This window comes from Mustela erminea, chromosome 6 (genome assembly GCF_009829155.1).
Source record: "Mustela erminea isolate mMusErm1 chromosome 6, mMusErm1.Pri, whole genome shotgun sequence".
Lineage (NCBI taxonomy): Eukaryota > Metazoa > Chordata > Mammalia > Carnivora > Mustelidae > Mustela > Mustela erminea.
In genome coordinates, this window is record NC_045619.1 from 90,962,006 (window position 1) to 91,034,094 (window position 72,089).

Below are 72,089 nucleotides of genomic sequence, written 5' to 3' on the forward strand. Positions count from 1 at the left end.
GATGAACCTCGTCAAAAAGAACCCCAAGTGTAAGATTTATATACTATCAGGACAAACACAAAAACACAGAAATACTGGTGGAAGAAAAAGATAGGAGAGTGGTTGTAAATTCTCAGTGTGGGTGAGGAAGGTTGTTTTTTTTTTTTTTAAAGATTTTATTTATTTATTTGACAGAGGGAGAGAGATCACAAGTAGGCAGAGAGGCAGGTAGAGAGAGAGGAGGAAGCAGGCTCCCTGCCAAGCAGAGAGCCCTAAGGTGGGGCTCGATCCCAGGACCCTGGGATCAAGACCTGAGCTGAAGGCAGAGGCTTAACCCACCAGGCGCCCCAGGAAGGTTGTTTTGATTCTTCCTGGATGTATCTTGATATGCTTGTTAAAGGAGTCAACTTTCCTAAGATAATGGGGGATTAGGAATTGGTTTACCTATAGGGGTGGCAATGATTGGGGAAAGGGGATTACCTTGAAGTTTAACTCTATATGAATATTAGAAAATAAAAATTAAATAAAGGAATAAACTAGATTAAACTAAACTAAAATTAAAAAAAAAGAAATTTAAAAGATAAAAATGCAAGGAAAATACAGGTGTATGTATCAAAAAGTTTAGGTTAGAAGGTTATTATGGAATTTGATGTACTGGACATCTCACTGTGACGGTAAATAGGTTAAAAAATTATTTATATAATAATAAAAAATTAACTATATAAAAATGAGCCAGAATAGTAGGATCGAATTAATAATAAAAATTGTCCTATGAAGTAGTGGTGGTTGTTCCCTTGTCGTATTTTTTTTTTTCCTTTCCTGGTTGGTTTTCTGGGGGAGGGGCCTGCAATGTGGGTTTTCAGTCAATGATGTTCTCTCAGTTAATTCCTCCCGCCTCCCCCTCAAGGGGATGGGCTCTGAGGAAACTGGTTTTTTTCAGGCTTTTGTTCTCTGGAGGTTTTTATATTTGTTCACTTTTGTTTTTCTCTCTCGCCTTGACCGCTTTTGATGGTTTTTGTAGGTTTAGAGGGAAGCAAACTGCACCCTGACTCCCTCTCAGAGAGAAGCCTCAGTCTGGCTGCAGAGCCCAAATAAATCCCCCCTTTGCCACTGGCAAAGCAGGTTCCCAGTCCCGGTCCCTGGGCACTCAGGATTTTTTGTTGTACCCAAAAGCATGGCAGCAGCACCTGTCTGGGCAGCTCCAGACTGCCAGAGAAGTTCCAAGCAGCAATCGCACACTGAGATTTTCCCGCTGGCCTGGGCTGGGAGTGCCTGGTCTTTCCTGTCCAAGAGCACCTGGCTGTCCTTTGTGTGCACCTCTCTCAGTAAAGGGTGCGGGGTCCGACTCGGACTCTGATGGCATGGCAGGGCACTTGCCTGGGGACTGCAAAAAAACTGTGCTTCTGTTGGCTGTGGAGGCTCCCAGCCCCTCATGGGACCGGGCGCCACGCACTCTCAGGCGCGCTGGTGGTTCAGTGACTGAGACCTGGTTTCTCTGCCACACTCTCTCTGGCTCTGCACCAGGGGTGGCTGTCCTGGGTCGGGACTTAAGCCCCGACCCTAACACCCCGATTCCTGCAATTTCCCCCCCGCCCCGTGATCCTTTGCTCTTTTTGAGTGCTTTCTACCAGACTCCGGAGTTAATGCTGGTCCCCAGGCTCATGGCACTCTTGTATTGGGATATTACTTTCCAATGGGTCGCCTCTGGTGGCTCCCTCCCCCTTTTGTTTATCTTCTAAAGTCAGATAAAGTCTGACTTTCCCACTCCGCTTTACCTGCCCACTGGCATCTTCTGCTCCAGTAGAGATCCAGACATGTATAATTCTGATCTCAGGCTGATTTCGTGGGTGATCGGAGTTCTTTGGAAGGTATTCAGCTCACTTTAGGGTACAGGTTGAAAGGGTGCCTCCTCCTACTTCCCCGCCATCTTGTCTCCCCTCCAGTCTTTCCATATTTTAAACCATTTATAAATTAAAGATTTCTGATACATTCTAGTTGTGTCAATGTAAACAAATGTATTATGTATTACATAAAAGCAAATATAATTATTTAAATCCAACAAATCTGTTCAACTATTGACAAAGCATATATAGAATATCTGCATCGTACTTAATAATTTATTTGGCCTCTTCCCAGCCATTCCTTCTGGTCTCCATGCCTGCTAGTGGATTAAGATAAATACAGGTGTCTTTTGGTCACAGAAATCACTTTTCCTTTTCTGGAAGTTCTTATAAAGAAATCACTAATTGTGAATGTTGAAGTCTTTTTCTCTTGCTCAGCCATATTTTGGAGATTCACCTATTTTATTGTTTGCATCCTTAAGTTCTTTCCTTTTTGCTCATGCAATTTGACCAAATCTACATTTAGCATATTTGGCTTAGCATATTCAGAATCTCTGTCATCCTTCTGTCTTAGCAGGCTTTCCTTCCCCAGTTCCCACATATTGGTGTTCATATTCTCTGAGGAATCTCTCCACAAGACAGAATCATTTGATTTGATGAGTATAATATCAAGTACACACCATATTCTGAAATGCCAATCCCTAAAAGCCTGTGTCCTCCCAAATTGTCCTTCTGAAATAAGTGTCCACCAAAGGAAAATTAACTGGGGCAGGGAGGTTCGTCCCCTATGCCTTGGTGACTCTACTCCTCAATTCCCATTCTCCATGGCAGTTGGAATTACAGAATTACAGGAATTGCTTTAGAGAAAAGTTAGAAGGATACATGAAGAGGAACACCATTCACTATTTTGTTTATCCCAACTGCTAACTAACATCTTCTGCTCTTCTTTTTGATGCAGCATGTTTCAAGACTCAACCTACTTTTCTCCTTTGTGCTAGTAGCTACTTAACTTTTTGGGTTTACACCCACAAAGAGTTGCTGTGGAATAATACACTGTCTTGCCTCCTGTCTTCGCTAACATCTCATGAATCAGTATATTTGGTTTAAGGCTATACTGCCAGTTATATATGGAATCACAAAATGTTGTAATTATAAGAAATTATAAATTTGCAAATTCTTACAGCATGGATCACTTGTCAGTCAGGATTCAAGTGAAGGTAGGATTTCTGTAAGTCCTTTGGAAAGAAAGACGATATTGGAGGAATTTTAGCTTTTAAAAATAATGAAAGAGATAGCTTTCCTCAAAACTTTCCTCAAAGTTTTCCTTCGAGGACCAGAGAGAATGTTGAGGAGACTAATACCAAACTATGTTGAAGCCCTGAGAGAATGCTTCAAAAAAACTTAATGGGAAATCATAGTGACTCAGTTATTTCTGAGAAACATCTACTAATAGCATTAGCAATAAAGTTGGTAGTTTTCAAGTTCTTTTGAAAATCCACTATGAATCTAGGTTATATGCACCAATATGGGTACAAAGTGGAAAGCAATATCCTCTGCTTCCCTTCCAACCTCCAAATTTTTCACCAAGTCCTATCACTGACAAATCATAAATTAGAAAAATAGAGGGAGGGGAACTCTCAGAAATAGCATCCCAGTTTTCTCCACAGCACTGAGAACAACTGAGAATATAATGTGATGTTCAGTTGGCAACAGACAGTTCAATGCAGATACTTTGAAAATAACCAAAAAAGGAGTCTCAGAAATTGCAAATGAGTGTTTTTTTCACTGGCTCTACCAAAATGTGATATCAATATTGGGGGCAATGTAGCAGAAATGAGATGCAGACTCCTGGTGTCTCAATCAATTAAGCATCCAATCCTTGGTTTTAGTTCAGGTCATGATCCAATGGGTCCTGGGATCAATCCCCCTAGGATCTGCTCTCAGTGGGGAGACTGCTTGAAGATCCTCCCTGTCTGTGCCTCCCACAACTGTGCTCTCCCTTCCCCTCCTTTTTTCTAAATTAAATAAATAAATCTTTAAAAAGAAAAAAGATGAAGAGAAGAGATTCGTCTTGCACCCTCTTGTTCAATTTACCCCCACTATGTAGGACACTGTCAAGATCCTGACATTATGAATGCTTAAATGCATGTAACCCTCTCATGTTATTTCTAATACAATTGGCACTCTGGTTGAAAATTACATTACATTACAGGATAAAATATATCCTATATATAGGATATATTCAAGAACTTCTCTTGAAGGAAAGAAGGAGAAGAAAAGTGAAAAAGTTGGTAACAAATTATATTATTAATAAGTAGTGTAACTGGGACCTATCCCTTGATTTCTTTCTGCTGATTCATTATTGGTTTCTAGAAATGCAAGATTTTTGGACATTGATTTTGTGTTTTTTATCCTGAGACTTTGTGTATGAATTCTAGGAATTTGTGTATCAGGTCTAGGAAGTTTTTCATAGGCTCTTTCACGTTTTGTACATAGAGTATCTTGTCATCTGTGACTAGAGAAAGTTTTACTTCTCCCTTGCAGATTTCAATTCCTTTTATTTCTCATGTTGTCTGATTCCTGTGGATAGGACTTCCAGTACTATGTTAAATGAAAGTGGTGAGAGTGGACATTCCTTCTTGCTCCTAACTGTAGAGGAAAAGCTCTCAGTTTCTCCCCATTTAGGATGATATTAGCTGTAGGTTTTTCATATATGGCCTTTATTAAGTTGAGATATGTTCCCTTTAAATCTCATTTGTTGGATTCACACTTAAATAACCACATGTGTAACATGAAACTTATTCTAGCAAGAATGACACTCATTAACAATTAAAATACATTTACTACTATGAAGATGTAACACAGAGAATTAAATACGTTTGAGAAAACCAGAGAATCAAGAAGACTGCACTAAAGGGTACAATTTAACTACTATTAACAAAAACAAATGAACAAACAAACAGACAAAAAGCAGAAACAGACCGTAAATACAGACAACAAATATGTGGTTGCCAGAGGGGGGAGGGTACAAAATAACTGAAGAAAATTTAGAGGTACAGGCTTCCAGTTATGGAATAAATGAGTCACTGGAATAAAACATACAGTACAAAGAATACAGCCAATTGGTAACAGATCATAACTATACTGTGGTCAACATAGCATAATGTATATTATTGTCTATTCCTTATGCTTTCCTCCTGAAACTCATATAACAATGTAACTAATGTACTAATATAACTAATAGTTGAGTGTCAGTTATACTTAATATAAACAAACAAATAAATTAGCATTGATGAGTGATTAGAAGTGAGTTGATATGTCAAGGAAACAACTTTCAGCAAGGAAAATAACATATGTGAGAGTGAATGGCTTTCATTTATGATTTCACTTAATCTTTATAATATCCTATGAGTTAAGAGTATTAGCCCTCTCATGTTATGACTACAGAAATTGATAGAAAGATTGAATAGATTTTGCAAGTTGAATAAATTTTTCAATATTAAAAATCATTGGGTCTCCTTAACCTCAAAAGCTAGGAAATGTGATCTGGTCTTTATAATTCATTATGTGAATTGTGGCTTCATTTTTGTCTCTCTGTTTATAAATGTTGAAGTGATTTCTAACATCTATGATGGCTAGGATACAATGAAAAGGGCTTATTCTTGTCCGCGGGAAGGAAATTTTGAAGTATCTATCAAAATGTAGTACTCATAAATATTTTATTCTTGTAGTTGTGTAAATGCAGATGAATGCATAAAAATGGACTTAGCATTTTAGCTTATGATGTGAAATTGGCAGGAAGCTAAGCCCCTGAATCTTAACAAATAATAGAATTATGAAATTTTTGAAGTTTCCTCTAGTAGTCTATGAATTTGTTTTAAAAGAATGAGTCCCAGCTGTGTAAGTGGACAAGGAATGATACCCATTACATATTGTTAACTGAAAAAAAAGTGTGTGGGGGGGTTCTGAATATTTCCTTTAGCAAAATTGTATTAATGGATTAAAAAATTTGGGCTTCCATTATGTGGGACTGTGTATGACTGTGTATGACTGTGTATTGACTGTATATGAAATTTTTGATAGAATGTACTATAAATATTTGATACCTGTTAATTTGAAGATTTGAGGGCAAATGGAGGATGACTTAGTCATTCCATCTGTCATTATATACCACTGATATGGTAATTGATTCTCTGACACTTATTTCTCATGGCATTAAGTCTATATAACTCTTAACACTAAAAACTTAAAAACTGAGCTTCAAATACCCTTCTGATTTTTAAAAAATATTACAGTTTTTTCTTGAATCATTCATTCTTCTTTGTGCTGATAGGGATGTATAAATGAATAAAACCTGAGTGTTACCCTCAATGAAATTTTGGAGCTCAGCTTTGTATTTAATGAACCCAAAAGAAATTGAGAATAAATTATCTACTGAGTGAAGACCGAGTGCCACAAGCATACTCGAAAAACTCAATATAGCAAAGGGGCAACTAAGTTGATTGGATACGTTGGTAGGTACACTTTTGCTTTTATCTCACTATATTGCTTTGCTTTCTGGAATGTGTACATCATGACATCACTATACTTCTTGGGCCCATCCTGGCCTTTCTTTATTCTTTCTTTATTCATTTCTTTATTCTGGCCTTTCATTCATATATATAGTGAATAGAGAAGGTAAATTTGTTTCATATTTTAATAGTTTTCAATCCTCATCTTACCCAGAGAACTTTGAAGTGGTTTACATTTCAGTCATGAAGCAGTTCCCTGGAATTTTACATAATTTTACATAAAAATTCCCTGGAAATTTACATGAAGACTCTTAGGGTTACAATAGTAGCTTTTTAGAATTTAGGTCAACAATAGTTATGATTATATGGAAAGAGAAAAGAGAAAAAGAAAAATTCTTTAATTAAAGGAGAGGTTGTAGAAAACTCAACAATCAATCCACGCAATCAAGCCTGCATTTTCTCTTTGTGCGAGGCATTTATGAAAGAGAGGAAGGGTGAATTCCTGACAAAAGTCTTCAGAAGTAGCTTATGAATGCATTGCTTCTCACATTTTGAGTAAATTAAGAAAATATGGGATTATATTTCTGTCTGGAATCATTGGCATATCATAAATTAAGTATGTTCTGTATTTGCTAATAAATATACCTTTATCTTTCTCCCATTCCAAAGGTTATTTTTTGGGATACATTGCAATGATCCCCAAATTATCACTTTAACATATTTATTATTTCTAATTTTTGTTTATTTTTTGTTGTTTTGGTTTTTCTTATTTTGATTTTTTTATTTAAATTCAATTAATTAACACATAATGTATTATTTTTTTCAGGGATATAGGTCTGTGATTCAGTCTTATATAATACCCTATGCTTATATAATACCCAATGTCCATCACCAAGTAATCCCATCCTGCCACCCCCCTCCTCTCCAGCAACCCCCAATTTGTTTCCTTAATATTAAGAGTCTCTTATGGTTTGTCTCCCTCTCTGGTTTCTTCTTGTTTCACTTTTTCCTCTCTTCCCCTATGATCCTCTGTCTTGTTTCTTAAATTCCACATATCAGTGAGATCATATGATGATTGTCTCTCTCTGACTGACTTATTTCATTTAGCATAATACCATCTAGTTCCATTCATGTTGCTGCAAATGGAAATATTTCATTTTTTGATGTCTTTGTAATATTCCACCATATAATATTCCACATCTTCTTTATCCACTCATCTGTTGAAGACATCTGGGCTATTTCCACAGTTTGGCTATTGTGGACACTGCTGCTATAAATATTGAGGCGCAGGTACCCCTTCAGATCACTACCTTTGTATCTTTGGGGTAAATACCCAAAAGTGAAATTGTTGAGTCATAGGGCAGCTCCTTTTTCAACTTTTTGAGGGACTTCCATACTGTTTTCCAGAGCGGCTACACCAGTTTGCAGTGTAGGAGTGTTCCCCTTTCTTGGTATACTCACCAACATCTCTTGTTTCCTGGCTTGTTAATTTAGCCATTCTGAATGGTGTGAGGTGGTATCTCATTGTGGTTCTGATTTGCATTTCCCTGATGCCAAGTGATGTTGAGCATTTTTTCATGTGTCTGTTGGCCATTTGTACGCCTTCTTTGCAGAAATGTCTGTTCATGTCTTCTGCCCATTTCTTGACTGTTGCTCCTTGGGTGTTGATTTTGTTAGAGCCTTTATAGATTTTGGAAATGAACCCTTTACCTGATTTGTTACTCACAAATACCTTCTTTCATTCTGTCAGTTGTCTTTTGATTTTGTTGACTGCTTTTTTGTTGTGCAAAAGCTTCTGATCTTGATGAAGTCACAATAGTTCATTTTTGCCTTTGTTTCCCTTGCCTTTGGAGATATGACTAGCAAGAAGTTGTTGCTGTCAAGGTTGAAGAGGTTGCTGCCTGTGTTCTCCTCTAGGATTTTGATGGACTTCTGTCTCACACTGAGGTCTTTCATCCACTTTGAGTCTATTTTTGTGTATGGTGCAAGGAAATTGTCCATATTCATTCTTCTCTATGTGGCTGTCCAATTTTCCCAGCACCATTTGTTGAAGAGACTGTCCTTTTTCAGTTGCATGTTCTTTCCTGTTTTGTCAAAGATTAGTTGACCATAGAGATGGGGGTTCATTTCTGGGTTCTCTAGCATGTTCCTTGATCTGTTTTCTGCCAGTACCATACTGTTTTGATGATTACAGCTTTGTAATAGAGCATGACATCAAGAATTGTTTTGCCAGAGCTGTGGTTTTCTTTTTCAACATTCCTTTGGCTATCTGGGGTCTTTTCTGGTTTCATACAAATTTTTGGATTATTTTCTCCAACTCTGTGAAAAAAGTTGATGGTATTTTGATAGGGATTTCATTGACTGTGTAGATTGCTCTAGGTAGCACAGGCATTTTAACATCATTTGTTCTTCCAATCTATGAGCAGGGAACGTTTTTGCAATTCTTTGTGTCTTTCTCAATTTCTTTCAGGAGTATTCTATAGTTTTCTGAGTACAGATTCTTTGCCTCTTTGGTTAGGTTTATTCCTAGGTATCTTATGGTTTGGGGTGCAGTTGTAAATGGGATCAATTCCTTACTTTCTCTCTCTCTCCTGTCTCATTACTGCTATGTAGAAATGGAACTGATTTCTGTACATTAATTTTATATCCTGCCACATTGCTGAATTACTGTATGAGTTGTAGCAATTTTGGGGTAGAGTCTTTGCAAATGACGTGATACTCTATGTGGAAAACCCAAAAGAGTGAGCATTTTGATACTTCACTTTGTTCAAAATATGTGTCTATTTCTAAAGGAAGACAATGCAGATTATCAGGAAAAAAAAAAAATTAAAACCGGAAAATAAGGCACAATACAGCACTGACACTTATCACCTACTCACTTGACCAGTTCATGTTATAAAATAAAGATCAGCAAATATTAGGAACCTATAGGACAAAGGAAATTCTGGTTACTAAGCTAAAAAGAGAACAACACAGGTGAAAGCCATATAGACTAGTTTTCCAATTTGTGTTTTCTATAAAGTGAATCTTAGAATTTTCTTTATTCTACCTATTTATTCTAGAAAGAAGGCAATGAGATATGTTGGAATTTAAAAACTCCTTTATGAATTCCTTCTTGTTCTCAAACAAATTTAAGATTGAAAAGACCAAGTGAACATAGTTGCAAAACAAAATTAAGTGTTAATTTACAAAAAGAACATTAAAATGATAAAAATAGATCAATATGTAATATGAACTATATTATTGATATAGGTCTATCTATGTGAGTGTTAATTAGTGTCTCTGGCTTCACTAGTGTTTCCCATAAATTAGGACGTTTACTATTATTTACAAACAAGATAATTCTAGTCTTACATTTTCGTGACTGGAAACACATTTATTTCTGCAGAGCATATTTAAAAGAATGCACCTTAAGAATAAAATAATTAAGCTATTCTTAAGGTCTCTAATTGTGTTGGGCCTTTAATTTCCATCAAAGCCTTATAAAACAATAAAGTATTTTAAAGGCCTCAAAATTAAAACTCAAAATTAGATATTTCACTCCTAAGAGCGTACAATCTTGGAAACTGGAACATGGTGTCTCAATATGTAAATCCAAATATAATTACTGTGTTGCTGTAGAAATATAATTAAGAGAGCTACTGCACATATTGACAATTTGGGTACAGGTCCAGGTCTTACATAAAGGCACTCAAGAGGGGAACTTTAACATAGAACTGTGAATACAATTTTCCTTATCAAGAGAGGTTGTGTAAATTATTTGTGACAGACTGAGTGTATTTTGCAAAAATGCACATAGGCAAAAGTTCCATTGCTTCATTTATTGGGACTACTAATATGAACATTAAAATTTTTAAATCTTCAATTCCTTTACTATTAAAATACTCTTTTTTTTTTTTTTTTTTTTTTTTTGGTCTTGTTTCTCAATAGTAGAGTAGATTTTGCTTAAAGAAAATAAAAGCAGCATGAGAAACCATACAATGATAACAGAGTTCATACTCCTGGGCATCTCACATGATCCACAGCTTCAGGTTGTAATCTTTATCTTTTTATTTATGGCTTATGTATTAAGTGTCACTGTAAAAAAAAAAAAACTATCATCATCCTCACCTGGATAGAATGACATCTCGAGACTCCTATGTTTCACTTACTACAGAATTTCTCCTTCTTAGAAATCAAATTTATCAGTGTCTCTATCCCCAGATTTTGGGGGCAATCATTACAAATGCCAAGGCCATTTTCTATAACAATCGTTTAGCTCAACTATTTTTCTTCATCTTCATGGGTGTTTCTAAATATTTCCTTCTCACTGCCATGTGTTTTGATTGATACATTACCATCTGCAAGCCTCTTCATTATACACCATCATGAGCAAAAAAAATCTGCACCCTGCTTGTCTTTGGGTCCTGGCTAGGAAGATTTCTTACCATTTTCCCACCACCCATGTTCATCCTCCAACTAGATTTCTGTGCTTCCAATATAATTGATCATTTCTCTTGTGACTATTTCCCCATCTTACAACTCTCATGCTCAGAGACATGGCTTTTAGAGATTATTGGTTTTACTTTGCTTTTGTCACTCTGCTCTTTACATTAGATTGGAGAGCCAGATGCAGGATTTGATCCTGGGACTCTGGGATCACAACCTGAGCTGAAGGCAGACACTTAACTGACTGATCTACCCAGGCACCCCTACATTAGAATTTTAATCAATCAAAACAAGAAACTCTTCAACATCTATTGCTGGTGAGCAACAGAGCAAGGAGAAAATATATAAAGGGTTAGTAGTAATACTAAACATTCTTATTGGAAGGCAGATGAAAAATATGTAGTAAAGAATGGACTTAGTACTATGCAATAGATGATCTGCTTTAAAAAATAGCATGGGGTAGATACACATTCAGTAGAGATATGCATTAGGAGCTAGATTTTATCTGTTAATCTCTGAAAAATAATATCAAGGGAAACAAACTTGACCTAGTGTGGTTGCTTGCTTGCTTTTTTTTTTTTTTCTGCCTCATTGGACACTGTCCCACAAGCTTCATTTTCAAATTCAATATTATTGTGTATGATGTTTTATATTCCTTAGTGTTTTGTGTATAGTCCTATTCTGGCAATTTTGATTCACTGAATTATTCCCAGTGAGCCAGCAGCAGAGAGAACAGATAAAACAATAAGTAGTTTATACTACATAAAATCTATGTAGAAACCATGCCAGAAAGTTTTAAAACACTTTTTGATATTTTTTTCTTCCTCCTCTATTTGCTACTTTCTCTTTCTCTGTACTCTAATATACTTCCTATAGATAAAATGGAAAATTTAAGACAAAAACATTAGCAGCAGAAAGCAAAATGGTTCACTGAGAAAAAGTGTGTCCGGGAATGCTGGGTTTCCCTGGATTACAACAATGACAGCTGCTAATATTTTTTATGTTCCAGCCATTCTGCATGTTCGTGAGCCTGTATGAAAATCAGAGCTAAGTCTGATACATAGAAAGCAATGGAGTCTCCCAAACTGTATCATTGCATCATTACTTATCATCTCAACCTTTAACTAGATTAAATAGAGTATACTGGAGTTCTATTTTGCAATGCGTATAGAAGTCCATGTTTTGTTTTATTAATCAATTTTTTTCATTTTCTATTAAATAAAAGGCAGATTACCATCTCTGTGCCTGTTTTTCTAAACAGGATAGGTAGTACCTTCTTTAAGAGAATAGACTTTAATTTTAGGTAGTCCCTGATTACATTGAACAGTTGTTAGTTATATGAATATATCTAAGGTACAAAAGCAAACTGACCCTAGTTCTTCATTTGTGAATAAAAATTAAGTTGCATAAGTGTGTCATGATGAAGACTGAATGAGATAGAATATATAAATCCTTTATATGTCATTGGAATACATAATGCCTTTCTTTAAACACAGTTACTAAGAATATTCTGTCCAAAGTTGGAAATCAATTCTAACTATAAGAAGATAAATAAACCAGCTCTTCTTAAAGCATATTTAGTACCACATGGTTTATACAGCACTTTCATTTATATTATTTCTTTTTTTAATTAATTAATTTATTTATTTTCAGCATAACAGTATTATTTTTGCACCACACCCAGTGCTCCATGCAATCCGTGCCCTCTCCAATACCCCCCACCTGGTTCCCTTCAAAAAGATTGTTTTTCAGAGTCCATAGTCTCTCATGGTTCACCTCCCCTTCCAATTTCTCTCAACTCCCTTCTCTTCCAAAAATATGCTTGAAATTTCATGTACAAGGTAAAGAGAGAAAATGGATGCCTAAGGAAATGAAGTACCATTAAAAATCACAAATATATTAATCACAAATCTATTAAGTGGCCCATTTATGTTTTTAACCCACATTTTTCTAACTGCAGAACCCATATACTTTCTGCAATAGCAATTTACCTTAGAGTGTTATAATAAGAAATCAATAGGATTTTTATACCATGATCTTATTATTAGTTTATGTATTTTTCCTTTTTTATTTGATTATTGATGACTAAATAGAGAATGGAACAGTGGTGTTTTCAGAATGAAACCTTGAAGGTACTTCGTGACCATCTTATTTAACAAATATGAAGTGTTATTGCTAATTTTCATTTTGAATAGCTCAAAGAGTATGCCTCAGGGGTCCTTAGGAGCGGTTCTTGATTTTGACCAAATGGGTGGAAGATAATTTAAGCTGAACCTAAACCATGTTCTTCCAAGGGAAATATGGATCTGTGTTCAGAAGTAAAAAGATGGGCTAAATTCTTAGAGATATCATTCATATTCTGCATGAGTACATCCTTGGGATGGCTTCAGGCTTGAGGAATCATATGCACCTTGTTCAACACTGAGGTTTTTTCTCCCCAAAGCCTGCTGAATGAAAGAATGAATGAATGAATAACATTCATCAGGCTTAGTTGATGTTGGTAAATGAATACTGTCCATTGACATTTTTACATTAACATTTTTACACAAGTAGTGTAGTATACCTCCCCCAATTCTGTGATATTGGACCATTTTCTCTGACAGTTTAAGTATGTTCTGTGCTCCTACAAAATTGACCTATTAATACTGATTTTCAGTGTTGTTCACATGAACCTTTCCTTATCTATTAATACCTTCTTTCTTAGCTTTTCATATATTCCCTCAAAGGTTTAATCAGTAACCAAAATATGTAAGTCATGGTATTATTTTTCAGAACAGTCTCAAAATTGATAGGAAATCTAAAAAGAAAAATGAATATGCAAAAAAAATTAAATAAGGGTAAAATACAGTGCAGATTTATATTATTACCTATGGAAGATTAATTTATATATATATTTTTTACCTTGGATCTCCGATTTCAATAAAATAGTGCAGAAATTTCAATCTTGAGATTTAAAGCAAATACTGCTTATTTATTGAAAATACATTTTAAGACTTTCAGGTGTTATGAAAAGCCAGTGCTATCAATGAAAAACCCTGATGAAGGAAGAGAGATGCTGGTGAGCAAAATACAGTTAATTAAAGGAATGAATGCTAAAGAAACTTAATGAAAGTAATTTTAAATAATGTCTTATAAATTTTTTAAAATTATATATAAAAAAATGGCTTCTTCTATATGTCCTTTGTCATAATTTACTTGATATGGGGATTTTAGGCCCAGTGAATATATACATCTTCTAGGTAAACTAAGAAAACACATCTTGTTTTTTTTTTTTTTTTAATTATTGTGTTTTGTTAGTCACCATACAGTACATCATTAGGTTTTGATGTTGTGTTCCATGATTCATTACTTTCGTATAACACCCAGTGCTCCTGGCAATCTGTGCCCTCCTTAATACCCATCACAGGACCATCCATCCTCCTACCCCTGTCCCTTCTAAAACCTCAGTTTGTTTCCTGGACTCTGTAGTCTCTCATGGTTCATTCCCCATTCCATTTTCTCTCCCTTCATTTTTCCCTTCCTCCTCTAAATGTCCTCTATGCTATTCCTTATGATCCACAAATAAGTGAAACCATATGATGATTTAATTTAATTTCTCTGACGACTTATTTCACTTAGCATAATCTCCTCCAGTCTCATCCATGGTGATGTAAAAACTGGGTGTTCATCCTTTCTGATGACTGAGTAATATTTCATTGCGTATATGAACACATATTGTAAAACAAATATTCAACCTACATACTACACAGCCAAGAGTTGGGCATACAATAGAGAACTTCACCTGATGGGTGTCTATGATGCAAGAACAAACCAAAATGAATTAATGAATGAATGAAGACAAATGTTTATTTTAAGCCTCCTATGATATGACTCTTCTAGACACTGGACTGTGTTACAAAGGCTTTAAAGGTCAGACTCTGTCCTAACTTTCAGAAATGTACAAGATAGTGGAGGTATTCCACAGGATATTTCAGCACAGATGTGTCATGGATTAGGAATAATCACTGAAAGACTTTTATGAGACTCACACAAAGAATAATTAACCTGTTGTTGTGTGAATAAGGAAGAAGATGATTTGAAGTGTCACTGGAATCTGCTACCAACAAGGCTTCCTACATACACATATTCTATTTAACACAAGTTTCCCAGTTATTGTCAGAAAGGTTACTCTTACTGAGGAACAGCAGAGAATCAAAGTGGATATCAGTAGCCTTTAGTAGCAATGATGAAGTGTTACAAATATCTAACGTGCCTCAAATGTGGTGACCATATCTTAGCTGAATGAAAGCAGTGAATTGTTGAGGGTGTGATGGAGTGCAGGAGACAGATAAACCATGCTGAGGAGAGGTCACCATGTTCACAAAGTGGAAAAGCAAAGCTAAAATTCACTTGCCTAGAGCCTTCCAGATACTGTACAATCAGATGATTCCACCTCACATTTTTGTTGTTGTCATTGCTACTATGTGATTTTCTTGTTGTTACTTTATTCATTACACTTACTTTAAAACAAAGCTGTTAATCCAGGACACCATCTTAATCCTGAAGCTTTTCACCAAGGGATTTCTCCATTGAGCAATTCTTATATAGCTTTTTTTAAAAAATATTTCTTTCTTTATATATCTGACACAGAGAAAGAGATGGAGAGAGAGAGAGAGAGCACAAGCAGGGGGAGAGGCAAAGGGGGAGAGAAAAGCAGGATTCCCATTGAGCAAGGAGCCTGATGTGGGGCTCGATCCCAGGACTCTGGGTCATGGTCTGAGCTAAGGCAGATGCTTAGCTGACTGAGCCACCCAGGTGCCCTAATCCTTATATAGCTTTTTTTTTTTTCATGTAAAGCATTTTTCCAAATGCTTCACATATTAACTCATTTAATACTCACAATAACTTTATAAGAAAGGCCTGCATAGAAGACATGAACGGATATTACTGCAAAGACATTCAGATGGCCAACAGACACATGAAAAAGTGCTCAGCATCACTTTTGCATCAGGGAAATACAAATCAAAACCACAATGAGATACCATCTTACACCAGTCAGAATGGCTAAAATTAACAAGTCAGGAAATGATAGATGTTGGCGAGGATGCAGAGAAAGGGGAACCCTACACTGTTGGTGGGAATGTAAGCTGGTGCAGTCACTCTAGAAAACAGTAGGAAGGTTCCTCAAAAAGTTGAAAAATAGAGCTACCCTATGACCCAGCAATTGCACTACTGGGTATTTACCCTAAAGATACAAAGGTAGTGATCTGAAGGGGCACATGCAACCCAAATGTTTATAGCAGCAATGTCCACAATAGCCAAACTATGGGAAGAGGCTAGATGTCCATCAACAGATGAATGGATAAAGAAGAAATGGTGTATATATACAATGGAATACTATGGAGCCATCAAAAGAAATGTAATCTTGCCATTTGCAAAGACATGGATGGAACTAGAGGGTATTATGCTGAGCGAAATAAGTCAATCAGAGAAAGACAATTATCATTTGATCTCTTTGATATGAGGGATTTAAGAGGCAGGGAGGGAGGTTGTGGGGGGCAGGGAAGGAAAAAATGAAACCAGATGAGAAGTTTGTAAACCTGATGATTTACAGACCTGTACCCCTGCAGAAAATAATACATTATATGTTAATTAAAAAAAAAAAAAAGAAGAAGAAAGAAAGAAAGGCCTGCATACAGAAGAATAAATTATATTTATAGAAGAAATGCAGACATGGTTTCAGGCCTAGTAATTAGCTTGGACTCATGACTAGATATCCTCACTCTTCCTTATGGAAAAAACTATGGTAATATCATTTAATATAAAAAAAGAAATTAAAATGTACTATCTTAAAACCACATACAAGTAAAGAAATTAAACTATTTACCTGAGTTTTATTGGGGAATGTTTACCTAACTCTTTAGCTGGGGGACATACTTCAATAATAATAGTAATAATTATTATTTTCAATAGAAAGAGAAGTTATTTGTATACAAATACAGGTCATAATAATTAAATATGGGCTGAAACATCAAAAACTATGGCAAGGGATTCAGATGGGATTAAACTCAGTTCTAAACTCTCCAGCTTAAATTATTTCCTGCCTCTTTCTCCCCTCTATCTCTAACTTCTAAGGTTGCTGGTGGCAATGACATGTATATCTGACTGGTGAAATAGGAGAAGTTAGAAAAACTGAGTGTTAGCAAAATTTGATCAATGTCTAAGGACAAAACACTCACAAGTTATTAAAAAATACAGGCTCCTTCCCATTTCTGAGGATTCTCAATGAATTAAGCTTTAACTTACACAGAGTGGGAAACTAGTAAACAATCAGAGCAAGAGCACAAAGGTGGTCTTTGCTGAGAAATAAACCTCATGAGCACATCTTTGAAAGCTACCACATGTTATTTGGAATCAGAAAAGCCTGAGAAAACTCCCTGCTCTAGCTCTTTTAGCTCTGGGATATTGAATATTTTCAAACTTGCCTTAACTGGAGATTTCACTGGTAAAAGAGAGGAAATTAATGGATCCTTGTTATTTTCAGTTCTAATAAATTCTCATCTGTTGATGGAAACATGTAGTATTTCAGCCAAATTCTGGCTCCACACTTAGACCTTTGCTAATCCTGTAAACCTGATGATTTACAGACCTGTACCCCTGCAGAAAATAATACATTATATGTTAATAAAAATTTGTTCCTTGGTTTTTTTTTTTTTTTTTTTTCCTAGAGGTCTGGCAGGAGAACAACAAATAAGCAACTGGAGAATGAGAAACCACACAGAACTAACAGAGTTCATCCTCCTGGGATTGTCAGATGATCCACAGCTTCAGGGAGTGATCTTCGTCTTTCTGTTCATCACCTACATGCTCAGCATCACTGGAAACCTGACCATTATCACCCTAACCCTGTTGGATTTCCACCTCCAGATTCCCATGTATTTCTTCCTCAGAAATTTCTCCTTATTAGAGGTTTCATTCACCGTCAGCATACCCAAGTTCCTGGGCACCCTGATTATAGGTGATAAAACCATTTCCTTTAATGATTGCATTGCTCAGTTCTTTTTTTTTTTTTTTTTTTCTTTTTTCATTCTTTTGGGAGTCACTGAATTTTACCTCCTGGCTGCCATGTCCTATGACCGTTACATTGCCATCTGCAAACCTCTGCATTACATGACCATCATGAATCCCAGAGTCTGCATACTCCTTGTCTTCTCTTCGTGGCTGATTTCATTCTTAATTGTATTCCCTGCACTCATGTTGTTCTTAAACCTTAATTACTGTACGTCTAATATTATTGACCATTTTACCTGTGATTTTTACCCCCTGCTGCAACTTTCTTGTTCAGACACAAAATTCCTAGAGATAATGGGATTTTCCTGGTCTCTGTTTACTTTAATGTTTACCTTGGTAATAATAATTCTGTCCTACATATATATCATCAGAACAATTTTAAGAATTCCTTCTAATAGTCAGAGGACAAAGGCCTTTTCCACCTGCTCATCCCACATGATTGTTATCTCCATCTCCTATGGCAGCTGCATTTTTATGTATATTAAACCCTCGGCAAAAGACAGAGTGTCTCTGAGCAAGGGAGTTGCTGTGCTAAACAACTCAGTAGCCCCCATGTTAAACCCTTTTATCTACAGTCTAAGGAATGAGCAAGTCAAGCGAGCCTTCATGAACAGGGCAAGGAAGATTGTATTTTTCTCAAGTAAATGAAATACTATGGTACATGAATTAGACACACCCATTGCAGGCACTTTAAAATATACAAAAATGATGTGCTCATTGTGGCAGCACATATACTAAAATATGCAAAAATGAAGTCTGAGCAACTTCTTCAGTTTACAATGACCTTCCTGTCATCCTATTCATTACTTCTTTCTAACAGTTTAAAAGTACATTTAATATATTTCCCATTCAATTGGTATAACTTTATATGCCGGTCTGGTTTTCGTCCTTCTGAAACCATTGTTCGTTGAAACTTGTGAACACTAATTATTTTAATTCAGAAAGGTGTACTTTGAGATTTATTTGGGAAAACAACTATCACCCAGAATGGAAGGGATGTTGTATAATTATTGATATGATATTTTCCTTATTCTATACAGACAATAAAATCTTTCATTTTCATTGATCTTTGTCAGAAATCCCTTCACCATCTTGCAGTTCCTCTAGGAAAAATTTTTCAAATGCCACATGATTTTTTGAAAACTGTGAATGTTTTCATTTAAAAACCAAAATATATTGCTTACCTAATAGAGTATGTCATATAATCTACCTATTGCTAAAATTTTAAAAAAGCATAGATCTTTAAGAACATAAATAGACCTCCATATTTCCAAATCCCATAATGACTCAGTAGATATAGACAGATATACAGGGTAGATACATGCATGTATACATTCACAGATATACAAATACTGTAGAAATTAGTGAAGAAATAGCTGTTTTAGATGTGGAGGATAAGTACACTTTCTCTATTTCCATGGAATGTCAGCTCTACTTTCTGACTACAACGGAATATATAAGTATAGCTTTTTTCTTAGTTTTGGACTAGTTTGAAACTGGGCATGTATCTAAATTTTTAATGCTTAAACAGTAAAATCATTTAAGTTTTGTAGAAAATAAAAGCTTCATAACAGAGCAAAACTTAGAATTTCAGCAGTGAAAATACTCGTCCACTCATTCACCTTAAAGTATGAGGTGCCTAAGGTATTTTGGATGATGTGTGTGTACGTATGTGTGTGTGTGTGGGTATGTGTGTGTGAGAAAGTAAAAGAAGATTATGGATAGAATGAACTATTCTAAATAAACTATTATTTAGTAATATAAAATATACTATAATCCTAATTAGTGCTGCACCATTCCTAATGATCATTATGCAATATATTCAACTAAGAAATACATCACAGGACTTATTGAGCCAGGCTCTTTCCATAGTTTCATTATTGTGGACATTGGGTTCTAAGTGTCCCTTCAGATCACTACCTTTGTATCTTTGGCTAAGTGCCTAATAGTGCAATTGCTGGGTCATCAGTAGTGCAATTTTTAACTTTTTGAGGAACCTCCATACTGTTTTCCAGAATGACCGACCACACCACCTTGCATTCCCACTAAGAGGGTAAGAGTGTTCCCTTTTCTCTGCCACCTCTCCAACAACTGTTATTTCCTGAGTGGTTAATTATAGCCATTCTGACCAGGGTAAGTGGTATCACATTGTGGTTTTCATTTGTATTTCCCTGATGCCAAGGGATGTTGAGCATTTTTTCATGAGCCTTTTGTACATTTGTATTTCTTCTTTGGAGAAGTGTCTGTTCATATTTTCTGCCCATTTCTTAATTGGATTATTTGTTCTTTGGGTGTTGAGTTTGATAAGTTCTTTATAGATTTTGAATACTAGCCCTTTATCTGATATGTCATATACAAATATCTTCTTCAATTATGTTGCTTGTCTTTTGGTTTTGTTGAATGTTTCCTTTGTTGTGCAAAAGCTTTTTATCTTGATGAAGCCCCAATAGTTCATTTTTGCCTTTGTTTCCCTTGCCTTTGAAGACAGGAAATTGCTGTGGCCAAGGTCACAGAGGTTGCTGCCTGTGTTCTCCCCTGGGATTTTGATGGATTCCTGACTCACATTGAGGTCTTTCTCCATTTTCAGTCTATTTTCGTGTGTGATGTAAGGAAATGGTCGAGTTTCATTCTTCTGCATATGTCTGTCCAATTTCCTCAACATCATTTGTTGAAAAGGCTGTTTTTGCCACTGCATATTTTTTCCTGCTTTATCAAAGATTAGTTGACCATAGAGTTGAGAGTCTCTATTCTGGGTTCTGGGTTCTTTATTCTGTTCCTTGATCTATGTGTCTGTTTTTGTGGCAGTACCATACCATGTTGATGAGTACAGAATTGTGATAAAACTTGAAGTCTGGAATTGTGATGTCACCAGCTTTGGTTCTCTTTTTCAACATTCCTTTGGTTAGTCAAGAACGTTTCTGGTGCCATACAAATTCTAGGATTATTTGTTCCAGCTCTGTGTAAAAAGTTGATGGTATTCTTGATGAGGGAGCAGGAGGCTGGCTGAGGACAAAGCAAAAGCTGGCGCCTTGCACCCCCTCTCCACCCGCTCCCCTCCGTAATATGTGTAGCATTCCTCAGGCACCCCTGACTGCCATAAAAAGATAAATAGTTAACTTGCAGGGATGGCAATCCTGCAGAGCAGGAATCTCTCTTGCTCTACAGATGTCCTAGAGACCTAAACAGGGAGGTTACCTTATCAATAGCACAAATTTCCAGAGGCAAATAACTCTCAGTTCCTGAAGCCCTAATATCTCCCTCCCCACCATAAACTGGAGGAGGCTGAGGTAGAAGGGAATGTAAATAATAGAAGGATCATAATACCCCACCAAGAATCTCCCAACTATCTTGATGTTAATGCCTGACCTAAAGACGACATTGATCAAGCCATAAGGGCAAGGCCTACCCCCACACCTGGCACCTTGTAGGCCCTCCTTAACATGTGAAAACTCTGTTGAAACCTCCCATCCCTTCCCCTCACCTCCCCCCAACTGCAAGGTATATAACATGCCTACCCTCACAACCCGGGGCAGCAGCTCTTCCTGCCCATGGGTCCTGTCCCCGTGCTTTAATAAACCACCATTTTGCACCAAAGATGTCTCAAGAATTCTTTCTTGGTCATCGGCTCCAGACCTCAGCCCACCAAACTTCACCTAGGTTCTAGAACTTCATCATTCTGACATGGATTGTATTGAACATATAGATTGGTCTAGGTAGCATAGACATTTTAACAGTAGTTACTCTCATTCCATTAACAGAGCGGTTTTCCATTTCTTTGTGTCTTCCTCAATTTCTTTCATGAGTGTTCTATAATTCTGTGAGTATTGACACTTTGCCTCTTTGGTTTGGTTTATTCCTAGATATCTTACTATTTTTGGTGCAATTGTAAATAGGACCAACTCCTTAATTTCTCTTTCTTGTCTCATTGTTAGTATATAGAAAGACAACTGATTTATGTGCATTAATTTTCTATCCTGCCACTTTGCTGAATTCCTATTTAAGTTCTAGTAATTCGAGGATAGAGTTTTGGGTTTTCCATGTAAAGTATATGTCATCTGTGAAGAGAGAAAGTTTGACTTGCTCCTTTTCAATATAAATGTCTTTTATTTCATTTTATTGTCTGATTGCTGAGGCTAGTACTTCTAGGAGTATGTTTTACAACAGTGGTAAGAGTGGACATCCCTGCCATGTTCCGGACCATAGGGGAAAATCTCTTAATTTTTCCCCATTGAAAATGATTTTTGCCTGGGCTTTTCATATATGGCTTTTATGATACTGAGGTATATTCCCTCTATCCCTACACTGTGAAGAGTTTTAATCAAGAAAGAACACTGTACTTTGTCAACTGTTTTTTCTGCATCTATTGAGAAGATCATATGGCTCTTGTCTTTTCTTTTATTAAGGTAGTGTATCACGTTGATTGATAGGTGGATGTTGAACCACCCTTGCAGCCCAAGAATAAATCCCACCAGCTGAGCCCTGATTTGTGAATCAGTATATGATCTGTTCTAGAGAATGTTCCATGTGCACTCAAGAAGAGTGTGTATTCTGATGTTTCAGGATGGAATGCTCTGAATATATTTGTGAAGTCCATCTGGCCCCATATGTCATTCAAAACCTTTGCTACCTACTAGATGATCTATCCATCGCAATCAGTGGGGTTTTAAAGTTCCCTATGATTGTTGTATATTATCAATATGCTTATACTCATCAATGTTGTCGCATATCCTTGCAAAAGAAAAAAGAGAAAGAGGATAATGAACAAAAGAGAAGGAGGATAATGAACAATTGTCCTGCTAAGCCTTTTTGATGATCCTGATCTTCTGGTTGAGGTTTTACCTTTCTTACTTATCACATACATATTATGTGTCACTGGCAACCTGGCTATCATTACTTGGTAGACTTCCATCTACAGCCCCCTATAGTAGCTGAAACTACTCTATCTTAGAAATCTCATTTACCACTATATGCATCTGTAAATTTCTGGGGACAATCATCACCAAGCATAAAATACTTTCTCATAAGAGTTGTATTATCTAATAATTTTTCTTTATCTTCATGGAGGTGAATGAATTTCCCATTCTAATTGCCATGTCCCTTGATTCCTCTGTTGCTATTTGTAAACCCCTTCATTACACCACCATCATTAGCAGGAAACTATACATCCTGTTTGTGCTCTATGCATGGTTGGGCAGGCTCCTGATCATTTCTCCAGGTGTAATTTTTCTGCTCCAGCTGGAGAAGTATGCACCCAATATCATGGATAACTGCCTGTGCTTATCTTTTGCTTGTGTAACTATCTTGTCAGATACATGATTCCTAGAAGTAATCTGTTTTTCCCTTGTTTTGGTTACCTTGCTATTTACTTTAGCATTGTGATTTTTTCCTAATATACATCATACATGCCAGTGAGAGAAAAAAGTTTTATTCCACTTATATTTCTCACCTGATTGTCATTGCCATTTCCATATATGCTAATTACTCAGCAGGGAGAAAAGGGGCTTCATTGACCAAAGAAGTAGCTATTCTCAATAACTCTGTTGACCCCACGCTGACCTCCTTCATTTACTCCCTAAGGAGCTGGAAAGATACAAACCTTCAAAGATTTGACCCTTATAGTACTGTCTCATACAAAGAAATCAAAGTTCTGATTAATATGAACTAATGTTATTATGAAGATTTAACAAGAGAAAAATGAAATTTAAAATTTCTAATCTGCTATCTTTTTATATCAATGTCAAAGATACAGGAAATACTGAGATTATTTGTTAAACATTCTTTACATCATGGCTGAGTTGTGTCTTACTTTAAAGTATCTGTAGGTTCCATGTAAGTGATTTATAATTATGAATATAAATTCAATGGTTATGAAACATCATTTTGCTTACTATTATAAATAATAAAAATATTATATCAAAAATGCTAATTTCAAAAGATATATGCACCCCCACATTTTTACAGTATTCAAAATGCTCAAAATATGCAAGCAGCCTAAGTGTATGTTTATAGATGAATAGAGAAAGAAAAAATATATACATATACATATGCATATACATATACATATACACACAATGAGATATTACTCAGCTATTAAAAAAAAGAATGAGATCTTGCCATTTACAGCATCAAGCAACACAGAGTATACTATGCCAAGTGAAATATGCCAGATAGAGAAAGACAAACACCATATGCTTTCACTTATATGTAGAATCCAAAAAGCGAAACAAACAAGTAAACCAGAAAACAAAGCAGAAACAGACCCATCAATACAGAGAACAATACAGAGAACACATATGACGACAAAATCACAAATGCCAGATGAAAGATGTTGGAGCTATGGGCACAATGGGGGAAGAAAAGTGGGAGGTACAGGCTTCTAGTTATGGAATAAATAAGTCACAGGAATAAAATGTACAGCGGAGGGATTATAGTCAATGCTATTGTAATCCTGTTGTATGGTAACAGGTGATAACTACTCTTATGGTGAGCATAGCACAATGTATAGACTTGCTGAATTGCAATGTTGTACACCTGAAGCTAATGTAACATTGTGTGTCAGCAACACTCAGTAAAAACAAACAAACAATTAAAGCATCATTGATGAATGAGTAGAAGTGAAATGAGGTGCCAAGGGGGAAAGACCTTATGTGACTGTGAACATCCTAAAGGAGAAGAGAAAGTAAGATTATTAAAACTATTAAGGAAATAAAACCACAGGTATTCTGGAATGGAAAAGGTGAGGGTGGATGGGGTGAAGTGAAATTGCAAAAAAAGGTCAACTACTACTGTGCTTTGGCCTTGCTAAAATCAAACACTTATATTAAGGATACTAAGAAACCTTTCTTCTTTTCCTGAAAAATGAGAAGTGTGAATTTTTCAGACCCACGTTCTCTGAGCTAGAAACATTATTTTCAGGGGATACCATGTCTTTGGTGCTTTAAGTGACTCACTGTCCAACTTCCTATGTTGTCCCTAGCCTAATGATATTAGAGAAGTTGACCATTTATTTTAAAAATTAAAAAAAAGACAGATTCATATCTTACATATGAATAAATTCTGGATGGATTAGGAAGCAAATGGGAACAGCAGAATCATAGAAACAGTGAGCACATGAATGTGTGAAAAGGTGCTCTAAGAAGAATAGGTCACCAAGAATTCATGATACTTTTTTTTTTTTCTTTTTGAGTAGAAGCAACTCATAAATAAGTTAAGGAGAGGTTCTGAAAACTTGATTCAACAAAAATTCACCACGGGTTTATATCCAAGTACATAAATATCTCCTACTATTAAATAACAAATAATCCCCAAAAAGTGAACATGAGATAGGAATAGACAATTCATGGATGAGAAATAGAATTTTTTAAAATGTTCAATCTCTCTTAAGTATACAAACTGAAATAAGTATGTCAGAGAAAGACAAATACCATATGATTTCAACTCCTAAGTGGAATTTAAGAAAGAAAATAAATGTGCAAAAGTAAACAAAATAGAGACAAACCAAGAAAGAGACTCTTAAACTTTAAAGAACAAACTGATTTTACTAAAGGAGAGGTGGGTAGGGGAAGGGTGAAATAGTTAATGCAGATTAAGAGGAACACTCCTTGGAATGAGCACCAGGTGTTGTAGGGAAGTTTTGAGTTACTATAGTGTACACCTGAAACTAAAACTACACTGTACGTTAACTAACTGGAATTTAAATAAAAAGTTTAAAAAAGTGTGATTATAAACTTAAGTATAGAAGCATATGGGGATTTTGCTGTGCTTTAGCCATCGAAACTCCACTGTTTATAACCTTTCTCTCGAGCAGCATCTTCTTTAATTATGCTATAAGTGTCTGTAAACTTAAGAGTAGACACATATGGGAATAGCCCTGTGCTTATTATACACCCTATACTCATTCTTTCAAGTAGTATGTCTTTCATTAAGATATAAGTGTCTGTAAACTTAAGTGTAGAAGCATATGGAGATTGCCTTATGCTTAACTCATTGAAATAGCTCTATGTTTAACCAATTGTTCAAGTAAAATCTTCTTTCATTAAAATATATGTATTTGTAAACATATCTGTAGGAGCATGTGGATTACCCCTGTGCTTAACTCATAAAGCTACACTAGGTACAAAGAATGTTCAACCTTGGGTGAGCCTGGGTGGCTTAGTCAGTTAAGTGTCTCAGTTTGGCTGAGATCATAATCTCAGGGTCCTGTAATAAATCCCCATCTTGGACTTCCTTTTCAGCAGAGTCTGTTTCTTCCTCTACTCCCTGCTGGTGCTTTCTCCTGCTATCTTCGTCTCTTCCTTTTTCTTTTCTTAAGATTTTATTTTTATTTATATATTTAATAGAGACACAAATAGAAAGGGAACACAAGCAGGGGAAGTGGGAGAGGGAGAAGCAGGCACCTTGCTCAGCAGGGAGCCCGATGTCCCAGGACCCTGGGTTCATGACCTGAGCCGAAGGCAGATGCTTAATGATTGAACCACCCAGGTGCCCCTCTCTGTCTCTTTTTCTCAAATAAATAAATAATATATTCTTAAAAGAATTCTCAACCTCTCTAATAATTGGGGAATAGAAAATTAAAAGAGTAAGCATTTTTCTGTTAAGAACTTCCTATATCCTAACTAGTCTATAAGCACTTTCATTCATTATTTCATTTAATCTTTAGGATATCCTAGGAGTTAAGACTATTAGTCTTCTCATTTTATGAGTAGACTAATTAATGCTCAGAAAGGTTAATTAATTTTTCCAAGTTTACAAAGATATTGTGTCTCTTTACCCTTAATATCTGGGCTCTGTGATCTGGTCTTTACATGACTGTTTTTAGTAGTAAGTGTATTGTGGCTTCGTTTCATCTTTCCATTTGCAAAATATCTAAGTGATTTCTAATATCTGTGATGCTTGGCTTGCAATGGTGTTTATTCTTGTGTATGGGATGGGAATTTTGAAATATCTATCAAAATTTAGTACTCACATATATGTTCTACCAGTATTTGTACATATGCAAGGGAATGCATGCAAATGGATTTAGCATTGCAGCTGATGATGTGATATTGGTAGCAACTGATTTCCTAAAACTTGACCAACAATGAAACTGCTAAGTTATATACAAGTCTCCTCTGGTATTCTCTGCAATTCACTCTTATAATTAAAAATGAAAAGTTAAAGTTACAAATACTCCTCTGAGTTTTCAAGATTTTAAAATGCTTCTTTGATAGGAGAAGATGTTGTGGTGGGAAGACCTTGAACACACCTCCTCCACAGACCACACCAAATTATGCCTATTAGTAGTATGATTCCTCCCGAAGAACTAGGGCTGACTGAACAGTTTCTGAGCAACCAATGACAAAGACAAAGGCAAGAGCACAGAATAAATAGGGAGACACAGTAACAAAGGGAGCCCCCAACCCCTTACTGGGAACATAAGTGGGAGGGATAGTACTGAGGGACTGGGAATAGACTTCTCTGCCCTTGGGCAACAACAACAACAACAACAAAAAAGATGTAATTTAAAAACACCAAAGAGCTGCAGTGTTGCTGTCTCTCATCTACCTTAAAAGCCCAGACGGGCTAGACTTGGCATCCAGTGGCCTGAGACCTTAGTGAGCAATCCCTATCAAAACACCAATAGCATTTTTCACAAGAACAGACCATCAGAAAATGTGTATGGAACCACAGAAGACCCCAATAGCCAAAGCAATCCTGAGAAAGAACAAAGCAGGAGGTATCCCAATCCCAGATTTCAAGATATATTACAAAGGTATAGTACTCAAAACAGTATGGTACAAAAGTAAACATAAAGATAATACAACAGATTACAGATCCAAGAAATAAACCTCTGATCATAGGGTCAATTAATCTATGGAAAGGAGATAGGAAAATACAGTGGAGAAAGATCAGTATTTTCAATAAACAGTGCTGGACAGTTACACGTAAATGAATGAAATTGGTCACTTTCCAATACCATGTACTCAAATTAAAAAAAAAATTCTAAAAAAAAAAAAACAAACAAACTCAAAATGGATTAAAAACCTAAATGTGAGACCTGGAACCATAAGTAATCTTAGAAGAAATCACAGGCAGTAATTTCTCTGGCATCAACCGTAACAACAATTTTCTAGATATATCCCCTAAGATAAGGGAAACAAAAACAAAAACTATTGGGACTGCAACAAAATAAAAAGTTGTTACACAAAAAATGAAACCATCAACAAAACAATAACTTTACCTACTGAAAGACAGAAAATGTTCGCAAACAATATATCTGATAAGGGTTTAATTCCAAAATACATAAAGAACTTATGAACTCTACACCAAAAAAGCAAACAATCTGTTTAAAAAATGGGCAGAAGATCTGAACAGACATTTCCCCAAAGACATCTAGGTAGCCAACAGACACATGAAAAGATACTCAACATCATGAATCAACAGAGAAATACAAATCAAAACCACACTGAGATGTTATACCAGTTAGAATTGCTGAAGTCAAAATGACAAAATGACAAAAAATAACACATGCTGATATGATGCAGAGAAAAAGGACCCCACGTGCACTGTTGGTGAGCATGTAAATTGTTACAACTACTGTGGGAAACATGAAGTTTCCTCAGAAAATTAAGAATTTAAAGAATTTAGATCAAAAGTACTTTTTGACCTAAGATTTATTATTGGGTATTTATCAGCCCCCCCGAAAACCCACTAATTTCAATAATATACTCACCTCTATGTTTATTGAAACATTATTTACAATAGCCAGGATGTGAGACAACTTCTTAAGTCTTTGTCAATAGACACAATAGATGAATGGATAGGGAAGACATGATTTTATATATATATATATATATATATATATATATATATGTGTGTGTGTGTGTGTGTGTGTGTATAATTATATATAATATATACAATTGTGTGTATGTATATACATATATATAAAATAAGGTGATATACATATATTATGTGTATATTCTGTATATATGTATATGTATACACACACATATAATGGAATAATACACAACCATATAAAAGGGTGGGATCCTGCATTTGAAATAACATGGATGGATGTAGAAGGTATTATCATAAGTGAAATAACTCAGACTGAGAAAGACAAATACCATATGATTCTCCTCATAGTGGCTACGTTTTAAGAAAATGAATAAACAGGGCACCTGGATGGCTCAGTCAATTAAGTGTCTGCCTTCAGCTCAGGTCATAATATGAAGAACCTGGGATGGAGGCCCACATGAGACTCCCTGCTCAGTGGGGAGTTTGTTTCTCCCTCTCCCCTGCCCCTGCTCATGTTCTCTCTCACTATCACTCTCTCAAATAAATAAATAAAATATTTTAAATAAATAAATAAACAAACAACAAAAGCAGAACCAAAGATGTAAATATGGAGAACAAACTGATGGTTGTCAGAGGAGAGGTGGGTTGGGGGTTGGGTAAAATGGGTGAAGGGGAGAGGTAGATACAGGCTTTCAGTTATGGAATAAGTAAGTCATGGGAGTAAACACACAACAGAAGGAATACAATCAATGATATTATAATACCAGTGTAAGGGGACAGATGGTAGCTAGACTTGTGATGAATATAACGTAATGTACAAACTTGTCAATTCACTAAGTGTGTACCTGAAACTAATCTAACAGTGTACGTCAACTATATTCATGTTTTTTTAAAAAATTAATAACAGGGGTGCCTGGGTGGCTCAGTGGTTTGAGCCGCTGCCTTTGGCTCAGGTCATGATCCCAGGGTCCTGGGATCGAGCCCCGCATCGGGCTCTCTGCTCAGCCGGGAGCCTGCTTCCTTCTCTCTCTCTCTGTCTGCCTCTCTGCCTGCTTGTGATCTCTTTCTGTCAAACAAATAAATAAAATCTTTAAAAAAAAATTAATAACATAAAAGAAAGAAGAGGTATGTTTGTTGAGCACAGAACAGACATTTTCAAGGGAATAATGAGATCCAGAACTGGTCACAAGGATTGTGGATATAGTAAGCAGGTTGGAGCTGAGAGTTGACAAGATAAAGGATTTCTAGAGAGGCTTTTAGATCTGGCAAAGGATTTAATCCTGAATAGTTTTTGGAAGAAGGTGGGCAATAGTCTAACACTAAAGTCTGAAAATGTTTTTTGGGTTTGGTTTCTGTTTTGGGGTTTTTTTCTTTAACAATGAATTTGGCAATTGAGACATTTTCATTTCAAAGCCCTATTTTCACTTTAAAGTTAGTAACAAAAATACACAACAAATAATAAATAAATAAAATAATTTGCTTATTCATTCTACTTTTTACAGGTGGAGGTGTATCATTTAATAAAGTCTGGCTGCTACTTTTGGTGAAGGATCCACTACTGTGTAGCTCAGCCTGTATTTAACCAGTTCCAAAGGAACTGAGAATAAACTATCTCCTGAGTGTAGACTGAGTTCCATGGGCATGTAAGGAAAATTAAGTACAGACAAAGGGAAACTAGCCTAATTGTGCTCCTCGTAAGTACACTTTTGCTTTTATGTCACTACATTGTTAGCTTTCTAGAAAGATGCATGTCATGCCATCACTTTACTTCTTGAGTTTATCTCTTTTTGCAACTTTTCCTTTCTTCACTCTGGTCTTTCAGGGATTTATACCATGACCAGATAAGGTAAGATTGTTTAGTATTCGAATAGTATTCAGGCAATCTTCATCTTATCCAGGGAGCAGTGAAATATTTTACCTTCCAGTCATAGGGTTTTACCCTCTGAAAATCTCTTAAAGAACTCACAGGCTTACAATTGTACTTCTTGGAGTTCAGGTCAGAACAATGTTTATGGTAAAATGGAAAGATAAAAATGATAAAAAGAAATTCCTTTGCCTAGAGCAGAGACTATAGAAAGCTTGTATGCAATCAAGCCTGCATTTTCTCAGTGTGAGAGGCTTTTACATGACAGAGGCAAGGGTAAACTCATGACAAAAACCTCCTGAAGTAGATTATGAATGCACTGCCTCTCACATTTTAAGTAAATTAAGAAAATCTGGGGTTATATTTATGACTTGAATCATTAGACATAACAAAAAGTAAGTATGTTCCATACTTGTCAGTGAATGTGCTTATCTCCCATTGACAATCCAGAGGTTATATGTTGAAATAAATTGCAGGGATCCCCAAGTTATCATATTAGTATATTTATAATTATGAATTTTATGATTTAATATTTCAGTCATTTTTCAAAATATGGTAGCAATCTCCGTCTTTTGATTTGACAGTTTTCCTGGTGTCTTAGAACAAAAATGTGATTATTCCTAAAGAAAGAGAATGTTGATTGTCAGGAAATATTAAAAGAAAAAAAGACGCACAATATAAGCTTGACACTTATCTCCTACAGAAAGAATATAATACAGCAAATATTATTGAGAACTTATAGCATAGATAAAATGCTGGTTTCTAAGAATAAAGATAGAACATGATGGATGAAAGTCATATAAGATTACATTGTTTTAATAATAAAAAGACTTTACAGTTTTCTGCATTGAACATTTCTCCAAAGCCAAATTCATTGAATTTACTAAAAAAGAAACTTATTTATTTTGGTTAACTGTTTGTTTTTTTTTTTTTATTGAGACAAAATGAGCTTCATTTTTTTAATAATTTTTAAAAATTTTCTTATTATGTTCAGTTAACCAACATATAGATTACATTTTTTTAAAGGATTTTATTTATTTATTTGACAGAGAGAGAGAGCACAGCAGAGGGAGCTGGAGGCAGAGAAAGAAGCAGGTTCCTAACTGAGCAGGGAGCCTGATTAGAACTTAGGACCCTGGGAGCATGGCCTGAGCCGAAGGCAGATGTATAACTGACTGAGCCACCCATGTGCCATATACTGATTACATTTTAATAATCTATAATTTCTATAAAGTAAATTTTACAGAGAATTTTATTAATTCTACTTATTTATTGTTCTGGAAAGAAGACAATGAGATATTTTGTGATCAAAAAATTCCCTTATGAACTCCTCTTGTCTTCAAATATGGAGAGTAACAAAACAAAGTGAACATAGTTTAAAATGAAAAAAAAAAGAAGGATGTCAATTGTTAATTTAAATAAAGAACATGAAGATGATATGAATGGACGACTATGTTGTGAAAACTATGTTATTTATATGGCTTCTTCTATGTATTAAATGATATTTTTGGCTTCTGTTTTCTTTCACACAAATAAAGAATTTTACTCTCATTTACAACCAAGACAATTCTAGTCTCATATTTCTAAGACAGGAAATATATTTATTTCTTCTGGTCACATTTAAAAAGTATATATGTTAAGAATAACAATAATCGTGTTCTTTTTAAGCTCAGGAATTTTAACAGAGACATCAGCTTCCACCAAAATCAGAAGATGAAGTTTGTAAGTGGCATCAAAGTTAAAACTCAGAATTAGGTATTTCAGTCCTAAGAACACACAATCTTGGAAACTGGAAAACAATGCTTCAATAGCTAAATTACAGATGTGATAACTAGTATTGCAGAACGAATTTCCTTTGCCTCTGGAGATGTATCTAGAAAAAATTTTACTGTGGCCAGTTTCAGAGAGATTACTGCCTCTGCTAGGATTGTTATGCTTTCAGGTCTCACATTTAGATCTTTAATCCATTTCGAGTTTAGTTTTGTGGATGGTGTAAGAGAGTGGTATATTTTCATTCTTCTGCATGTAGCTGGCCAGTTTACACCACCATTTGTTGGAGAGACTCTCTTTCTTCCCATTGGATGTTCTTTCCTCCCTTATGGAATGAAGACACTCTTACCTGTAGAGAACAAACTGATGATTACCAGAGGGGAGATGGGTGGGAGAAAGGCAGAAATAGGGGATGGGGATTAAGGAAGGAGTACACAGGCCCTGATGAGCACTGGGTGATGTATGCAATTGTTGAATCACTATATTGTACAAGTGCATTGAATATAACAGTGTTTGTTACCAACACTGGAATTAAAGTAAAATAAAAATTAAGAAATATGTTGCATTGGGGCGCCTGGGTGGCTGAGTGGGTTAAAGCCTTGGCCTTTGGCTTAGGTCATGATCCCAGAGTCCTGGGATCGAGCCCCACATAGGGCTCTCTGCTCAGCAGAGAGCCTCCTATCTCTCTCTCTCTACCTACTTGTGATCTCTGTCTGTCAAATAAATAAATAAAATCTTAAAAAAAAAAAAAGAAAGAAATATGTTGCATATATAGACAATTTGCTTACAGGTACAGGTGTTACGTAAACTCACTCATGAGGGGACTTTTAACATAGACCTATGAATATGGTTTTCCTTTTCAAGAGAGGATGTGTAAAATACATGTACTTTAACAGTCTGAGTGAATATTGAAAAACTGCACACAGGAAAAAAGTTCTATTGCTTCATTTCATTGTAGCTAATAATATGAACATTAAAATTTTTAAATCTTCAATTCCTTTACTATTCACATACTCTTTCTTTTTGTCTTGTTTCCCAACAGTAAATTTTGCTTAAAGAAAATAAAAAGCAGCATGAGAAACCATACAGTGATTACAGAGTTCATATTCTTGGGCATCTCACATGACCCACAGCCTCAGGTTGTAATCTTTATCTTTTTATTTATGGTTATGCATTAAGTATCACTGGAAACCTAACCATCATCATCCTCACCTTGATGGACTGTCATCTCAAGACTCCTATGTATTACTTCCTGCAGAATTTCTACTTCTTAGAAATCACATTCACCAGTGTCTCTATCCCCAGATTTTTGGGGGCTATCATGATGAATATCAATACCATTTCCTATAACAATTGTTTAGCTCAACTATTTTTCTTCATCTTCATGGGTGTTTCTGAATTTTTTCTTCTCACTGCCATGTCTTTTGATCGTTACGTTGCCATTTGCAAGTCTCTTCACCACCAGCATGAGCAAAAAAATCTGCACCCTGCTTGTCTTTGGGTCCTGGCTAGGAGGATTTCTTACCATTTTCCCACCGCTCATGCTCATCCTCCAGCTAGATTTCTGTGCTTCCAATGTAATTGATCATTTCTCTTGTGACTATTTCCCCATATTACAATTCTCGTGCTCAGATACATGGCTTTTGGAGAGGACTGGCTTTTACTTTGCTTTCGTCACTCTGCTCTTCACTTTGCCATTAATGATTCTCTCCTACCTGTGCATCCTTAGCACCATTCTGAGAATCCCATCTGCTAGTCAGAGGAAAAAGGCTTTCTCCACATGTTCCTCTCACTTGATTGTCATTTCCATCTCTTATGGGAGCTGTATATTCATGTATGTCAAGCCTTCAGCAAGAGAAAGAGCATCACTGACCAAGGGAGTAGCTATTCTCAACACCTCAATTGCCCCCATGTTGATCCCTTTTATTTATACCCTGAGGAATCAGCGAGTAAAACAAGCTTTCAGAAACTTGCTTCATAAAGTACTGCTTTCTAGAAATAAATGAAAATATGTATTAACATGAATAGATGTCATTGTGAAGATCCAATAAAGGAGAAATAAAATTTCAACTTCTAGATTATCCTCCAATATCCATATCACAGATACTTGCAAGGCAAAGCACTTTAATTTTTCTTTTAAACCAAAAGTAGCTATGTTATGTCTTTCTTTCAAACCCTCTGTAGGTTCTGTTTCCTTATTTAGTTACAATTCTATACAGAAAGGCAGTAGCTACAAAACATACCTAATTTTGCTGATTTTATGAATAATAAAAATATTGTATATGGTAATAACTAAAGGAATAAACAGTTTAATCAACTTACTCTAACGTGTTATTTTGTTACTGATATTGCAGCTTCTTTCTTAAAGTTATAAAAAATGAAATATATTATCTGCAACAACTATATTTTTTTTTTACAAAATATCTGCAGTGTTTGTCCAATTCCTCCCTTCAGGTATAGGCTTGAGTGTTTACTTTACAGCTTATAAATTATTTGAAGGTCATATATCTTCTATTTTGTAGTTATGCTTAAGGTACATGTTATGTCTTGTTTTATATACTTTCCTTGTTTACCTGTATTATATTTAAAAATATGAGATAAATGAGTATTTAGGCAGTTACCATTACACTCATGCCACCCGGAATTCTAATAGGAATTTCACAAATAATAATATCTCTTTTGTAGAGAGCATTTATTCTATGCCATATACTCAACTAGGTATGTCCTCAATCATACAGTATTTAGTTTTCAAAGCTATATGGCAAATTAGAGTGATTATCTCTTTTTCACAAATGTGTAAATTGAGAGGTTGAGTTTTTTGCCTGAGGTCTTGAGCTATAACAGCCAATATAATAACCTGATTTGAAAATGAAACAAAATAAAATGACTAAAAACTTACGCTTTTTCTATTTTACATTTTCCAAACTCTTATGGACCTGCATATATTGCTTAGCTTTTACTAAAAAGAGGCACAATTTTATTGGTGTTTTACACTCACATCATATCATTTGGGGATGATTATATTATCATGGTCTGGTCAAGGAAGGTGCCAATATACACTGGAACATTAATCAATCAAAACAAGAACCTCCTCAACTGACATTGCTGGTGAACAACAGTGAGAAGGAAAAAAATTATAAAGCACTAGCAGTATTAGAGTAGCAAAAATTCTTCTTGGAAGGCAGATTAAAGTTAATAGAGATGGGGTGTCTGGGTGGCTCATTGGGTTAAGCCTCTGCCTTTGGCTCAGGTCATGATTCAAGGGTCCTGGGATCAAGCCCCGCATTGGGCTCTCTGTTCGGCAGGGAGCCTGCTTCCTCCTCTCTCTCTCTCTCTCTCTCTCTCTCTGCCTGCCTCTCTGCCTACTTATGATCTCTGTTTGCCAAATAAATAAAATATTAAAAAAAACAAGTTAATAGAGGCAATGAAAGACTTGGTACAATGTGGTAGATTACCAATTTTTAAAAATGTCATGGTGTAAAGGCACTTTTGGTAGAGCTCTGAAGTATGAATTGAGATAACTTTTTTGGTAATCTCTGAAAAAATAATTTCTGTCAGTATGTTTTTTTCTCAAGAGAAACAGATCATATTTAGAATGGTTGTTTGTTCATTGTTATTTTTTCTGTCTCATTGCACACTGTCCCCCAAGCTTCTTTGTCAAATCTCAATTCTAATGTGTATTATGTTTTATATTCCTTAGTGTTTTGTGTGAAGTCTTGTTCTGGCAATTTTGATTCACTGAATTATTCCCTGTGAGCCATCCACAGAGAGAACAGATAAAACATTACGTAACTCATGCTACATAAGATCTGTGTAGAAACCACATCAGACAGTTTTAAAATACTTTCTGATGTTTTTTTCTCTTTCATACATTTCTCCTCTCTCACTCTCTATACTCAAGAAATAATAGGAAACTTAGGACAAAAACATTAACAATAGAAAGCAAAGAGGTACACTAAGAGGAAATTTGTTCAGGAATGCTGGTTTCCCTGGATTGCAATAATGCCAACTGCTAGTATTTTTTATGTTCTGGCCATTCTGCATGTTAGTGAGCCTGTATGAAAATCAGAGGTAAGTCAGACATAAAGAAGGCAATGGAGTCTCCCAAACTGTGTCATTGCTTCATTACTTCTCAGCTCAACTTTAAGTCAGATTAAATAGGATATATTGGAATTTCATTTTTCAACTGGATTTATTTTTAACAATGTAAAGGGATGTTAGTATATTTTGCTTTATTATATAATTTATTCAGTCTCAAATAAAAGGAAGAAATTATCATCTCTGTGGCTGTGTTTCTAATTGAATGGAGGTTATGTAGTACTTTCTTTAAGAGAACAGACTTTAATTTTAGGTAGTCTCTGATATATTGAACACTTGTTAGCTACACAAATATATCTAAGATACAAAACCACAGTACCCTAGTGCTTTGTTTGGGAACAAAGATAAAGTTCTATCAGGGTGTCATAAAAGTTAGTGAGATAGAATATAAAAGTCCTTAATATTTCATTTGAATATATAATGCCTTTGTACAATCACAGTTACTATGAATATTCTGTCCAAAGTTGGAAAACAATTCCAACTAAAAGAAGATAAATAAACCAGCTCTTCTTAAAGCATATTTAGTGCCACATGGTTTATACAGCACTTTCATTTATATTATTTCAATTAGTTCCCAAAATGCCCTTGAAATTTCACATCCATGGTAAACTGAGAAAACAGATGTTTAGGGAAATTAAGTACCATCTAAAGTCACAAATCCATTAAACAGCCCATTTGAATTTTTAGCCCATGTTTCTCTAACTGCAGAGCCCATAAATTTTTTGTAATAGCAATTTACCTTAGAGTGTCCCAAGTAAGAAATTAATAGGATTTTTCTACCATGATCTTGTTACGAGTTTATATATTTTTCCTTTTTTATTTGATTATTGATGACTAAATAGAGAATGGAACAGTGATATTTTCAGAATGAAACTTGAAGGTACTTTGTGGCCATCTTATTTAACAAATATGAAGTATTATTGCTAACTTTCATTTTGAATAGCTCAAAGAGTATGCCAAAAGTGTTCTTGATTTTAACCAAATGGGTGGAAAATAATTTAAGTTGAACCTAACCCATGTTCTTCCAGGGGAAATATGGATCTGTGTTCAGAAATAAAAAGATGGGCTAAATTCTTAGAGATATCCTTCATATTCTGCATGAGTACATCCTTGAGATGGCTTGAGGAATCATATGCACCTTGTTAACTATTGAGGATTTTTTTCTCCCCAAAGCCTGCTGAATGAATGAATGAAAACATCCATGTTGGCAATGTTGGTAAACATTAGGTGATGTTGGTAAATGAATATAGTCCATTGATTTTCATTAATATTTTTACATAATAATATAGTACGCTTCCCCCAGGTCTGTGATATTGGATCATCTCTTGGTAGAGTTGTTTTAAGCCTATATTCACTGATCCTAGAAAACTGGCCTTTAAGTACTCCTTTTCAATAATGCTCACATAAATGTTTCTGTATATATTAATACCTTCTTTCACAGCTCTTCATACATTCCCTCAAATGTTTCATCAGTAGCCAAAATGTGTAATTCAGTCAAGTTATTCTTTTTCAGAAAGAAAGAAGAAGTTAAGAAAGAAAGTTAAGAAAATAAAGAATAAGCAAAAAAAAAAAAAAAAAAACCTTGAAATAAGGTTAAAAATGCAGTGTATTGACACATTATTACCTATGGAAGAGTAATAATATGCCTTTTTAAAACTGGGGCGCCTGGGTGGCTCAGTGGGTTAAGCCGCTGCCTTCCGCTCAGGTCATGATCTCAGGGTCCTGGGATCGAGTCCCGCATCGAGCTCTCTGCTCAGCAGGGAGCCTGCTTCCCTCTCTCTCTCTCTCTGCCTGCCTCTCCATCTACTTGTGATTTCTCTCTGTCAAATGAATAAATTAAAAAAAAAAATCTTTAAAACTGTATCTCCAAAGCCAGTAAATTTAGTGCAAAAATTTCAATTTGGGGATTGAATTGAAATTCAATTCAAATGAAACCAAATATTGCCTATTTGATGAGAATGCATATTGTGGCTCCCAGGTGTTATGAGAAACTAGTGCTTCATAGGAAAAGCAAACCCTGATGAAGGAAGAGTATTGTTACTGAGCAGTGTAAAGTTAATTAAAAGAACACATTCTAAAGAAATTTAATGAAACCTACTTTGAAATAATGTTTAATGACGTTTTTTATTTTTTTTTTAAATTATATGTCAAAAAAATTGGGTCTTCTTCTACATGTCCTTTCTTATAAAAGAAAGGGAAAACATCTTATAAAACCTGGGTGGCTCAGTGGGTTAAGCCGCTGCCTTCGGCTCAGGTCATGATCTCGGGGTCCCGGGATCGAGTCCCACATCGGGCTCTCTGCTCAGCGGGGAGCCTGCTTCCTCCTCTCTCTCTGCCTCTCTGCCTACTTGTCATCTCTGTCTGTTAAATAAATAAATAAAATTTTTAAAAAAAAAAAAAAAAAAAAAAAAAAAAAAAAAAAAACAAAGACACAACCTATGTAACATGAAGCCAGGAATTGGGCACACAATAGAGAACTTCACCTGATGGGTGTTTGTGATGCAAGAACAAACTCAGAATGAATGAGTGAATTAAGTAGACAAATGTTTATTTTAAGCCCCCTGTGACTTCCAGGCACTGGATTGTGTTGCAAAGTCTTTGAGGTCAGACTTTTCCTAACTTTCAGACATGCACAGCATAGTGGGGAAGTTCACAGGAGGTTTTTAGCACAGATGTTTGTGGTTTGGGAAGAATCAGTCAAAGATTCATAAAATTTCCCCTGTAGATGAAAGCATGTAGGTTTTTTGCCAAATTCTGTCTCCAAACTTGGACCTCTGCTAATCCTCTCTTCGAGTTTCTTCCTTGTGTTTTCTCCTAGAAGTCTGGCAGGAGAACAACAAATAAGCAACTGGAGAATGAGAAACCGCACAGAACTAACAGAGTTCATCCTCCTGGGATTGTCAGATGACCCACAGCTTCAGGGAGTGATCTTCGTCTTTCTGTTCATCACCTACATGCTCAGCATCACTGGGAACCTGACCATTATCACCCTAACCCTGCTGGATTCCCACCTCCAGACTCCCATGTATTTCTTCCTCAGAAATTTCTCCTTATTAGAGGTTTCATTCACCACTGTTAGCATACCCAAGTTCCTAAGCACTCTGATTACAGGAGATAAAACCATTTCCTTTAATGATTGCATTGCTCAGTTCTTTTTTTTCATTCTTTTGGGAGTCACTGAATTTTACCTCCTGGCTGCCATGTCCTATGACCGTTACATTGCCATCTGCAAACCTCTGCATTACATGACCATCATGAATCCCAGAGTCTGCATACTCCTTGTCTTCTCTTCGTGGCTGATTTCATTCTTAATTGTATTCCCTGCACTCATGTTGCTCTTAAACCTTAATTACTGTACGTCTAATATTATTGACCATTTTACCTGTGATTTTTACCCCCTGCTGCAACTTTCTTGTTCAGACACAAAATTCCTAGAGATAATGGGATTTTCCTGGTCTCTGTTTACTTTAATGTTTACCTTGGTAATAATAATTCTGTCCTACATATATATCATCAGAACAATTTTGAGGATTCCTTCTGCTAGTCAGAGGACAAAGGCTTTTTCTACCTGTTCATCCCACATGATTGTTATCTCCATCTCCTATGGCAGCTGCATTTTTATGTATATTAAACCCTCAGCAAAAGACAGAGAGTCTCTTAGCAAGGGTGTTGCTGTGCTAAACACCTCAGTAGCCCCCATGCTGAACCCCTTTATTTACAGCCTAAGGAACCAGCAAGTCAAGCGAGCCTTCATGGACAGGGCAAGGAAGATTGTATTTTTCTCAAGCAAATGAAATGTTATGGTTTTACAAATTAGACACATTACAGGGCAATTTAAAATATACAAACACAAAATTTGAGCCACTTTTAAATCACAGTGGTCTTCCTGCTATCCTTATTCATTCTTTCCTTCTAAGAGTTTATAAGCACATTTAATATATTTCCCATTCAGATGAAATAACTTCGTAAGTTTTTCTGGTTCCCATTCTTCTGAAACTTTGATTAGTTGCAATGTCTTGATTATTAATTCTTTTAATTTGTAAATGTAATTTACTTTGCATTTTGTTTAGGAAAATGATTATCACGCAGAATGGAGGAGGCACTGTAATTATTGATGTGATATTTTCCTTACTCTATACAGAAAATATGATTTTGTGATTTTCAGTGATCTTTGTCAGAAATCCTTTCACCATCTTGCAGTTTCTCTAGGAAAAGAAATTCTTGAAACACCATATTATTTTTTGAAAAATGTGAAAGCTTTCATTTAAAAACCATGAAACATTGCTCACTAAATAGGGTGTGTTCATATAATTTATCTATTGTTAAAAAAAAGAATAGATATTTAACATATATACGTTTGTAGCTATGCTGCTAAATACATCTCCGTATTTCCAAAATCCATTATGACTCACTAGATATAGGTAGATATACAAGTAGATGCAGACATACATACACACACACACACACACACACACACACACACACCTACTGTAGAAAATAGTGAAGAAATACTGTCTTAGATATGTAGAATAAGTTCGATTTCTCTAATTCCATGGTGTAAGCTTGCTTTCTGATGATGCTGAAATTTATATAGCTCCTTTCTAGTTTTGGACTAGGTTGAAACTGGGCATGTGTCTAAATTATTTGATGCCTAAAAAGCAAAATCATTTAAGTTTTATATAAAATAAAATCTTCATAACAGAGCAAAATTTTCCATTTCATATAAAGTTAGAATTTCACTTTACTCCTCCACTCACTCTACTTAAGGTGTTAAGTGCCTAAAGTATTTTGGAAAGATGTAAGTGTGTTTCTGTATGTGTGTGTGAGAGAGAGAATGAAAGAAAATTATGGATACAATAAAGTATTCTAAATAATATAAACCACTATTTAGTAATAGAAAATATACTGTAATCCTAATTCATGCTGTACCTTTCCTAATGATTTCTGTGTAAAATATGCAACTGAGAAATACAGCATAGGAATTATAGAGAAGAAAATAAAATAAGTAATAGAAAATTGAAGGGTATTCAAAATATAATAGACAACTTATGAATGGTTTCTCAATTTCATTCTATCTGAAGTATATTTTGTATGTGAAAGAAGGCAAATAGTTGACAAAGTTAGGGTTTCTATGACCTCTCAATATATATTTTCCCAGAGGTAAATCAGGTGTCAGATAAATCTGGCATATATAATGTACCATATGGATGAGAATGAACCTTTCAAGCACACAGCATAATTAGCTATCAATAAATAGTAGTTATTATTATTAACATTGGTCTCTATAGTTAACTGCTATGGTTGTGAATAAGCACAAATTATATTTATAAAGTGGTGAGAACACTTAACTCGAGATTTACCCACTTGTATTTTTAAAGGCACAATATAGTATTGTTAACTGCAAGCAAAATGAAGTACAGCAAACAATGTTCTTCAACAGTATTCATCTTCAACATCTTGAAAACTTATCCTTCTTACAGAACTGAACTTTATACCAGCTAATAGCAACTCCCCATTGCTGACCCTGCTCCATCCTAAGATAGTTGCCATTCAACTCCATTTCCATGAGATAGACTGATTTTAACACCTCATAAAAGTGGAATCATGCATTTTTTTGTCCTTCCACTTGTTTCACTTAGGGTAATGGCCTCCAGATTCATCAGTGTTGTCTCATTTTTTTTTTTAATTTCTTTTCAGCGTAATAGTATTCATTGTTTTTGCACCATACCCAGTGCTCCATGTAATCCGTGCCCTCTCTAATACCCACCACCTGGTTCCCCCAACCTCCTACCTCCTGCCCCTTCAAAACCCGCAGATCGTTTTTCAGAGTCCATAGTCTCTCATGGTAAACCTCCCCTTCCAATTTCCCTCATTTTTAAAAGAAATAAAAATGGAAACCACCACACAATGATCAGAGTTTGTCCTGCTGAGCCTTTCTGATGATCCTGATTTCTGATTCTGATTTTACTCTGCCTATTTATCACAAACATGTTAAGTCACACTATCACAAACATGATAGTCAATGGAAACCTGACTATCATCACCCTAACTTTGGTGAGCTCTCATCTACAGAGGCCTCTGTATTTCTTAGCTAGAACTTCTCTTTCTTAGAAATTTCATTTACAATTACATGTATTTCTCGATTTCTGGGGGGTAATTATCACCAGGGATAATATCATTTCCAATAACAGTTGTGTCACCCAACTATTCTTTTTTTTCATGGGAGTAACTGAATTTCAAATTCTAATTGCCATGTCCCTTGATCACTATTATTGCCATTTGCAAGCCCCTTCATTATACAACCATCAAGAACACGAAACTCTGTAACCTGTTTATGCTATGTGCATTGCTGGGCAAGTTTCTGACCATTTTCCCACCACTTATACTGTTTTACTCAGCTGGATTCCTGTGTTTCCAATGTCATTGAACACTTTGCATGTGGCTATCTTTCCTTTTTGCAACTGTCTCATTCAGATACATGACTCTTTGTAGTAACTGGCTTTTGCTTAGTTGGGGTACTTTGCTATTTACTTTGGCATTGGTGATTTTGTCTTACATATACATCACATCTCCTAGTCAGAGAAAAACAATGTTTTTCTCTATTTGTTCGACTCACATGATTGCCATATCTATTTCCATATATGCTAATTCTTCTGCAAAAAAAAAAAAGGCATTAGTGACAAAAGAAGTAGCTATTCTCAATAATTCTGTTGCCCTCATGTTGAACACTTTTATTTACACCCTATTTACACACTTGTATTTACACCAAAAAATACACAGACCTTCCAAGATGTGGTCCTTGAAGTACTATCAAACAAATCAAAGTTTTGGGTAGTATGAATGAATGTTATCATGATGATTCAATAAAAGAAAATGAAATTTAAACTAATTTCTATTATCTTCTTATATTCATGTCACAGCTACAGGAAATGCTGAGCTCATTTGCTAAACACTCTTGATAACATAGATGTGTTAATAATGAATTATGTTAACATGATAACATGAATTGTGTCTTCCTTTAAAACTATCCAAATGTTCCATGTCAGGGATTTATGATTATGAATATAAAACTAGTAGTTATGGAATGTAAATCATTTGCCAACTATTTTGATTAATCAAAATGTTCTATCAAAAACACTAATTCCAAGAAATATATAGCCCCGTATTTTTTGCCACATTATTCACAATAGTCAAGATACAGAAGCAATCCAAGTGTATATTGACAGAGGAAAGGATAAAGATGTTGCAAAATATATAACAGAAAATTACTCAGCCATAAAAAAAAGCATACGAACCTTTTGTTCATATTTGTTGCCACTAGCAACAATGTGGATTGATCTAGAGGGTGTTTTGCTAAATGAAGTAAGTCAGACAGAGAAAGACAGATACCATATGATTTCACATATTTGGAATTGCAAAAATAAAACAAAGCAATGAGTAAAGAAGCAAACTAAACTGAAAGAGATCCATAAATACATAGAATAAACCAATGGTTGCCAGAAGGAGCGCGAGGGTGATGGGCAAAATGTGTGAAGGGAGTAAAATGTACAGACTTTCAATTATGGAATAAATAAGTCACAGGAATAGAAGGTACTGCGTAACGAATGTAGTCAGTGCTATTTTAATAGCTCTGAATGGTGATAGATGGCAACTGCACTTGTGGTGAGCACAGCATAATGTATGGATTTCTTGAAATGTTATATTGTACAAGTGAAACTAATGTAATACTGTGTGTCAAATAAACTTCAGTAAAAATATTTTATACTGTAATGACTTAAAGTCAATATTGTTTCAATTTATTTTAAATGATTTTCTCTTACTGATATAAAATTATTTTTCCTTTTAAAAGTTACCAGAATCATGAAATAAGTATCTACAACACCATTGTTTTTGCACACTATCTGTAGTGACTGTCCAATTCTTCCCATTCAGTTAGTAAACTTGGATACATATGTTACGACTTACAAATTATCTGAAGGTCATATATCCTATGTTTTCTAGATATGAAGTCAGGTATTACATCTTGTTTTATAAGGTCTTGTTATTTTCTGCATTATTTTTTATAAAAATATATAACAGATAAATATTTAGGCAGCCACTATATTTTTTTTATTTTTTAAAAAATGTTATTTATTTATTTATTTAAGAGACACAGAGAGAGAAGATGTGCATGGTCGAGGAGAGGAGCAGAGGGAAAGGGACAAGCAGACCCTGCTCTGGACATGGAGCCTGACACAGGGCTTGAAATCAAGACTCTGAGATCATGACCCAAGCAGAAATCAAGAGTTGGCCACTTAACCAATTGAGCCACCCAGGCACCCTAAGGCAGCCACTCTTACACCAACTGAAAGTTTGATAGGAATTTCATAAATAGCAACTCTTCTATAGAGAACATATATTTTGTGTCAAATGCAAGACAAGGTATGTTCCATGCCATATCATATTTAATCTTCACAGCTATATGACAAATTAGACATGATTATCCCTTTTTACCAATGTGTAAATTGATGTTAGATATGTTGAATGATTTTCCTAAGGTCTTGAACTATAACAGTCAATATAATAGTCCAACTTGAAAAACAACACAAAATTTTGTGTTTGCTCTCATACATACATATGTGTGTGTGTGTGTGTGTGTGAAATGCTGTAAGATCTGAAAATTTTGCATAGCTTTACTATAATAAGCACAGTTTTACTAACCTTATCTTATCTGTACATAATTATATTATTATAGTATTATATTATAGTCAGGGAGGGTACTAACTCTGAATATAATACTTGGCATATAGGAGGGGAGGAGAAGATGGTGGAGGAGTAAGAGACCAAAATATCATCAGGTCCATGAGTTCAGGTAGATAGTCATCAAACCATTCTGAACACCTACAAACTCAATAAGAGAAAGAAGAGAAAAAGAGCAACAGTTCTAGGAACAGAAAATCAACCACTTTCCAGAAGGTAGGAGGTGCAGAGAAGCGAATCCAAGGCAACATACAGGAAGATAGACCACGGGGGGCGGGGCTGGCCCCGACAAGTGAGAGAGAGCAACAGAACACAAAATTGGAATTTTAGAAGTCTATTCCACTGAGGGACATTGCTCTAGAGGCTAAGCTGTGCAGAAGTTTTGATCTTGATGAAGTCCCAATAGTTCATTTTTGCCCTTCCTTTTCTTGCCTTTGGTGATGTTTCTAGGAAGAAGTTGTTGTGGCTGAGGTTAAAGAGTTGCTGCCTGTGTTCTCCTCAGGGATTTTGATGGATTCCTTTCTCACATTGAGATTTTTCATCCATTTGGAGTCTATTATTGTGTGTGGTGTAGGGAAATTGTCCTGTTTCATTTTTCTGCATGTGGCTGTCCAATTTTCCCAACACCATTTGTTGAAGAGATTGTCTTTTTTCCATTGGACATTCTTTCCTGCTTTGTCAAAGATTAGTTGACCGTAGAGTTGAAGATCTATTTCTAGGCTCTCTATTATGTTCCATTGATCAATGTGTCTGTTTTTGTCTTGATGATGACAGCTTTGTAACAGAACTTGAAGTCTGGAATTGTGATGCCACCAACTTTGGCTTTCTTTTTCAACATTCCTCTAGCTATTTGAGGCCTTTGTGGTTCCATACAAATTTTAGGATTATTTGTTCCATTTCTTTGAAAAAAAATTATGGCATTTTGATAGGGATTGCATTAAACTTGTAGCTCACTCTAGGTAGCATAGACATTTTCACAATATTTGTTCTTCCAATCCATGAGCATGGAACATTTTTCATTTCTTTGTGTCTTCTCAATTTCTTTCATGAGTACTTTAAAGTTTTCTGAGTACAGATTCTTTGCCTCTTTGGCTAGGTTTATTCCTAAGTATCTTATGGTTTGGGGTGCAATTGTAAATGGGATTGACTCCTTAATTTCTCTTTCTTCTGTCTTGTTGTTGGTGTATAGAAATGCAACTTATTTCTGTTCATTGATTTTATATCCCGACACTTTACTGAATTCTATACAAGTTCTAGCAGATTTGGAGTGGTCTTTTCGGTTTTCCACATAAAGTATCATATCATCTGCAAAGGGTGAGAGTTTGGCTTCTTCTTTGCTAATTTGGATGCCTTTAATTACTTTTTCTTGTCTGATTGCTGAAGCTAGGACTTTTAGTATTATGCTGAATAGCAGTTGAATATGGTGATAATGGACATCCCTGACGTGCTCCTGAACTTAGCAAAAAAGCTGTGTTTTTCTCTATTGAGAATGATATTCGTTGTGGGTTTTTTATAGATGGCATGGATGATATTGAAGAATATACCCTCTATCCCTACACTTTGAAGAGTTTTGATCAAGAAATGGTGCTGTACTTTGTCAAATGTTTTTTTAGCATCTATTGAGAGTATCATATGGTTCTTGTTGTTTCTTTTATTAAGGTATTGTATCACATTGATTGATTTGCAGATGTTAAATCAACCTTGCAACCCTGGAATAAATTCCACTTAGTCGTGGTAAGTAATCCTTTTAATGGATCCTATTGGCTAATATTTTGGTGAGAATTTTTGTGTCTGTATTGATTAAGGATATTGGTCTATAATTCTCTTTTTTGATGGGATCTTTGGTTTGGGGATCAAGCTGGCCTCATAAAATGAGTTTGGAAGTTTTCCTAATATTTCTATTTTTTGAAACAGTTTCAGAATAGGAATTAATTCTTTAAATGCTTGGTGTAATTCCCCTGGGAAGCTGTCTGACCCTGGACTCTTGTTTGTTGGGAGATTTTTGATGACTGCTTCAATCTCTTTACTGGCCATGGGTCTGTTTAGGTTTTCTATTTCTTCCTGGTTCAGTTGTAGTAGTTTATATGTCTCTATGAATGCATCCGTTTCTTCCAGGTTATCAAATCTGCTGGTGTATAGTTGCTCATAATATGTTCTTAAAATTGTTTGTATTTCTTTGGTGTTAGTTGTGATCTCTCCTGTTTCATTAATGATTTCATTTATTCTGGCCAGGGGTTTTTCAATCTTTTTTTTTTTTTTTTTGAAGAACCAGCTCCTAGTTTTGTTTGTTTTATTGTTTTTTTTGGTTTCTATTTTATTGATTTCTGCTCTGATCTTTAATATTTCTCTTCTCCTGCTGTGTTTATGCTTTCTTTGCTGTTCTCTCTCCAGCTCCTTTAGGTGTAAGTTTAGGTTGTATACTTGAGATAATTCTTGTTTCTTGAGAAAGGTCTGTATTGCTGTATAATTTCCTCTCAGGACCGCTTTTGCTGTGTCTCAAAGATTTCAAACAGTTGTGTTTTCATTTGTTTACACACACACACACACACACACATATATATATATATACACACGTATATATTAGACTGGTGAATAAAACAGAGCCACACACTTGATTTTGGGTGATTTTGGTCTGTTAGAAAAAATCGCCTCCCAAAATTTTAAAGAAATATGTGTGTGTGTGTGTGTGTGTGTGTGTGTGTGTGTGTGTATACACAAAAATTAGGGTAATCATGATGAAGGGATAGAATATGACCATTTGCTCAGGCTGGAGACTAAAACAAAGCCCTGTGCTAGATTTAGGGTATATTTTGATCTATTGTAAGAAGTTGTATCCCAAAAATTTTTAGAAGAAAAACTCTATATGTATACAAAAAGTAAAGTTAGATACAGTGAAGGATAAAATATGACTATAATAATAAATGTTCAAAAGATTTTTTAAAGAAAGGTATTGTTAAGATAAACTAGTTAAAAAATGTTAAAAGAGGAAAGAATAAAAGTTAAAAAATCAGAATAAGAAAAAAATAAAATTAAAATATTTTAATTAACTTTGCAAGTCTAAAGAATCATGGGGAGAAAGCCATGAATTCCATGAATTGCTTTCCCTTTTTCTGGAATCCATTGTTCTCCTTGATCAGTGAGCTTTTTCTTGGCTGGATGTTCTTGCTGATGTTCTTGCTGATGTTGTAGTTATTCTCAAGTGTCTTTGCCCAAGGTGGAATTGCATTACCCTTGCCAGGGGCTGCACTAAATAATCAGCTCGGGTTCACTTTTGGGAGCTTTTGTTCCCTGAATGCTTTCTGTAGAGCTCTGGAGGATGGGAATGAAAATGGCAGCCAACCAATCTCCTGTCTGGAGGAGCCAAGAGCTTGGGGCCCCACTCCTCAGTGTGCCCTCAGAGAAAAGCACTCAATCACTGCCATCTCCATTGTCTCCATCCATCTCAGGGTTCACCCAACCTATGACTGAGTGTTTCTGTCTCTGGCAAATACCCCATTTGGAGTCTCCAAACCCAGCAGATTCCTGACACTTTGCTCTTCTGGGGGGGTGGGGGATGTCTCCCTGGATCTGCCACTTGTGGAGGCCCTGCTCAAAGAACAGTGGCCTGACCATGCCACAGATCACAGTTTAAGGTAACCTTGAGCAGAGAGCTCAGTCCTTGGATCTGTCTCTGTAGCTGGCTTCCCTGCTCTAACATCTCCACACTCTGCTACAGTCAGACACCCTTGATCTTTCTGTGACCCTGTGGGACCTGAGACAACACTGTCCCCATGAGGGCTCCACTCCAACCTAGCCTCCGGAGTGATGTCCCTCAGTGAAATAGACTTTTAAAAGTTCTCTGTTGCTCTGCCGCTTGCCAGGAGCTGGCCCCTTCCACCATGATCTATCTTCCTGTCATTTTGGATTCACTTCTCCACAGGTCTTACTTTCCAGAAAGGGTCAATTTTCTGTTTCTAGAATTTCTTCTCTTCTTCTCTTTGATCTCCTGTTGGATTTGTAGGTGTTTGGATGGTTTTATAACTATCCAACTAAACTCCTGCAACCTGGTTTGATAACTATCTAACTGAACTCCTGTGACCTGAACAGCCTGCTACTCCTCTGCCATCTTGACTCCTCTCCTAGAATCTTTTTAAATTTTCATCTTTACAGTCATATTCCATCCCTTCATCATGCATACTCTTATTTTTCTGTATCTATATATACATGTTCTCTCATTCAACTATTCTTATCTGGATAAAATCATAAGGCAGAAAAATGCACCCCCCCCAAAAAAAGAACAAGAGGCAGTATCATATGCTAGGAACCTAATCAATACGGATGTTAGCAATATGTCAGAACTAGAGTGCATATTGAGGATTATCAAGGTGCTAGCTGGGCTTGAAAAAACCATGGAAAATATTAGAGAATCCCTTTCTGGAGAAGTAAAATCCCTTTCAGGAGTAATAAAAGAACTAAAATCTAATGAAGTTGAAATTAAAAAAGCTATTAATGAGGAGCAATAAAAAAGAGACACTCTTACTGCTAGAACAAATGAGACAGAAGAGAGAGTTAGTGACATAGAAGATCAAGTGATGGAGAATAATGAAGCTGAGCAAAAGAGAGGAAAACAACTACCGGACCATGAGGGGAGAATTCGAGAGTTAAATAATACCATAAGATGAAACAATACTAGAATAATTGAGTTTCCAGAAGAAAAAGGGGGGGGGGGAGAAGGTATATTGGCGCAAATTATAGCAAAGAATTTCCTTAATTTGGCAAAGGGAACAAGCATCAAAATCCAGGAGACACAGAAATTACCCCTCAAAATCAATAAGAATAGGTCCACAGCCCATCACCTAATGGTAAAACTTACAAGTCTTAGTGACAAAGAGAAAATCCTGAAAGCAGCCTAGGACAAGAAGTCTGTAACAAACAATGGTAAAAATATTAGATTGGCAGGAGATTTATCTACAGAGACCTGACAGGACACAAAGGACTGTCATGATATATTCAGAGCACTAAATGAGAAAAACATGCAGCTAAGAATACTATATCCAGCTAGGCTATCACTGAAAATAGAAGGAGATATAAAAAGCTTCCAGGACAAACAAAAACTAAAAGAATTTGTAAACACCAAATGGACTCTATAGGAAATAGTGAAAGAGGTCCTCTAAGCAAAGGAGAGCCTAAAAGTAGTAGACCAGAAAGGAACAGAGACAATATACAGTTTAACAGTCACCTTACAGGCAATACAATGGCATAGCATGTCTAAATTCATACCTTTCAAAAGTTACCCTGAATGTAAATGGCCTAAATACCCCAATCAAAAGACACAGGGTATCAGAATGGATAAAAACACCAAACCCATCAGTGTGCTCTCTACAAGAAACTCATTTTAGACCCAAAGACACCTCCATATTTAAAGTGAGGGGGTGAAAAACAATGTACCATGCTAATGGACATCAAAAGAAAGCTGAGGTGGCAATCAGTTTATCAGATAAATTAGATTTTAAGCTAAAGACAGCAATAAGAGATGAGGGAGGACACTATATCACACTCAAATGTCTGTCCAAAAAGAGTATCTAACAATTTTAAATATCTATGCCCTTAACATGGGAGCAGCCAACTAAATGAACCAAAAAATAACAAAACCAAAGAAAAACTCAACAATAATACAATAATAGAAGGGCACATTAACACCCCCCTCACTGAAATGGACAGATCATCCAAGCAAAATATCAACAAGGAAATAAAGGTCTTTTACTGACACACTGGATGACATGCTGGATGGACATCATAGGTATATTTAGAACATTCCATCCCAAAACAACAGAATACACATTCTTCTCTAGTGAACATGGAACATTCTCCAGAATCGATCACATCTTGGGTCACAAATCAGTTTTCAACTGGTACCAAAATACTGGGATCATTCCCTGCATATTCTTTTCCCATTCTTGTTATCATTCTATATTCAGTTCTTTTGAATAATTTATTTGATACCTACTAGCTTGGAGAGCCACTTTTATAGAGATGTTTTAGTATATGATAAAAATGTAATGTTTTCATATAAGATTAAGTTGTCTCAGTATTTTACTCAGCAAAGGAAGAAATGGAAGATTCTATTCTTGAGAGAAATCCTGATTTAGTAAATTCAGGAAACATCCCCCAAAAGCTGTGCACATTTAGTTATTTTCTCATTTAGATTATATGCAAAATATTTCATGTGCTTCTGGCTGATTTCTTATGCCCTTTCTATCTCTTTGGGCATTATCCCAAAAGTTTCTTGTTCCAATATTGGTGCAACTGTTTTAACATTTGTACAATCCTTACTGTATTTCCCCCTAGGTCCTTGTTGGCACATTTAATTCACTGAAGTATTAGCTCTGAGACATAGGCATATATGGTAAATAAAACATGTGCTTTATGCAGGGGAAAATCCACATAGAATCTTCTTCCAGAAAGGCCCAAAATAATTCCAAATCTAACTTCTCTTCACTATTTTTGCTTCCATAGCTACAGTGAAAAATGTGTAAAAGAATATTGGCTATAGAAATAAAATAACTCCAATGTATTTAGAAAGGCTGATTTTTAAAATACTGAATCTCTTAACCTAAAACTGAAATAGTTATCAATTTCCTTTTTTTTTTAACCATTTCAACCAGCTGATGATTGTCATTTATGTGACAAATAGAGGTAAGATTGTAAAGTTGTAGCCAGTGGAAAATTTCTTTTTCTTAGCATTGATTCATTAATGTTTACCTTAACTTTTCATTGGAATACATAGAATAATTTGGGTTTCTTATGTCAGCTGTATTTATCAAAGATTATGAAAAATGAGTACATTACCTTACCTGCTTGTCATAATAATTTATTCCTCTATTAATTTTCATAAAACTATTGTCACTCAATTTGATCTTCCTCATTGAATACAGTTTAATAAATAGTAAATGCTCTGGTTTCAGGCAGAAAGACTTAGGAATTCCAATTCTACTATCAACTAACATCTGATGTCTGATCTTGCTTATTATACTTAATCTCTTTCATTGTCAGTGTCTTCAAATTAACAGAGATAATGCATACTGAGTAAATGAGATAAGTGCATATAGTCTTTCAATCTCAAAAATGGTTTTGGTGGGTTTTTTGTTGTTGTTGTTGTTGCTGTTGCTGTTGTTTATTTATTTATTTGACAGACAGAAATCACAAGTAGGCAGAGAGGCAGGCAGAGAGAAAGGGGGAGGTAGGCTCCCTGCTGAGCAGAGAGCCCGATGCAGGGCTCAATCTCAGGACCCTGGGATCATGACCTGAGCTGAAGTCAGAGGCTTTAACCCACTGAGCCACCCAGGTGCCCCAGTTTTGGTGTTTAAAGTGGGGCTGTATTCCTCAAATATGTTCATTGACTTTATTTTTGGGAGAATAAAGATAATATTAACCACTGTCTGGGAGTACATTTTATAAAAATTCTGTATAATTTAATTTTATTTTTTCTTAAATTAGCCCTCATGATTATTCCATGACATATTATTCCCACTTTTAAATGAAGGAAAAACTAAAATTCAGAGAGATTAAGAGAGATTAAGTAATTTGTCCAAAGTCAGAATACTATAATGTGACTAAATTGCATTTTTAATCCATTTCTCTTTGAAGGCAAAGCCCACAAATGCCCCAACAATATCACTTATTATAAGTAAATATTAAGTTCTAATGCTTTATGTTTTTTAAGAATTCCTTTCCTTCTTTACATTAAAAATTATCCCCAAATATAGATACCTAGTTAACAAATTGAGATAATCCGGATATATGTAGAATATCTCTCTGAAAACCTACAGATTTTGAGAGTAATTTATATGATTACTGCTTTTCCTTTGTTATTCCTATTCATTCTGGTTGATGCTTTGATATGATTTGGGATCCAAATTATCCCTTTCTATTTAATTTTTTTTTTCCCCAGGGGACTCAGGGAAACAAAATTCTGAACCAATTTGAGGAATATTCTGAGACATTACTAAACTAATAATCTGAAAAAAAAAAAAAAACCTAAATTGGTTTTCCATGAGATTTTTTATATTTAGTCACCATGAAGTTCTTGCATGACATTAACTATCAGCAAACATGGTCAGGAATGGAGTGAATCGTTCCAGAAAAAAAAGTGGTTGCTATAAAACCAAATTGTTACTCAAGATACAACATTAAACCAATATTTTGTTCTCTTCTTTGACAAATTAGCCTCACATCTAAATCTAACACCAAGAAAAAAGAGTATCATGTGAGAGAGAAAGAGAATTGGAAAACTGTGTACTAATTTGTGGGTGAAAATTTCCTGAAAATATGTATTCACAACTTTCTTTAAGGAGTTTTAACTTATGAAGAGAGAATTTAGCACACAGAATTAAAGAATTCTCTCCTTTTAAATTAAGAGGAGAGTGCAGGGTGATAAAGTTAGTTTCCAATTATATTGTGGAATCATGGTGCTCTTTACTACTTCTTCTAATTGTTACAAAAGTAAAGAAAACAATCTCTTCATCTTTAGTAGGTTTTAAAAATTCTTTTTTTTAAATTGGACTATCTGGGGAATGCTATTGTTCTTTTTTCAAAACATATATGGAATGGCAGAAGTGTCCTAAAAATCATTTCCAGTATTTTATTTAACAAAATAGCAAATAGTTGTTTATATGTTAATTTTCACTTTCAATGAAAGACACACTTGATTCAACAATTAGATATCCATGATAGAGTGGAATTCATTGAAAAGAAAGGAGCAAATGGGACTACAAATCTTGTGAACATAAGTTACATGTGACTGGGTAAAATAAACATGGATAAGTAGTTAGGAAGGAAAACTTGAAATGATGTTTTAGAATCTTGGATATATTTTTAATCACTCTACCAAAAACATCAGAAGACATAACTTAACAGATCAACAAGGGTACTCACAATGTTAATTATAGAGGATTGTTTATTGAGAACAATGACTTTTATGATTGAAATATCAATCATACACTAGAATTGCCATAAGTTTGATTACAAAATATGTCACTGTGATGTCTGTTTAAAAGCTCTTCAGCCTGCTTCCTCCAGTCCTGAGAAATAACAAAAGAAATGTTCATTTCCTGTGACTTTCATAAGCTTTCCTGGTAGCATTGGAATTTGCCTTAAATAACCAACAGCAATATTTTATTTGCTAAACAGTGTGAAGTGAGTAAAAAGAGAGCTCAGACATGTAAGGGGAAGAAAGAGCAAGAAACTTCACAGTATTATGATGTATTATATACCAGTAATAAAAAATTCTACATCTTAAACTAAATATCCTATTGCAAAACTTCCTTCATGACTCTGAATTGAACACTTTACTATTTAGTGAGAATGCACAGAATGAGGGATATGATAATGGACTGGTTTGATTTACTGAGAAAAATTTAGCTTCACTTTAAAATGCATTGTATTATTATTGTTATTATTATTCAGGAAAAGAATATAAAGGGATTTCATGTGCTGTCTTATCCTATACTCCAAGGTATTGGCATAATAAAGCTTCTATAACTGAATACTCATGTAGATAAAAGGAAAAATATAAAATTATAATATGGGATAGAAAGCAGAATTCATATATAAAGAATAATACCACCAACATTTAGATAGATGAAACTCTGAAGGAAAAAATGTTCTATAAAATAATTTTCGATATAAATACATTGTTTCTTTAGCCCATGAATGTGTAGATCAACCTGCTAATTGCTCCCGTGCCTTCTGTCAACTCTGTGCTCTCTATAGTCCGAGGACATCGTGTCAAAGAATTCATTAACTGTGGCTTCAGATAAGGCATAGGAGGTTGGAAAAGAAGATTGTGAACCAGAGTAAAAACTTGGGAATTTTGTCACAGTGTTAAAAATTGAACTTCACTGACTTTCAAATTTTGGTCACATCCCCATTTGAGTGACCTTCCTCCAAACATAACGTCTTTTCTATGTTATACTTCTAAGTAATAATGCTAATACTAATACTAATAATACTAAGTAATAATACACCTAATTCATGTGACAGAAATGAGGAAATGAGACAATTTGTGGTGGTAAGAGGACAAAGATTTTCTCAATGGGAAGGGAATCCTTCAGGGAATTATTCTGAAGAGTCAACAGGAAGCATTCATTTCTATTTCAGTTATCAAATATCCAGAAAAACCTAGGTTAAAATTCCTGTTCTTCTCATGTAGGGTATGTATTGCAAATAATATTTTTAAAAATCTTTTAAGAATCAGTTCCCAATCAGGGAAATGAAGGTTTTGTGAAGAAATATTCTGTGTAAAACAGAGTGTGGCACATGGCAAAAACTTACTTTAAACATGTCACCTACTTTTATTATGTTGTCTTGAAGTTCTCTTACATTAAATTAATTAAATTAAATTAAACTAAATAAAACTAGTTTACTTCCAGAGACCAATTCCAGTGGCTTCCCATATGTAATCCCCTTTCTCTAATCCTTCTGTTTGTGTTTTCTCCTCTAGTCTACACAAAGGAAGAAAAGAAATGAAAAACCACACAGAACTAACAGAGTTCATCCTCCTGGGATTGTCAGATGACCCACAGCTTCAGGGGGTGATCTTTGTCTTTCTGCTCATCACCTACATGCTCAGCATCACTGGGAACCTGACCATTATCACCCTTACCCTGCTGGATTCCCACCTCCAGACTCCCATGTATTTCTTCCTCAGAAATTTCTCCTTGCTAGAGGTTTCATTCACAACTGTCAGCATACCCAAGTTCCTGGGCACCCTAATTACAGGAGATAAAACCATTTCCTTTAATGATTGCATTGCTCAGTTGTTGTTTTTTGGTTTGTTTGTTTTGTTTTGTTTTTGTTTTTGTTTTTCTCATTCTGTTGGGAGTCACTGAATTTTGCCTTCTGGCTGCCATGTCCGATGCCCATTACATTGCCATCTGCAAACCTCTGCATTACATGACCATCATGAATCCCAGAGTCTGCAAACTCCTTGTCTTTGCCTCTTGGTTGGCTTCATTCTTAATCATATTCCCATCACTCATGCTGTTCATACAGCTTGATTACTGTAAGTCCAGTGTTATAGACCATTTTACCTGTGATTATTTCCCCTTACAACACCTTTCTTATTCAGACACAAAATTCCTAGAGACAGTGGGTTTTTCCTGTGCTGTGTTTACTCTACTGTTTACTTTGGCATTAATGATTCTGTCCTACATATATATCATCAGAACAATTTCGAGGCTTCCTTCTGCTAGTCAGAGGACAAAGGCCTTTTCCACCTGTTCATCCCACATGATTGTCATCTCCATCTCCTATGGCAGCTGCATTTTCATGTATATTAATCCAGCAGCAAAATACAGAGTGTCTCTGAGCAAGGGTGTTGCTGTGCTGAACACCTTAGTAGCCCCCATACTGAACCCCTTTATTTACAGCTTAAGGAACCAGCAAGTCAAGCGAACCTTCATGGACAGGGCAAGGAAGACTGTATTTTTCTCAAGCAAATAAAAAAAGATAATAGTCTTGTCATAAATTAGAGACATAATCAAGAACAAGTAAATAAGAAACAGGGCCCGACCAAGTTCTATAAATATCCATGTAGTCTCACTAGAGTTCTGTTTCATTACTTGTATTTCTATTACCAGCAGTATACTGAGGATATTTGAGAAATACTGTGAAATACATAAATACATATGTAGATATATGTCCAAATATCAAATATATTTGAGTATATATATATTTCCACTTAAATTCCAATCACTTTTTCATGCATTTCCTTTCATTTGAGATAGTCTTTTCACTCTGTAACTATGAGACTGACCTCATTTCCTTCTTATAAATATTTTTAAATACCAATTATTTCACAATAAAACTAAGAAAATCAAAAAAGACAAAAAGAAACTGAAAGATCAATGAGTTAAATATTTTTTTATGATTTCCCCAGGAAACATTCTTTCAAAAATATTGTCATGTTTAACATTATTATTATTTTACTATACAAAAACTGTAAATATAAATTATTCTTACTGGAATATTACATGTACTATCCTCTCCATATGATAGCTTACTTAGTAACTATGTAAAAAACTATCATTAAGAAAGTGATGTTATTTACTCTTTTTGAGAAGTCTCAAAAAGTATTTTTCAAGTATCCAGTTTAAAATTTTCTGTGCCATATAATTTACCAATTTAAAATACAATTATGAAGTCACACTTATTTATGGAAAACATGAGGTAGCCCTTATTTCTAGCAACTCCTTGATTAACACATAAACCATATCGGTTCTTTAAAAAAGTCTGAAGACATAAATATTCCTAGATAACAAATATGAGTACGTTTACTGTTTCTTAGCAGTGTATTAATTTTTTTAAAGGTTTTATTTATTTATTTGACAGAGAGAGAAGTCACAAGTAGGCAGAGAGGCAGATAGGGGGTTGGGAAGAAACAGGCTCCCTGCTCAGCAGAGAGCCCAACATGGGGCTCCATCCCAGGACCCTGAAATCATGACCTGAGCTGAGGGCAGAGGCTTAACCCACTGAACCACCCAGCGCCCCTTAGTAGTGTATTTAAATGCCTGATGTTAAACTGCTCTTTTTGATAATCAGTACTGAAGATTATAAGTTTCTCATACCTTTTCTGGCTCTTTTGATATAATACCTTACAAATACCTTACAAATGCACCTTTGCATTTAGGTGCAAATCATGCAAAACCTTATTTGTTTCATGATATACTTTGTTCATAGAAAAATCATTTTAACAATATTCAGTTACAAGCTCAATATCATTGTATTTGTTCAGTACTATACTGGATGTTCTATCCAGGAGACTAGCAGGACAAGCACCAATGCATTTACTAATATTGGAAAGGAAGAAACAAATAAACCTTTCTTAGCAAATCACATGATTTTTCCTCCTAAGGCCTTAGTGCATTTACATTAGAGATTCTTAAACCAGACACACTCCTCTCCCAGATATCTGCATGTCACCTCAATAAGGCCTCCCCCAATTTCTCTACATACAATTATAGTAGCCCCCCCACTTCCAAGGTTTTTCAGTTTTCTCTTCCTTTACAAAATAGTTATTAATTTATAAAAGACCCTATAATTTAGGAATCTATCATGTTCATTGCTTATTGCCTGTTTTCTCTCACATCCCTCACCCTAGGAGAGCAGAGATCTCGGTCTCCTCTGCAGACAAAATGCTGTGGTCCCTGCAGCAGGGTGCAGGACTTGACTAGATGCTTCCCAAAAGCCAGTTGTGCTGTGTCTTCTCAATTCTGCATTCAGAAAGCCCACATCAGTAGCTTGAACCCTGCCATGTGAGAGACTTCACATCTTGGAACAAGATCAGCTCTACAGATCAGCCCCTCACCTCCACGCCCTGAAAAGCAGTTGTTAGACTTTTACCAGAATCACTAATACTCCCCCTTTAGAACTTAAACCTGCCATGTAGTGGGAATTCAATAAATATTTTTGAACACACTAATACGTTTGAATAATTTAGAATGATTTCAGTGTCATAGCAATCAGAGCACTGACTAAATATTTCACCCAACATAAACCTATGTAATAATGTACATAATAGTGAGCTAGCTTTTAAAACAGTGATCAAATAAAATGTGTATTTTATCATAACTAGACATTTTGTATGACAAAGGAATAATTAACTGAATATTTTCTAATGCATTTGGTGTTCATTTTCTTCTTTTATTTTACATTAGGCCTTTTGACAACTATGCAAAATCAATTTATTTGATGTGTATTGACTTTTCATGAAGTTATGGAGAACAAGTCTTTTAAGGTTTGCATTGGAACTTTCTAATGGTAGGAACTCCTGTAATGCAAACCCTTATTTTTTTCACACACAAAAAATTCTTATAACTATATGGGCTGCATCTAGTAATTTATGAGGTCCAACATCATCTGCCAATCATTACACTTCTGAGATTAAAAATTCAAATTATAGACTAGTATCTCAATTAAATAATGGTAATCAGTAAATAGGAGACCAACCAACATCTTGTGGAGTAGCTTACCTCCACAAGAGCATGATAATATATCACTGAAAATGATTAGTAATACATACTGGAAGTATCAAGTAATATGGTGCCAGTTCAGGTTTTAGGGAAAGTCTTAAAAGAGTTGGATCCCTTAACAATTTGATTTAACAAATTTTATCTTTTGATTTAGAACATGTTATAGCAAACCATTATTTGTAATTAAAATTCATCCTCCACTCTGAGGAGAGTGAAGCCTGGTAGCTTGAACGATGTTTCATTAGCCTAAAACATAGTCACTCATCAACCTCAGAATACATGGTGGTAATTGACACATTATTAAAAAGCAGATGCCTACTAGCTTGTGGATAGGAGGGTAACAGATGTAATCAGTCTTCATTAAAAGTAAATTATTCTGAGGCCTATAGAAAAGCTAGACAGCTATTAGAAACCAGGAATAAAGCAGTAAGGGTAGAAAGTTAGAGAGTGAGAGGGTGATCAAGGAGGAAAGAGAGACAATCCAGTATCCAGGAGTTCGAGAAAAGATATGGAGAAGAAACATGTCTAATAGGATATTTCATGAAGTACAGTGCTTTGTGAGATAGAAATTCATTCCCTTTCCCTATGAGTCACTAAAGATTGTGTTGCTCACAAACACACAAATGGTGGACACCAGACACTTTAACTTCTTTCTGCCTCACTCTTTCTTTACCTGAATAATAATAGTACTGACCTCAGACGGTTTTGTATTATCTGCCTGTTTGAAAAAATGAGATAATTTTATGGTCAGTGCCTAGTAATCAGTAAAAGCTCTGAATAAAATATAAAAAGAATTGCTATTTGGATACAAAACTAAAGGCAAAGGAATAGAATTTTCACAAGTAGAGAATCAGTTTCACCATCTCCACTGAAATATCTTGAATAAATATTTTCAACGCCTATTTTAATGTGTAGCAGTTATAAATTCTACACATCTCAGCATCTATGTATTGTCTCCACTGAGCAGAGAGCCTGATGTGGGGCTTGATCCCAGAACCCTGAGATCATTACCTGAGCTGAAGGCAGAGGCCCAAGCCACTAAGCCACCAAGGGACCCCTGTATTTCTATACTATATTAACCTTCTAGGAATAAAAATGACATCTCTCATTGAAGGAATTGTGGATTAAACAAGTTCAAAATATCCAATGCCAGATTTCCAGATATTTATTTTATTGATTCATAATATTCTCAATATGAGAAGATGTCATATGCACAAATATAAATAACTGTTTAATGGAAGTAAATAGCACAGTGAAGAAAGTCGTCAAAAGGCAACAAAAGCCACATTAGGGAGGGGCCTGGGAATGGCTTCCCTAAATTCAAAGGATCAATATAGCTATAAACCTTCTTGTCAGTCTTTAAAAGGTTGTCCATTTCAGAAGACAATCAATCATACTAGAAATCCACAGCAGTGTTTTCCACCATTTCATCCTGATAAAGAATTCTTCTCTAGGTTGCCAAAATTCAAAAGGTATCAGCACACTAATTCTACTGAAGACAAGTCCAGTTTCTGGAAGAAAAATGTGGATTTCTTATGCAATCACAGGAGAGTGAAATTCTACACTTGATCTTAGCCAAAAGGCCAAGAAGCAATAGAAGTGTGAAATTCTAAATCAAGCTTTCACATACTTAGGATCTCGCCGTTTGTATATTTGTCTATTTACCTGAATCATTTTGCTTTTTGTACTTCTTAATCAATATTTATAAAACTGATTCACTTCTGTCTTTAATGATTCTTCTCCTTGTCACTCTATTTACTTAATGAATTCCCCCGGGTCAACAAAAAGACACACATAAAATAAGTCCAGTTCCATTTGTAAGTCAGACATAGAGAAGAACATTCCATATGTTTCTCAAAACAGTGTTTGCAGGAAAATATAGCAGTCCATTAACTTGAGGAAAATATTACTTGGGTTTTATAGATTATAATCACAGAATTTAAAAATATTGGTTTTAAATGTTTACATGAATAGAAAGAAAAATGATGGGATAAATAAGTGTCTTGTAGTATATGAAAAGAGGCAAATGGGAAAGCACTAGTCAACCGACGTGTAACTGAATTGAATCTGGAGTTTGAGAGAGAGATGAAAAGCAAGAATGAGTTGAATTATAATAAAATGTTGTCAGCATTTTATAGTATCAGGAATGAAAGATACTGTGATTCAAAGAGAATTATAATTCCTGAAAAGAACCATGAAAAAGTTAAATCAACACACTTGTTTTGAGAGCACAGTAGAAACCAAATATTTCGCTAACTCAATTACCAGCTCTGAAATTGTGTAAATATTTAAGCAAATCAGTTATGAAAATTTGAGACTAGGTCATCAAGAAGAATCAGGAAGTAAGTAAATTTTTTATTCTTCAATATAATATATGGAATCTTCATTTTACTTAAATGTTTTAAAATCATGTTTGCATATATGTTTGTGGATTTACAACCATTATAATATTAAAAATTAAATAATTGCTAGGGCACCTGGATGGCTCAGTGAGTTAAAGCCTCTGCCTTCGGCTCAGGTCATGTTCCCAGGGTTCCAGTATTAAGCCTCGTATCGGGCTCTCTGCTCGGCGGAGAGCCTGCTTCCCCCTCTCTCTGCCTGCCTCTCTGCCTACTTGTGATCTCTGTCACATAAATGAATAAAATCTTTAAAAAAAAATAAATACTTGCTTACTACTAAAAGACTATTAATGAAATCCTAAAGCAGAAACAGAAGTAAGTATTGGATTGTTCATTTTTTTTTAATTTAAAAATGTACTCTGTCACAAAAATGAGATTATTTTTAAAACTGGAAAGAATATCTGCTTCCCAGTTGATTTATTTTGACCATCCACTTGTTCATTTTCCATAACGGTATTGTAAACAAAAAAAAGAAAAAAAAAAGGATTATGCATTGAATGATTTCAAATACCCTAGGCAACTAATTTACTAATAGAAGTTTACCTTCTTATTCTTCTGACTTTTTATCAATAAAGAAAAGAAAAAAGAAAAAAAGATAAGAGTGTGATAGCATCAACCAAACCCTTAAGAAAATAATTTATGAGAGAATGCCAACAAAACATTCCCATGGATAAACATGCACATTCTACAGTAAGATGATTACTATGGTGACTAATTGTGTAACCTTGTGAAAGTTCCCTAAACAATGTAGGTCTCCAAATATAAAATGTGGAGGTGGGCCTAAGTAACCTGTGTGAGATTTAAAACCCTATATTTAGATTATCCAAATGCAGACTAGTTTTTATAATATTGAGGAAAAGAAAAATGTCAGTTAGAGTATTTTCATGTTTTTTTAAAAAAGGAGCTAAATATTTTCAAGAATAATTAGAATCTTAATATTTAAAAAAAAAAACCATTAGAATAAATACCTTCTGCTTAAATGTTAGCACAAGATTTTTTTTATCCATGGCCCCTGACAGCGCATTTTCAACAAAAAGAAATCAGTATTTAACTTCAAATAATATGTATTACTTGAATGTGAGGTCCAGTAGAAATTGGAGAGTTGCTGAAGGAAAACATTTGTTTTTGGGTTTCATAGATTATTCATCACTGTGGATATTTTTAAGATTCTGTACTCTAACCTCAATCTTGTTTTAAATTTTTATGTCCTACAGGGGAATATACAGTTTCCGCTCTAAAGGGGGGAAGAAAGGATCAACAATGAAAAACCGCACAGTACCCACAGAATTCATTCTTCTAGGGCTATCAGATGACCCAGAGCTTCAGATTATGATTTTTCTCTTCTTAATTATCACATATATATTAAGCGTCACTGGTAATTTGACCATCATCACTCTCACCTTGGTTGACTCCCATCTGCAGACCCCCATGTATTTCTTCCTCAGGAACTTCTCTGTATTAGAAATATCCTTTACAACTGTCTGTATTCCTAGATTTCTGGGCACAATTATCACCAGAGACAAGACGATCTCATACAATAATTGTACAGCTCAGTTGTTTTTCTTCATCTTCATGGGTATAACTGAATTTTACCTTTTAACTGCCATGTCCTATGACCGCTATGTTGCCATCTGTAAACCCTTGCATTATACAACCATCATGAACAAAAGAGTCTGCATTTTACTTGTCTTTTGTGCTTGGTTGACAGCATTTTTAAATATCTTCCCACTAGTTATTCTTTTTCTCCAGCTAGATTACTGTGGTTCCAATGTCATCGATCACTTTGCTTGTGATTATTTTCCCCTCTTGCAATTATCTTGCTCAGACACATGGCTCTTAGAAGTGATCGGTTTTTACTCTGCCATAGTGATTCTGCTTTTCACTTTGGCACTAATAATTTTGTCCTACATGTTCATCATTAGAACAATTCTGAAACTACCCTCTGCCAGTCAGAGAAAAAAGGCATTTTCTACATGTTCCTCACACATGATTGTCATTTCCATCTCTTATGGAAGCTGCATATTCATGTATGCCAACCCTTCTGCAAAAGAAAAGGCATCATTGATCAAAGGAGTGGCTATTCTGAATACTTCTGTCGCTCCTATGATGAATCCATTTATATATACCCTCAGGAACCAGCAAGTAAAGCAAGCCTTTAAGGATACTATCCAAAAGGTTATGATTTTCTCCAGTAAATGAAAGTGTAAGGAGCATTAAAAGGATGATGTTTTTGTAAATACTATTATTCATACTTTCTCAAAACTCCATTTCCTCTACTAGAGTTATGTATTATCTCCTTTTTTCCACTCCCATAATAAAGCTCCTAATCATTGAACTCAATACATTTGATGAACTGAATATTATTTCAGAATTTTCTGTAAATTCAAGTGTTTTTTTTCAATGCAATAAAACATCTGGGTTAATGATTATGATTCTGAATGATAATGGTTTTCCTTTGAAGAGACACTGGCCATTTAGTTTGATGGAAAGAGTGTCAGGATTGATGTGGATTTCTGAACTTTTCATTCTTACCCAGTAATAGATAGTGTTATTAGAAAACTTTGATTCTCTTTGTCATTTCCATGAAATCAAGTAAACACAATCACCAGAGGACTGGGAATAAAATATAAGTATCTACTTTAAAATATTAAAAGATTAGAGACTCGGGAGCCTGGGTGGCTCAGTGGTTTAAGCCGCTGCCTTCGGCTCAGGTCATGATCTCAGCGTCCTGGGATCGGGTCCCGCATCGGGCTCTCTGCTCCGCGGAGAGCCTGCTTCCCTCTCTCTCTCTCTGCCTGCCTCTCCATCTACTTGTGATTTCTCTCTGTCATATAAAAAAAAAAAAAAAAAAAAAAAAAAAAAAAGATTAGAGACTCACACGTATTAAAAAATATTTACACTGTTTATCATAATTAAGATGCTAATGAGGAGGAAGAGAAAGGAGGTAGAAGGGGGTGGAAGATAACATAAAAATTTTCAGCAATTCCTACCTTCTAGAGCTATTGATTTCTTTGTATTGACTCATTTAATCCTGCCAACAAATTTATGGGGGTACTATTCATTCCTAATCTCTTTTAGTCAGAAGTATTTTTCCTTAGGCAGATCAAATGCCTCCAAAAATTAAAAAATAGGTGAAGAACAGACAATGTAAAAATAAACCAAACGTATAAAATGGATGAAACTATAATAAGCCACTGGAAGTTGACCTTTCTGGAGAACCGAACTTTATTTGTGGCATCTAGAACCAACTTTAGGGTTTTGGGAAGTACGGAAGAGAAATAACATCTACTGATAATATTCTACACGCTCTACTCTGTATTAAGCAAATCATATGCAGTATTTATTTTACAAAACTTCTTAGAAAGCGAACATTATTGCTTCTGATTTATAGGTGAATGAACATGATAAAATTGAGGTAGAAAGTTCAATGTACAGAGACTGCAGCTTTCAGAACTGTTATTTCAGTCACTTTCCTTTCACCTCAAAAGCCAGACTAGTTGGGTTACTTTCATCTTCACCCTGACTTTCACTTGTAATAAATTATGAATAAAAGCTCATGTTCAATATTAGGATTGTGACATTAAAGGACTTTGTAATGTTTAATGAACTCATTCAGGCTTTTCTTACTTATGGCAAGCTTTGGGGATTCAGTGATGAGAAGGAGGATTCTTTTTTTTTTTTTTTTTTTAAGATTTTATTTATTTATTTGACAGAGAGAGAGATCACAAGTAGGCAGTAGGCAGAGAGGCAGGCAGAGAGAGAGAGGAGGAAGCAGGCTTCCCGCTGAGCAGAGAGCCTGATGCGGGGCTCGATCCCAGGACCCTGGGATCATGACCTGAGCCGAAGGCAGAGGCTTAACCCACTGAGCCACCCAGGCGCCCCAAGAAGGAGGATTCTTGCTCTAACTTATCTCAGATTCTAGTGGGGGAGAGAAACTACATGAAATTAAAATTTAATTTGATCAATGCAGTAACTTAAGCATGATAAGCCTATTGGTCAGGTAATGATATCATTGTCAAAGAAAATGTCAGTTTTCCTGCCTTAGCACAATTAGTGTCAGTTTCACTATAATTGCTAATGGTTGATTTTTTTTCACCCTAAAGTCACATGCATAACAAAAATCTTGTCTGCTTTGGGTGTTATCTCAATTTTCATCTTTATTTTATTTCTTGGTCATTATCACATATGTTTAAAAAACAATGTCACACTATTTCCTCAGTAAGAATTAAAATAAATACATATATTTATTATTTATTTGACAGAGAGCAACACAGTGAGAGAGGGAACACAAGCAGGGGGAGTGGAAGAGGAAGAAGCAGGCTTCCCAACAAGCAGGGAGCCTAATGTGGGGCTCAATCCCAGGACCCTGGAAACATGATCTGAGTTGAAGGCAGACACTTAACTACTGAGCCAACCATGTGTCCCAGTAAGAATGGTTTTTGGGAATAGGATTATAATAGTCTCCAAGACTCTCCAGCAAGCCTCCCTTTATCCTCAAACTACATTGTCGATCCTACATTCATCTTACATTCCACTTAACCTGCTACCAAACCATATCTATTACTGTCTCAGATCTATTTTGAAGGAATTTATATCAAAGACCACAGTCAAGATTTCTAAGACTTTTTCAAGCATTTATCAATGTACATTAGGAAACACAGATATATTTGACAAATTAAGTCCATGCACAAACTATGTAAACTAAGAGAAAAACCAATAACAATATTTAATACCTACTATGTGTATATTAACAGCTTATTATTAACAGCAGATTAAGAAACTCACATATATAATTTCTTTTTCCTTCTTTTTTTCTTACCTATTGTACTTTTTAATGCTTTATAGGAACAAATGATCAAAAGGTTTTTTTCAGCTCTCCACATTCTGTGTCTTCTTTGCCTTTGCTGTTTCATTATATGAAAAAAATGCATTTTTTTCATATAATGTATTATTTGCTTCAGGGGTACAGGTCTATGAATCATCAGTCTAACACAATTCACAGCACTCACCATAGCATATACCCTCCCCAATGTCCACCACCCAGACACCCTACGCCAGAAATCCTCAGTTTGTTTCCTGAGATTAAGGGTCTCCTACAATTTCTTCCTAATTCTTATGGTGAAAATTATTCAGATGTTATTTCTGAAAAGACTTTCAAAGCAACTACATTGCAGGCATGCACTAGCCATATGGATTATTAGAATAGACCATCACCACCTTATAAGACTTTGAGCAACAGATAAAAAGGTAGACATTTAGGTATGGAATTATTAATCTTTTATAAAAACATATACTCAGGCCATATGAATATAAAATATAGGACTGCTCATAGCATTTGCAATAATGCAGTAAGAATTCCAAGTAAAAGTAAAAAATATAATTAAATGGATATCCTGGGCAAAGAGAATAATGATTGCAAATGACAGTTGTTAAAGTGAACGAAGTGAATGGGAATAGTGTGGATAGAAAGAGAAAACTGAAAGGAGTCATTACTTCTCTTTTATGCTTTCCATGAGAAGCTGATTTTATTGACTCAATTCATTATGCACAGAAAAAAATTATGCTATAAAACCAATACTAGTGTTCCTCATATGGATATTACATTTTTTCTTTTCTTTTTTTTTTTTTTTAATGTTAGCACCTGGGTTTATAGAGGTGTGCCTTAGTACAGGTGCTAGGGCTTGTCCATGATGCTTTTGATGTATAAAGCCCAGACCTCCTGTCAATTCTTCTTGAGCAACAACACCTGGAAGTTGACAGCTAAGTGGATGTTGCACACACGCTCATCATCTGTCATCTTCATGTGGCCAACAGCCAAGGCCAGACATAGCAACTTCTTCATCTGGAATTGGAATGTGAACTTTACTTCATTCACTTTGGGCCTCATGTTCTCTTTGTGGGTTGAGAATGGAAGGGAAATTGCCAGCTTTATTCAGGCCTAGACCCAAAACTTGTGGAATCTGCTTGATCAGAGATTCTGAAGCCAAAAAGGCATCACACTTCTTGGTCATATTCTTGACTAATTTTTTATTCCTGTTGAGTTTCTTCAGTGTCTCAGTGTCCATGTGGGGAATATCCACAATCATGGAGTCATCACAGTGCTGCTGGTCCCCCAAAACTTGGGGCAGGGAGTGGAATTGAGCCCAAATGTCCTGAAAAGCATTTGTCCTTCTGTGGGTTGTAGTTCTTCAAGCTGATCTGCAGCTCCACAATCTTCAGAAACTTCCCACACCACAAGTACAGGGTGTCACTTGGAGACTTTGCTGCTCATGGTGACTCATGACATAATAACCAGATGAAAAGAGAGTATGCAGCCATCAAAAGAAATGAAATCTTGCCATTTGCAACAACATGGATGGAACTAGAGCGTATCATGCTTAGCGAAATAAGTCAAGCAGAGAAAGACAACTATCATATGATCTCCCTGATATGAGGACGTGGTGATGCAACATGGGGGCTTAAGTGGGTAGGAGAAGAATAAATGAAACAAGATGGGATTGGGAGGGAGACAAACCATAAGTGACTCTTGATCTCACAAAACAAACTGAGGGTTGCTGGGGGGAGGGGGTTTGGGAGAAGGGGGTGGGATTATGGACATTGGGGAGGGTATGTGCTTTGGTGAGTGCTGTGAAGTGTGTAAACCTGGTGATTCACAGACCTGTACCCCTGGGGATAAAAATATATGTTTATAAAAAATAAAAAATTAATTTATAAAAAAGAAAAAAAAAAGAGCAACATTATATGTTTTAAACTCTGTTTAACATTTTACCTACCCCCCACAAGATATTAACAATCCCTTTAAATGAATATGCTTTTGTCTCCTTTTAAAGAATAAGACAGATATTCATAGGGAACAAATAATGTATATATGGCCAATAGGCATCTGAACACTGATTCAGATCAATGCTGTGCCCCTCAAAGAAGCCATTATATAAATTTCTGGGGGAGATAAGAAATCTTGCAACATGAACATATACCAAAAAATCTTAGAATGTCAGAATAGGTTGCTAGTTTTTCCACGAAAGCCCTTCCTTCACAGGAGTACTAAATAAGCTCATCTAAAATGCCAGGTTTGCCTTATGGAGATTTCTCCCCAAAATAACATATTTTAGGAAATTAAAAATTCAGAAGACAACTACTCTTTCGGAATTAAACTTAATCCCTAAATTTAGATGCAGAAAATTACTTTCAATAAAGAAGCTTAGTATCCCAAACTCTTCCACTGGTAATCTCACATGTAACATATGCCTGTATGATAATATCATCTCTCATTGGCAAGAGTTTCTGTCATTTTTGGATTGAGCACTGAGTTATCCACAACAACAACAACCACAGCCATAAGCATAGAATATGGGATTAACAACTGATTCTCTCACTGATAGATAATACTTAGTTGTTCTCCATCAGTCTGATTTGAGTCACAGTAAGTCTTTGTATACTTAAATAATCAGATCTCTTAGGTGTTCATCATGCCCTATACCACTATGTCTGATGGTAGATCTCCAACACTAAATTCCTCAAATTCGCACTGCCGTCTTTGCTCCATCTATAAAATTGGCTTTGTATTGCTGTAATTTATAGTCAAATAGGATTACATGAGTTCTGTGATACAGTATGCTTATCAATATGATTAGAAGTTTTCACCATATACTGGAATATCATCTTTCTCAATGCTAGATTTTCACAGATTATGAACACTTTGCTAGAAAATGGGATACTTTGTTCATTATTGCCTACCAAAGGGCTTACCGTAGTGCCGTCACTTACTAAAATATTTGTTAAATTAATCAACAAAAGGATGGAGATCTCAAAAAGCCTATTCATATCTAAATTGTTGATATCTTCTGCTTGAAATTATTATTGCTCTCCTCTGATACCTTCTTTGAATAATTTTCTGTGACTGGGTTTTCTAGGATGGGAACTGATTTTAACCTCTCAAGCCGTAAGAACTGTCCAGTCAGCAAGACTCCACAAGAGTATCTCCAAGACAATAATGAATTTCAATTTATTGCCTGCCTGCCGCTAGCAACTCACATTTCCCACATCTCCCTTGTATAAGTCTGGGAGGACTTTGGCACTTTGGCACTTGGACACAGTCTTTGAGATGCTAGTCCACTGTCTTCCTGGTGTTAGTGTCACTGAAATAAATTCCTTTTTTGTTTCACCACCATGCATTCCTTTGCCTTTGCGTTTTGTCAGCAATGAGTGACGAAACCTGGTCTCTTTGGAACACCAGAGCAAGGGGCACTTACTCCCCTGCATCCTGGTTACAGTAGAAACTAAATATAAGTCTTAAATAATGAATATAAATTAAATATTAGAGATGTCTTCTCGACCATTGCAGTGAACAGAAGACGAGTGGGGTGGAGGGTATGTTCCTTGCATTAGATATGAGAAAAGGAATCTGAGATTTCTAAAATAATGTAGAATTCTCGCTCTTTGCTGTAAGAAGAAAATTACACAAACAGCTGTCACTAGCATCTTTGTATTCTCCAAAACTAAGTTTGCCCAACACATAATAAACATCTAAAAAGTAATTATTGAATGAATAAATAGTAAGGATTCTAATCATGGTCAGGTGTTCTATGTCACCGTTCAGTGGGAAGATACAAAACATAAAGGCAAGCCTGACATGTGTCTTTAATACTTTCTTTCAGGAATATATGTTTGCTTTAATAGGGTAAATCTATGCTTTATGCAAGTAATCTCAATTATGCACAACGGTATATGTGAATAAAATTAAGCCACACAATTTATATGAAATACATAAATGAAGACATTTTTAAAACTGCTACAATTTAGTAAGAGTTTCATACATTTTTGTTCATTATAACATAAATACTTGGTGACTGATAGGACCACATGATGGTTTTGTGTTCTTATCTGAATATCTTCTAATGATTATTTTAATACGGTCAATATCAGCACACCATGTAATCATTCCTGTACAAAATGTTAAACACTTTATTTCATGTGTCTTAATAGTGAGCAGATCTACTTTATGCTTGTTTTGCCCAATGTGAATTTTATAGAGTGAAAGTTAGCATCCTGCATATTAAGGCAGAAGCCGAAAAAATGCATATCTTATGACCACAAAAAGGACAGATGATGGAAAGTGGAATAATTCCCTGCCAGAAATTTTGTAGGTAAAGAATTTTAGTAAGTTCATTAACATATTAAATTAATTGTCTAATTAGGAGTAAATACTATTCCTTTTGAAAACTCTGAAACCTCTGAAGGATATAGAGAACAAATGAGACATTACACACTTGGACAGGTGTCTGGACAGTTAAGCATTTATTAAAATGATCTTAAATGACAGTATCAGTCCCAGAGTGGAATGACCCTTTCCCAAAGAACCAGTGCAGGTCCTGCCACACCATGAAATTTTAAAAGGCAGCAGGCCTGGCTCATATATAGGCCAATGCACACTGTGCTACTCCAGGCAAGAAAGTGACCCAGAGACAGTATCAATTCAGCAAACTGAAAAATGTCAGTGATGCAACAGGAAGAATTATTTGCTCCTCTGAAAGGTCTTCTATGGGAGAAGCAAGCATGGACCCTCTTCTCCGGGGAAAAGTAGTGGGTTGGTGCCATTTTCCTCTTGTGTCCCTTAGCATAAACCGACTTCAGTAAGCAGCACAGTACCGACACTGGAATCCTAACCTGCTTAAGCCAAGTTCTCTCCTGCTGTGATCTACTAGTACTACTTTTCAAGAGCAAGTGTGCCTTAGGACAAGTTTAGTGGGCCCCCAGGCCAGCACAAACCCCTGCACATAGCACATCTACTGACTAGAATTCTGCAAAGCTTCAGCTCTAGTGGAAATAGCCTCAGGTCTCTTTTAGCAAGCAGACCAGAAGACACTTGGTTAAAACTCAACCACACTCTGGCAAAGGTCCAAACACTCCCCACTGGATGCAAGGAGAAACACTGCAGAGGACTGACCTGAGGAAAAGAGCTGCCATAACATAGGAGCAGAGTCCACACAGCACACAACCAGAGACACATCCTGGAGCACTGGACATGGACATTATATGAACTCTTCTCCATAAATCTGTTAATATCAGGAGCAGGAAACATAACAAGCTTTCATAACACACAGAAAAAGAGACATAGACAAAAAGCCAAGATGGAGGAATTCATCTCAAAAGAAAGAACAAGAAAAGGTCATGGCCAGGGATCAAACTGAAACAGATATAAGTAATATGCCTGATCCAGAATTTAAAGCAATAATCATAAAGATATTACTTGTGCTTAAGAAAAGCATACAAGACTTCAGGGAGGCCACTACCACAGAGATAGAAGAGCTAAAAATTAGTCAGCCCTAAATGAAAAATGAAAAAAACTAAGATGTGAAACCCATTGGACGTAATGGCTGCAAGGATGGAGGAAGCAGAAAAATGAATAACTGATATATAATTATGGGAAATAATGAAGCTGCACAAGAGGGAAAGAAAAATTTAGATCATGAAATCAAGAACTCACTGATAACATCAAAGGTAATAACATTCATATCATAGGAGTCCCAGAAGAAGAAAAGAGGGAAAAGGGGCAGAAGGTTTATTTGAGGAAATTATAGCTGAAAATTTCCCTAATCTGGGAGAAGAAACAAACTTCCAAATTC

The 72,089-nt window shown here is 35.4% G+C and overlaps 4 protein-coding genes and 3 pseudogenes across 4 annotated transcripts; 6 read left to right on the forward strand and 1 right to left on the reverse strand.

Annotated features, from left to right (window-relative positions):
• Positions 1-17,503: 17,503 nt before the first annotated feature.
• On the forward strand, positions 17,504-18,457 carry LOC116592467 (olfactory receptor 6C1-like). The gene has a single exon (XM_032345659.1). It carries the CDS (start codon positions 17,504-17,506, stop codon positions 18,455-18,457), a length of 954 nt encoding a protein of 317 aa, XP_032201550.1.
• A 14,835-nt stretch (positions 18,458-33,292) lies between these two features.
• On the forward strand, positions 33,293-34,225 carry LOC116592468 (annotated as a pseudogene).
• Positions 34,226-39,172: 4,947 nt separating this feature from the next.
• On the forward strand, positions 39,173-40,111 carry LOC116592470 (olfactory receptor 6C1-like). The gene has a single exon (XM_032345660.1). The coding sequence runs from the start codon at positions 39,173-39,175 to the stop codon at positions 40,109-40,111; it is 939 nt and encodes a 312-aa protein (XP_032201551.1).
• Positions 40,112-42,329: 2,218 nt separating this feature from the next.
• LOC116593577 lies at positions 42,330-43,152 on the forward strand (annotated as a pseudogene).
• A 12,406-nt stretch (positions 43,153-55,558) lies between these two features.
• Positions 55,559-56,537, forward strand: LOC116592471 (olfactory receptor 6C1-like). Its single transcript, XM_032345661.1, has 2 exons — positions 55,559-55,856; positions 55,897-56,537. Exons 1-2 carry the CDS (start codon positions 55,559-55,561, stop codon positions 56,535-56,537), a joined length of 939 nt encoding a protein of 312 aa, XP_032201552.1.
• A 5,700-nt stretch (positions 56,538-62,237) lies between these two features.
• LOC116592472 (olfactory receptor 6C3-like) lies at positions 62,238-63,663 on the forward strand. Its single transcript, XM_032345662.1, has 2 exons — positions 62,238-62,257; positions 62,679-63,663. The coding sequence occupies exon 2, from the start codon at positions 62,725-62,727 to the stop codon at positions 63,661-63,663; it is 939 nt and encodes a 312-aa protein (XP_032201553.1). The 5' UTR covers positions 62,238-62,257; positions 62,679-62,724.
• Positions 63,664-67,099: 3,436 nt separating this feature from the next.
• Positions 67,100-67,550, reverse strand: LOC116593578 (annotated as a pseudogene).
• Positions 67,551-72,089: the final 4,539 nt, after the last annotated feature.

Bases quoted from the DNA above. Each gene is read 5' to 3' on its own strand.
- LOC116592467 (XM_032345659.1), top strand. From the start codon at position 17,504: ATGAGAAACCACACAGAACTAACAGAGTTCATCCTCCTGGGATTGTCA.
- LOC116592470 (XM_032345660.1), top strand. From the start codon at position 39,173: ATGAGAAACCGCACAGAACTAACAGAGTTCATCCTCCTGGGATTGTCA.
- LOC116592471 (XM_032345661.1), top strand. From the start codon at position 55,559: ATGAAAAACCACACAGAACTAACAGAGTTCATCCTCCTGGGATTGTCA. The intron at 55,857-55,896 runs TGTTTTTTGGTT...TTTTTGTTTTTG, and splicing joins TGATTGCATTGCTCAGTTGT to TTTTTCTCATTCTGTTGGGA.
- LOC116592472 (XM_032345662.1), top strand. From the start codon at position 62,725: ATGAAAAACCGCACAGTACCCACAGAATTCATTCTTCTAGGGCTATCA.